The sequence below is a fragment of the Equus quagga genome, chromosome 15 (assembly GCF_021613505.1).
Source record: "Equus quagga isolate Etosha38 chromosome 15, UCLA_HA_Equagga_1.0, whole genome shotgun sequence".
Taxonomy (NCBI): Eukaryota; Metazoa; Chordata; class Mammalia; order Perissodactyla; family Equidae; genus Equus; species Equus quagga.
In genome coordinates this window covers 37923206-37995294 of record NC_060281.1, presented here as the reverse complement: position 1 = coordinate 37995294, position 72089 = coordinate 37923206, and the positions used below count along the sequence as shown (strand labels likewise).

Sequence of the window (72089 nt, the reverse complement as noted above, 5' to 3'; positions counted from 1 at the left end):
GGGATTAGATGTATTAAGTATGTGTAATACTGTGTTGATTTAAGGGATGTTCCCAATAAGGAAATGCCATGATTAGAACAGTATAGTGGGACAAGTGCACAACTGGGAGTCCATCAGGCTTCCCCAACCTAGCATGTAGTTCACTAAGAAACAGTATAGGATATGGGAGTCTGAAAAGGAGGTCACTATACAGATCAAGGAACCAATGGAATCAGAAGGTCTTTAAAAAGCTATATTGCCTTTTAATAGTCTTGTGTGGCTAGTGAAAAATGCCCGTGATACTTGACGCCTCACTGTGGGCTACCAAAAGCTCATGCAGCAGGAGTCCCCCTTGCACCTGCAGTTCCAGATATCATAACTATCACAGAGTCCACTGCGCAGACTGAAGGTGCCTGGTACACAATGGTGGACATTGCTAATGCCTTCTTTAGCATCCTACTGCATCCAGATGATCGGAGGTACTTTGCTTTCACATGGCTTGGATTACAATATATTTTTACCATGCTAATGCAAGGCTACCTAAACTCTCCCACAATTTGTCACCAGTGGATAGATTAAGACCTAGAAAAGGCTGAAATCTCACCAGAGGTGTCATGGTACCATTACATCCATGACATTAGTCTGATTGAAGGGCCTAAAGACAGCATCCAGAGTGCTTTAGATAAGACAACTCAATATATGAGTGACTAGGAGTGGTAGATTAACTCTGACAAAATACAGGGGTCAGACGCTGAAACACCGTTCTTGGGGAGCATGCAAGCTGATGCCAGAAAAAATCTTTGAGCCTGTTAAAAAAAAACAGTTGGGGGGCTGGCCCTGTGGTCGAGTGGTTAAGTTCGCACGCTCCGCTGCAGGCGGCCCAGTGTTTCATTGGTTCGAATCCTGGGTGCGGACATGGCACTGCTCATCAAGCCATGCTGAGGCAGCGTCCCACATGCCACAACTAGAAGGACCCACAACGAAGAATATACAACTATGTACCGGGGGCTTTGGGGAGAAAAAGGAAAAAATAAAATCTTAAAAAAAAACAAAACAAACAGTTGGTCTTAAAATCTCCAGCAAACAAAAAGAAGGCAAGTATCTGATGGGCTTGTTTAGGTATTGGAGGCAATCTGTACCTCACATAGGGGTCCACTCAGCCCATTACATAAGATCACTCTAAAGGCAGCCACCTTTGAGTGGGGCCCTGACCAATAACAGACCCTAGAAATTATCCAACAATCTGTACAGGTGCTCTTCCACTCGGGTCAGCCAGCCCTAATGAGCCTTTTGAACTAGAAATGTCACTGATTGAGAATTATGCAGACTAGAGCATGTGGCAAAAAGATTCACTACCAGAAAACAGCACCCTCTGGGGTTTTGGATGCAGTGCTTGCCTGACAACAACACCTAGTATATCTGATTTGAGAGACAATATGGCTTGTTATCGGGTGCTAATGGACACTGAAAGACTATCAACAACTGGTGTTCTTATAATAAGCCCTGACATCCCCTTCATGGGATGGGTCATAAATGAGAATACCAACATAGTAGGCATTGCCCAACGAGCACCCATTATTCAACTGAAGTGGTATAACTAGGAAAGAAGTAAACTAGGCATTAATAGAGTCTCATATCTACATTGAAAAAACTAGCTAGTCACCTTGAAACATAGCTATCTCAGATATGGGAGCTGTGCCAGCACCTCAGGCTTCTTGATACACCAAGGAGCCTGAGGATGGCTGGACCTGGTTCATGGACAGATTTGCTAAGTCAAAGGCTGATGGGGTATACTAGGATGCTGCTGCTGTGCAACTCCAAAGAAATCTGCTTAAAACTGTGCATGGAAAAAGGAACTCTGGTCATTGGGTGGAGTTGTGGGCTGTGGTGCTTGCCCTGAAAAACACCCCCAAAAATGCACCTTGTTAGATTTTCACTGACTCATAAGCAGTAGCCTACAGTCTGGCAATGTGGTCTGGTGCCTGGCAGTAGGATGATTGGATGAACAACTCTTGGCCTCTGTGGGGACAAACATTGTGGCAGCAGATTAGACCTATACCCCTGTTCATGACCCATCTAGCTGCCCATGGGGAAAAAAAACCTTCCAGGATGAACACCAATGGAATCAGAAGCTAAGCAGACCTGTGCTGCCCATGTAAGGACCACACCCACCTGGATACACCATCACACAGGGTATCCATCTACAGTCTATGACTGGGCCAAAAACGAATCTTGGTGATTCCAGCACATGAGGCCAAAGAAGCCTGACAAATGTGTCCAGACTGCCAGCTAAGGAGCCAAGTAGTAAAAGGAACTCAGGGGCACATTGTCAGGGGTACCAGACTTGGCCAGTCATAGGAAATAGACTATATAGGCTCCATAAACTCATTTAAGGGTACCAATGAGCATAGACTGCAGTAGACACCTTTTCAAGGGTATGGAACTGCCCTCCTTGCCCACACAGCAGATGCAGGCCATACTATTCAAAGACTCTTTAATGGACTATGTTAGATATTTAGATTCTCTGTATACATCCAATCAGCCACTTTTATAGCAATAAGTACCCAGAAATGGGCAGCTACCTGGGATATTCTCTGGACCTTTCATGTCCCATATCATCCCCATGCAGCAGATGGTATTAAAAGATGGAATGGACTCAAAAACTGAAAAAGATAACTGAACAACTGAGGCTCAATTCTCAGTACAACACACACACACACACACACACTCTCACACTGTATGCAGTTTGGGCCTAAATGTGGCAGTTCCCCAAAAGGGGTACTTCTTATTTTAAAGAATGTTTAACTATGAGTTGAAGGTGGGGGGGAAGCCCAGTCTGTCTGTGTGAGACCCAAATCACGTAATTAATTGTTCTCACGGTATTTTTTTTTTCCTCCAACACCTACCTCTAAGAAACCAGGCCACTAGAATTACGAGTATCAAAAAAGAGCCAGGATAGGGCAAATCAAGCCTGGTGCCTCTTTTGCTGCCCAGCTCTGCTTGTTGGATTTGGGCTTGGATATTGGTGATAATGATAATGAATATGCTCTGACAGCTCCTAAGGTAGTCGTGGCATGGCTCACAACATCAGAGAGTGGGAAATGTTCTAAGATGGGACAAGGAATATAAGGAAGAAATTGCCAAGCCAATTAGGGGTGAGTTGGGGCATATGGTTTTGGAAGGGTTGGGAAAAGGATGAAGTGGCCACTGCAGAGACTGCAGCTGTAGTCTCCCACAAGCCCAGCTGGTAGGAAGTGAACACCTTAACCCTGGGAGGTCAGGGTGGAGGGAGGGACCGTTAATCTCTCCCAGCTCTTGTCTTCAAGAAATCTGGCCAAATTAACCCAGACTGAGGGGCCAGCCCCGTGGCCGAGTGGTTAAGTTCGCACGCTCTGCTTCCGGTGGCCCAGGATCCTGGGCACGAACATGGCACCGCTCGTTAGGCCATGTTGAGGTGGCGTCCCACATGCCACAGCTAGAAAGACCCGCAGCTAAAATATACAACTATGTACTGGGGGGATTTGGGAAGAAAAAAAAAAAAAAGATTGGCAACAGTTGTTAGCTCAGGTGCCAATCTTTAGGGAAAAAAAAAACAAAACCCAGACTGCCACCACCACCATCAATTTGACTGATGGCCAGTGAACTGTCAATCTAAGAACTCTCAGAAACCTGCCAGCAGCCACTCACTCTGGGAATGAACAGCTTCCACTTGAGCTTCCACTGGAGAAAAAGATTGCCTTTCTGGATACTGCTGTGATTCCCTTTAGCTTCATCCTGTTATCATATGTGGGCAAAAGCCTTTAGTATGGCTTCTGTGGAAAAGAACAGGTGAGGACATGTAGGCAGGCTTAGCATTGGCTAGTTTGAATTTTTTCAGCGGGCTCTGACGTATAGGGGCTGTGCTGAGTTGTCTTGTACCTGGCCCTGAAATGACTAGGACAGGGAAATAGTGGCCTAGAGAGTAGAGCCAAAGAGAGGAGGTAGGGAGGCATGTTATGGGCTCTGTATTGGTGAGTTTGCCTATGAAAGATATGCTGCAGGGGGCAACTTGTTTGATACCTCTAGGAATTAGCTAATCCTGGAAAAGGAGTGTCTCCCCAGTCAGCAAGGCCCCAGATGCCAGAGTATCAAGAATACAGAAAATAAGAAAATATGGCTAATACAACATATTAAATAGTCTTTCTCACCCGTCAGCTCTTAGCTCAAGCGTCACTTCCTTATGGAGCTTTCTATTGATGAGAATCAAGGCTGCCCCAGGGAGAGAAGCATCCTGGCCTACATACTGATCTATATGATCCTCCAGGAAGTATAGGTCATCCTGACTTGATTCAACCTGACTTCTATCCAAAGTTTTATGACCACCCGGTAACCAGACCCCACCTACACTGATACAATTTTAACGACTTTTTCACATGATCTTTCCTTTGTCTAGTAAAGAAATAACTCACATACCTATGCCTTATAAATTTAGCCCTACCCTCAACCCATTACTGCTCTTCACTGCCCATGGGTCCTGTCCCCATGCTGCATCTCTTCACTGCCCATGGGTCCTGTCCCCATGCTGCATCTCTTCACTGCCCATAGGTCCTGTCCTCATGCTATTCTCTGAATAAAAGAGCACTACTACCAGACCTTGAGAGTCCAAGAAATCTTTCTTTCGACTCCTCAGCTCACTGAGCCCGCATCACCATGACTTCCTAGACTAGGTCATTTTGCACTTACAGTTCCTTCACAATTTCTAGCTAATATGATTATTTGATTGAAGTCTATCTTCCTAACCAAACTTCCAAACCGAACTTCCCTAACCAAATCAAACACGAGGGCAGGTAATTTGTCTTTTTTGTCCACCTTTGTTCCCCAGCTACAAAATAGTACTTGGCACACAGTGTTGTTCAAGAAATACCTATCAAATATATAAATCATTGAATATTTCTGGGTCCTGGTCACTGCCACACAAAAATGAGAAAACTACAAGAATCTCTCTTTTATCTACAAGTTAAGTTCCAAAAGTCAGCAACTTAGAAACTATTTTCCAAGGAAATAATGCTTGGAAGCTAGGATGGTACGTCAAATCCTAAAAGCTTATGCCATAATGTGTTTGACTCACAAACCATCATAACAACGTGGGAAAAATGTATTCTGAGTTATGGAGATCAGAACCCAACACTTTCTTCTCAGTGCAGTTGGCTTCTGTAGCTGCCTTTCTCAAGCCAGCAAGGATTTGGAATGAAGCTCCATCTGGTGCGAAGGGAGATGATACCAGGCAATTTGCTAATACTTTACCTTTCCATAGAGATGCCTGTCCATAATCCCATGCATGTATAAATGAGAATAAATCATAATAAATTTAATTGTCTCCTTAGATGTTTTGAAACATGCAAAGATCAACTTAGACTCAAATTCTCTCCAGCACATGCAAAGGTCAAATAGTTTCTGTTTATAGATTGAGGACTGCCTGAATTCCCAACCTGTTACTTGACTCTAAGGTGTGTACAGAATCATTCTGCAGGAGGTTTGACAAAGCTTCATAGATACAAGCTAGAAGAATTTTACTGGGGACATTATGTATTGGTGGTCAAAAGAATTATCCATTAGATGAGGCTTTGGGCCCCAACAATACCACCTACTCCCTGAACACAAGTCAGTCATTTAGCATGAGCCTCAGTTTCCCCTTTATTTCCACTCATCTCACAAGACTGCTCTGATAAAAAAAAATTTAAAACACATGAAAGTGCTTTAAGAGCAAAATGCTCAGATCTTCTTATTTAATAACTTATAAAACTTACCTAATAACATATAAACTAATAACACAAAGTGATGACTAACATTGAGTGCTTATCTATAAGCCACTGTTCTAAAGCTTTACATGAATTAATTCGTTGAATCTTTAAAAAACCCTAGAAAATACATCCATGATAACATTCGTATTTGAAACGTGAGGAAACTGAAGCAGAAATGAGTAGTTTAACCAAGGTCTTGCAAGTAAATTGCCAAGCTAGGGCTTGAACCCAAGCAGTCTGGGTCAGGGGACCATATTCCTCTATCTTACCGTGACTCTCTACAAGAGAACACACTTTGGGAAGCCGGCTCCCTAAAAGGGTTTGGTAATTTCATTGTCCCCTCCCCTGAACCGTGGGAGGAGGCAACGCAAGCATTTTCTTAGGAATTTCAGACACCATGCTGGCACACATAGCGGAGTCTAACGGAGAGAAGTGGTCTGGATGATCAGCTGTGAGGGTGACATTATAGAGGTCCCACACATTCCGCTAACACCCCACCCTGAAGCAAGAGAAACTACTTTTTCCCAGCCCTTTTTAAGAGTTCTCTTCCGAGATGTCTGTTTTTCGCTTTTCCAGCCTTTGGGGATTGATTTCTCCCCTTGAATCTCATCTTTCTATTACCCATATCTTTCTCTGAGGCTTTGAAACAAACCAACCAGCCCACCACTCACCACCTCTTTGGTATTCACAGAGGATTTCGCGGTTTTATCTTAATTCTAAATTTCCCTGGTAAAGCAATCAAAGATGGCTTCAATCTCAGAAGCTTTAGGATATATTCCTCATGTTCCTTTCCTGCTTCTTCCCAAGATCTCCGGCTGAAAAATTCCAGGTCAGGTTTGTTTTTCCTGGTAAAGACTCCTGTTTCCCAGAGTACCAGGCACGCGATTGTCTCAGCCTCTCGGTCCTACCCCATCCCTGCTATGTTGCCCAGACCCACGCACTGGGATGTATTTGTTCTTGTTGTCAAACAAAGGGCTCCAAACTTAGTTTCAGACAGTCCCACACGCAGGAACTCTCGTACACCAGGACTTTTCTTTGTGTGCGGCACTAGGGTATACACAGCCTTCTTACCCGCCATCCAAATTCTGTTGCTGCGGTTATGGAGCTTAGAATCGACACACGGACTGGGTCCCTCACCCCCTCTAACAGCAGGCGAGAGCGCGCGGAGCCTCAGACCCCTCCTCCCAAAGCAGAGGTGGCTTTGGGAGAACACAGCAGAGCGAACTCCTAGCAACCACACGTCCCTCCTTGCATGGCCTGAGCCTACGTCTGAGAACTACAGTTCCCAGAAATCTCCGAGACTGGCGGGCGTCAGAGCTCTCAGTCTCCATTTCTCGGAAGTCTTATAGGACAAAGTCCCACCTACACCGAAAACCCTGTGTGACGTCATCGTCTTCCTGTTGAAGATTCTAAAGGCTGTTGGGGTGGCGGCGGCGTGCAGTGCTGTAGAGATACCGGTGGGCGTCGTTTTGGGAGGGTAAACTAGTCTGACTCTTTGCCACTCCTTTTTCTGACAAAGTGATAAACCAGTGAAACTTTCACTCTATTTCGTTAGATTTTATTCATTTAACATGTATTTTCCGCGCCTACTATGTATCCAGCTGCATTTCTGATTTGTGGACTGAGATTAAAGATGAGTCACTTTCTTCACAGAACATTAATTCGGCCCCATCAAAGAGGCCACGATCCCTCCCCCGACCATCTCCCTGCCGCCCTCCCCCCACCCCAACGCACACACCGCCTGAAAAGCATAAAGGGTTGAAAAGCAAAAATAAACTCTTGTTCTATCATTCAGATAATTAATCATATTAGTAAATGTTCTTTCAGCCTTTTTTTCTTCTGATACGTATAGTTTATATCTATATATGCTAGATATGGAAAGAGATTGTGTATATATGTTTATATATAAGAAAAAAGGTTTAATTTATATGTAACACAATGCTTACTATATACATTCATCTTGAACTTTCCCCATGTTAGCTAATATTTTACAATATAATTTTTAATGGTACCATCAAAGAACTAACTAATCCTGTCCCTGTATCAGCATTTCTTTTCAGCTTCCTAAACACCAGTGTTTTTATTTAGAGCCCCTAGCAAATGCTTCAGTCTGCTGCTGTCAAAGCAACTTTATAAAATTATTGTTAACTTTATTAGTTGTGATAATGGCATTATGCTTATGCCTAAAAGGAAGAGAAAGTCCTTATTGGTTAAGAGATACATACAAGTCAAATGATAAGATGTCTGGGTCTTACTTAAAAGTACTCCGGGAATAAATAAGAGGGGGGAAGTGCTAAATAAGATTGGCAAAATATCGATCTTTGTTGAAGCTGGGTGGAGGATATGCTGGAGTTCACTACTCTATTCTATTTTGTGTCTATTTGAAATTTTATGTAATAAAATTTTTAAAAATGTGTACTAGCATTCCTCTTGAAACAAGAAGTTATCTAATTCCTTCTGTTAGCGAAGCAGGTTTGTTTTTGCCCGGCTCCCAGAAAGCCAAACACCGAGACGACGAGATTGCATCAGAGAGAGTTTACTCACAAGGCAGCCATGCAAGGAAGCGAGAGCATGAGTCTCAAATTTGATTCCCTGAAAATAGGGACTCAGGGATATTTATGGGATAGGGGGCAAGGTGGTCTGAAATGTGGAGGTAGGTGATTGGAGATGAGGAGAGGTGAGGTAATTGATGATCTGTGCAAGCGTGGTCAGACTCCATGCCCATGTTCACAAAATGGTGGTGTTAGCATGATCTGAGGGTGGAGTTTTTAGTCTCTTGACATCAAAAGATCGCCTGTCGGACATCTGCACAGCCCCAGTTGATGAGTTGGTGGTCTCAACCGACCTGAAGGGGACAAGGAGTTCTAATTCCTGAAAAACAGCTCACCCACCCATTACCATGGTGACCCAGGCTCCAGGAAGATGTTATCTATAGGAGGTAGTGGGAGTCGGACAGCATATTGCCTAAACAGCACAGTTGACAATGGGTGTGTTAAATAGCTAAAAGCCAGAATCAGTAATTGCGAAAAGGAAAAAAACCTTTAGTTCCTAGCTGCTTAATCATTAATGGCTAACTCTCTGCTAGTTTTACTTCCAGCTTCATGTTCAAGTAATACTTTGATCACTGCCCAAATGAACAATTTTCACCTCCACTGTCATCTCCGTGATGCCCAGTGATTCCTTTTCCTGGGACCCAACTTCCTACTAGTGTTGCCACAGTACTTCTGAAACTAAAGTAAATCTCAGCTTTCCCAGAACGCCCCTTTTACAACTTCATGCTCTCCCACATTTCAGTCTCCTCCTCATCTCTCATACTTACTTGACTTTTGCATCTAGCTTATAGCCTCCTGCTCTATTTCATGTCTCATTTCATTCTGAGTGACATCAATGTGTCTGATAGAGTGAAAGCTCTGTAAATATTTTTTGAGTCAATCACTGTTTATGTTGATAAATCATCCAACAAACATTCGGCCTTTTATCTGGAACCCTGGGGTCTTGGCAGGCAGGGATCCCCACGCCTGTGGGTAATGTAGCATCTGCTTCCTGTGCTTTTTCTCTCCCACCAGTGAATCTAATCTCTGTTTTTAATTCTTGTTCCAAAAGTTCTCCTCCTCCTCTGCCTTTAAAAGGTGCCTGCCATCTGCTCCCCACCCACAGCCTTCTGTCCTTCACACTTTCCACACCCACCACTTAGCTCCTATCCATCCCAAATAGACCGTTTCTGCCTCTGTCACTTGACTCTCACACTCTTGAATTTTCAACCTCTCCTTTTCTTGTAACTCATTTCATTATCACTTTAAACAAGTCTAGTAGGTCTCTCCTGTTTTAAAACATCTTCATTCAACCCACATGCTACTTTAGCCACTAAGCTAATTTTCTGCTAATATGGCTAGATTTCCCTTTGGACTACTACCTATTTCTTCATTCTCCACCTTAAGTTTGACCTATACCTATATGTGCACATAAAGAAAAGAAAATTAAAACTACACTGAAATATCATTTTCACCAGATTGGCAAAAATTCCCAGATTGACCCACAAAAGGTCAGGGTCAAAAATTACACATCTCCAAAATTACATGTTAGAGATCATGTTCATTGCCCCCTCATTTGGTGACAAACTGAATATCACTAACTTGCATCTACTTCGTCACATTCATCATGTAGGTCCTGGGCAGAGGCAGGAGGTCGTTGGAGAATCAGCCTGGTCTAAGGCAGGATTTCTTGACTTGGCTGCAAGTTCCTCCTCTCTTCTGTGAGCTGGCAGCCTGGACTTGTGCCACTCTTGGTGCTTATTTGCCCTCTGTCTTACAGGGCACCATGCCCATGTTTATCTTTTCCAGATTGTGCTGTAAGCATCTCATTGGCTGAGATCACATCAATCAGCAGATCTCTGGTACTTGGCACACTCAACCTGAGGGTTTAATCAATGTTTGTGAAGTAAATGAGTGAATGTTTCCTGACGATAGATTGCCTCAGTGACACTCCCACTAAGTGCTTCATTTGCTCACATGCCCAGCTGCAGCTATGCACTGGTTCTCCTCTGTTTGCCCCTCCAAGTGCATTCTTTACTTAACTCATTTGAGCCCCAGCAAGAGGCTGATCTCGTTGGACTGCACAGGGTGGAAGAAGAGAGAGGTCAGAATATTATTCCTCCACTGGGTCTGGTTACAGACAGAATTCTTCCTTGTGGTAAGCTGAGTAATGGCCTCCTCAAAAATAACCAGGTCCCAATCCCTGGAACCTATGAATGTTATCATATATGCAAAACAGGACTTTGCAGACATGATTAAATTAAGGATCTTGAGATAAGGAGATTATCCTGAGTGTAACTTAAATGCAATCACATGTATCTTTGTAAGAGGAAAGCAGAGGGAGATTTGATGACAGACACAGAAGAGGAGGAGGCAATGGAGGCAGATATTGGAGTGACGTAGCCACAAGCCAAAGTATGTCGGCAGCCACCACAAGCTAGAAGAGGCAAGGAATCGTTTCTCTCTTAGAGATTCCAAAAGGCGTGTGGCCCTACGAACATCTTGATTTTGGCCCAGTGAAACTGATTTCAGACTTCTGGACTCCAGAACTGTGAAAATAAATCTGTTGTTTTAAACCACCAAATTCATGTTAGTTTGTTACAGCAGCCATAGGAAATGAATACACTCTTCTTTTGTCCTTGCTCTTTCAGACTCAGTGGTGGTAATGTTTTTTCTGCAATTGCTAGATGCTGCTGTTCCACTGTAATTTGTTGATTCCCTCTCTTGGTTAACTTTTCTTCAATTAAACTGCTTGAGTGTGCCATCAGTTTCTTTCTGGGACTCTTCCTAGAGGTGGAGTGAAGAAAATAAGGGAGCAAGCAAGAAGAGGCCCCTAAAAATACCTTCCTTCTCCAATACTCCCACTCTTCGTTTCCTGTTCTTCTTGGGCAGTGCTGGGGCCATCAGCTCCTCAGAATCGTGGTTCCAGATTTCTCTTGGCCCTGTAGTATTCTGCTCAGAACTTCATTTCTCAGAGGCCTCAGTAATGGTATATTACTTGATGCTTTCTTGCTGGTCCAAGATCGAGATGAATCCCCCTACCCCTCAGGGTGGGTTCATCCATGGTCTAGGCACCTGGAAGCCCATCTGAGATAGAGGATGTGTCCAAGACAGGGTCTAGAATACAGATCCCATGCCATTGTGAGGTCTTCATATTGGCCCCCCTTTCCCTCCCTCTCCACACCATCTTCACAGGGACAAATCTAGAGAGAGGTATACTTCTCTGACTTTCTCTTGTTGTATCAAACTTTTTCCTGGGAACCTATCTCTACCATTAGCTGGACAGAGATATGCCACCACTAAATTTAATAATTGCAGTTTACAGAGGAAAAAGTTAATGGGTTGGTTTTTTTCTCAACATTAACTTGTTCTGCCATATTTCTTAAATGCTTAGCAACTTGCCAACACTCTCCAGCACTGATAGACCACAAAATGAAAGAACAGGGAGCAAAGTAATTATGTGGGGTTTAACAGTATGTCTTGTTCCAATCCAGCAAGCAGGCGTAATTTTAATTTTACAGTGTGTTTTTGTAGTAGAGCCAGAATTTTTGCAGGGAAACAATTTGATTCCTAACAACTATGCATGAAGATCGCCAGTGGAAACCTGAGCTGTGTTCATGCAAGGACTCAGACTGGGGTGGTCATATGGTCACCCCACTGAGGCAGGATGGATCTCCTCCATCCAAATTTGGTTCAGATGTCAAGATTGATGACTCTACATATGCACCAAAAGGGTATAAAAAGGTTTATTATCCATATAATGAGACTTTCTGGAGAGAGCACAGCAGGCTCCCTAAATGGTCTGAAAATAGCTTGAGAGAAAACAGGGAGGGGTTCTTAGCTTGGGGTTTTATGGTGGATAGGGAGTGGGACTGGGATGAGGGTTCCCGCATGTGAGCCAGGGATTGTGTGGTTTGCACACCCTCCACACAGGGCACCAAAGCAGAGAACACTGGGACTTGCTTAGTAGCTTGCCCAGGTATCAGGCAGAAGGAGAAGAAAGGTATCTTGAAAGCTGTCAGCAGTCAGTCATCAAAAATAGAAACTGACTCTTAGTTAAGGGTGATTTCTTCATGAAGGGTCAAGAACCTTATGGGAAAGAACCTCTTCCTAAGGGAAGTGAAGGTGGATATGTATCAGAAGTCAAGGACCAAGGGCTGTAGCTGAGTAAAGGATGATTTTGACTACCAGATGCTTTCTGATGTTTATACAATCCTCTTTCTCAACTACTTGAAGTGTAAGAGAAAGAGCAATAATAAGGTTAATAATCCTCTGTAAAGATCAAGTAAATTTTTTAAAGAGCTCTTTCTCCAAAAATCTCTATTAGTCCTGGAAGGTAAAGGGTGCGTTCTTGTTTTGTAGCACATGTAACAAAGGATCAATAATGGGGATGACAGGAAGTTTCTGGCATGGAAGGAGAGGCTAGAGGGAGAAGGGTCTTCTTTGTGGCTTCTGCTTGGAAAGCTCTTTCTCTCAGATCTTTCTGTGGTTACCTCTTCTGATCCTTCAGGATTGTGGGAGATTCTATTTTCTAAAAATGGCCACAGCAATATTTTCAGACCCAAACATTCTTCCAGAACCTTGCCACTCTCCATCAAGAGGCAGAGCCTATTCTCCCACCCAACCTCCCAACCTGGGTGAGACTGTCACTGCCTTCATGAACAGTATTGGGCAGAAGTGCCAATGGGTGACTTTCAGGGCTGGGTCATAAAAGGTGAGATACCATTTGATACTCGGCTCTCTCTCAGGATGCTTACCTTTGGAACCCAGCCACTATACTGTGAGAAAGCCCAGGCTACCTGGAGAGGCATCCTATGGACGTTTTGTTCTATAGCAATACTGAAGTCTCTGCAGACAGCCAGCATCAACTGCCAGATACGTAAGCAAGTGAACCTACAGATGATTTCAACCTCAGCCTTCAAGTCTTCCACTGAGCCCCGGACAGACATCATGGAATGGAGACAAGCTATCCCTTTATGCCCTCTCCAAATTCCTGACCCACAAATCCACAAGCATAATACATCCTTGTTATAAGCCACTGAGTTTAGGATAATTTGTTATACAGCCATAGTAACTGGAAATCAGTTCAGATATCACCTTAGAGAGGCCTTTCCTGACCTCCTCACCAAAATCACACACTCCAAGTCATTCTCCATCATATTACCCTATTTTATTTTTTTTATAATTTTTTCATTGTGTTAACGTTTACATAACATAAAATTTCCTGTTTTAGCCATTTTCAAGTGTATAATTCTGTGGCATTAAGTACATTTTCAATGTTTACAATAATCACCACTGTTCATTTCCAGAACTTTTTCATCATCCCAAATAGAAACTCTATACCCATTAAACAGGAACAACCCATTCCTTGCTCCTCCCAGCCACTGGTAACCTCTAATCTACTTTCTATCTCTATAAATTTGCCTATTCTATGTACCTCATGTAAGTGGAATCATACAATATTTCTCCTTTTGTGTCAGGCTTATTTCACTTAGCATAATGTTTTCAAGGTTCATTCATGTTGTAGGATGTGTAAGAATTCCTTGCTTTTTAAGGCTGAATAATATCCCATTGTATGTATATACTACATTTTGTTTATCCATTCATCTGTTGATGGACATTTGAGTTGCTTCCATCTTTTGGCTATTGTGAATAATGCTGCTATGAATATTGGTATACAAATTTCTGTCTGAGTAACTCATTTCAGTTTTTTTAGGTATACGCCCAGAAGTAGAATTGTTGGATAACATGGTAATTCTATGTTTAACTTTCTGAGGAACGGTCAAACTGTTTTCTACATTGGCTGTACCATTTTACGTTCCCACCAGCAATACGTGAAGATTCTGATGTCTCTAAATCCTAACCAATACTTATTATTTTCCTGGTTTTTTGATGGTATTCATCCTAATGGGTATGAAGTTGTATCTCGTTGTTTTAATTTGCATTTCCCTAATGACAAGTGATGTTGAGCATCCTGTCATATGCTAATTGGCCATTTGTATACCCTGTTTGGAGAAATGCCTATTCAAGTCATTTGCCCATTTTCAAACATGGTTGTTTTTTGTTGTCGAGCTACAGGTGTTCTTTATATATTCTGGATATAAATTTCTTACCAGACATATGATTTGCAAATGTTTTCTCCCATTCTGCAGGTTGTCTTTTCACTCTCGAAATAGTGTTCTTTGATGCACAAAAATTTTTAATTTTGGTGAGGTCAAAATTATCCATTTTTTGTTTTCTGTGCTTTTGGTGTCATCCCCAAATCCAATGTCATAGAGATTTTCCCCTGGAGTTTCTTCTTAGAATTTTATAGTTTTAGCTCTCACCTTTAGGTTGTTGATTCATTTTGCATTAATTTTTGTATATGATGTAAGGTAAAGGTCCAACTTCATTGTTTTGCATGTGGATCTCCAGTTCTCCCACAATCTTTGTTGAAAAGATTGTCCTTTACTCATTTAATGTCTTGGCACCCTCATGAAATAGCAATTGACCATATATATGAGGGTTTGTTTCTGTGTTCTTTATTCTATTCCACTGGTCTATATGTCTATCTTTATGCCAGTATCATACTCTGTTGATTATTGTAGCTTTGTAGTAAGTTTTGAAATCAGGAAGTCTTCCAAATTCATTTTCTTTTTAAAGATTGTTTTGGTTTTTCACAGTCCCTTGAGATACCACAATGAATTTAGGATGGATTTTTCCTATTTCTGAAGAGAAATGCCGTTGGCATTTTGATAGGGATTGCACTGAATCTGTAGATCACTTTGGGTAGAATTGTCCTTTTAATAATATTAAGTCTTCTAATCCATGGACATGAGATGACTTTCCATTTATTTATGTCTTAATTCTTTCAGAAATATTTTGTAGTTTTCAGTGTACAAGTCTTTCATCTCCTTGAAATTTAACCTCCTTGGTTAAATTTATTCCTGTTTAATCGTTTTTGATGTTATTGTAAATGGAATTATTTTCTTAATTTCCTTTTTAGGTTGTTCATTATTAGTGTATAGCAATGCAACTGATTTTTGTGTGTTGATTTTGTATTCTGCAACTTTACTCAATTCATTTATTAGCTCTAACAGGTTTTTTTGTGGAGTCCTTAGACTTTTCTACATGTAAAACCATGTCATCTGTGAACAGAGATAATTTTACTTCTCATTCCAATTTGGATGCCTTTTGTTTCTTCTTCTTGACTAACTGCACTGGTTAGAACTTTCAGTACTATGTTGAATAGATAGTAGGTGAAAGCAGGCATCCTTGTCTTGTTCCTAATCTTAGGGGAAAAGCTTTTAGTCTTTCACCATTGAGTATGAGGATATCTGTGGATTTTTCATATATGACCTTCATCATGTCAAGGAAGTTTCCTTCTATTCCTAGTTCACTGAGTGTTTTCCTTTTTAAATCATGAAAGCATATTGAATTCTGTCAAATGCTTTTCCTGAATCAACCAAGATGACCATGTAGTTTTTTTCCTTCATTCTATTAAAGCAATGTATTTCACTGATTGACTTTCATTGAACCATTGTGTACTGTTGAACCATTGTGCACTCTGGGAATAAATCCCACTTGGTCATGGTACATGATCCTTTTATATGTTGCTGCATTCAATTTGCTAGTATTTTGTTGATCTTCATAATTTTTATTGGTATGTGTAATTGTCTTATTTATATGTTTTTCTCACACAAGGATGTACGCTCCATGGATGGCAGGAATTCTGTTTTCTTTGCTACACTTAAGATGCTACCCAGCTCAATACATTTTTGTTGACTAATTTATGGCAATTTAACAATGAAATAAGAATAGGAGAACAGGAAAAAGGCATTTGAGGAGCTGAGAGGCTGCGTTAGGAAGCACAAATAAAACTCTCCCTATGGAATCTCAGAGTTAGGAGGAATTTGAGAAGGTCAGTTGCCACAAAGTAGGTAGAAACAGGACTACATAAATATTCTGTCTGGGATCCTGTTTAATCTCCATGTTGTTGTTGCCTGGTGAAATATAATATACGTCAATAATCATAGTGAACCATTGTGGTAGGAAGAATTCTAAGATGAGTCCAGTGATCCTTTGGCTCCTGGTATTACTACTGTGATTATGTTAGGTTACAGGATAAAAGAAATTTTGCAGATGTAATTAAAGCTACTAATCACTTGACTTGAAAATAGGGAGATTATCCTGGTGAGCCTAACTTGATCACAGGAGCCTTTTAAAAGTGGGGGGTTTTCTCCAGCTGGTAGCATGAGAAAGATTTTACTGCAATTCAAAGTTTTGAAGATGAAGGGGTCTATGTGGAAAAGACCTGAAAAGGGCCTCTAGGAACTGAGAGCAATCTCTAGCTAACAGCCAGCAAGAAAGTGGGGACTTCATTCTGTCAACCACTAGGAAACAGATTTGGCCAACGAGCTCAATGAGCTTGGAAGCAGAGTCTTCTACAGATCCTCCAGATGAGAATGCAGCTTGACCACCACCTTGATTTCAGCCTTGCAAGACCCTAAGGAGAGAACCCAGCTGAGCCTACCCAGACTTCTGACCTACAGAACTGTGAGATAATAAATGCGTGTTGTTTTAAACCCCTAAGTTTGTAGCAATTTGTTATGCAGCAGTAGAAAACTAATACAGCTGTCATCTTGAATTACATTATTTCTGGCTTTGGTGTCTTTCCAACTAAATCAGTTTCTTTAATCTGCTGAAAAATATGAAGGAATCTTCAAGACAGAGAGAAACCAGAGGCTGTGTCCTGCAATGGCTTTAGGCTTCCATTTATCCTGGACATTTTGAACAAGGAGATCAAGAAGGTTATTTTTATTCTCTATAGTAAATAATTATCTGCTGGTATCCATGTTCGTTTCATTTCCAGTTAGTTTATGTCTAATATACCTATGCCTATCATCTTCTACCTATCATCTCCTACTACTCTTTGCCATGTACCCCACCCAACAGCAATTGTTGCAAGACTATGTGCTGTTTGGGAATTCTCTGTAAGCCTTCAAAACTTTTTATCATGCTGCTCTATCTCTATTTCCGGAATGTCCTTTCCTCCTTCCTTTTTTGCTTGGACAATTCCTGTAGTTTTGTCAAGGCCCAGAAGAAAGTGTCACCTTAACTGGGAACCTTACCTTTGAGTAAAATGCCTTGCTGTTTCTTGGTTGAGTACAGTGCTTTGTTTACATCTTTAGTACAGGTAACACCTCACTATATAATTCTAATTGCTCTATCTATGTAAATAGATTGAATAGATGGTGAGCTCTTGAGACTGAATTTTATCATCTTTCCATGCTTAATCTCTAAGAAATATGGGTGCTCAATAAACGGTTATTAAATAAAGAAAGAAACTCATAGGCAAAGGAGATATTGGATTTGTTCTGAGGAGAAGATGATAAATTCAGCTTCAGGTATTTAATTTGACATACCAGTAGGAGATCTGAGTAGAAATGTCCAGTAGGCAGCCAGAAGTGCAAGATGGCAGCTCACAGACAAGGTTGTACAGATTGTATTGTTCTTCAAAGTAATCTCTTCCAGGCATCATGGTTTCTTTTATATTGCCTTCAATGATTTTATCCTTCCATGTCAGATCTTTCTGCAAACTATTAATAACCCAAAGTACCCCAATTTTAGCAAATTGAAAACAAAGATTGTAGCATTTCAGAGTTAAGATTGTTTGGGCCATTTCTGTATTCTTTTAGATGCTTTTGAATACTTCCTTTTAAAAATTATTTTATTGAGGTCATAATAGTTTATAACATTGTGAAATTTCAATTGTACATTATTATCTGTCAGTTACCGTATATTCATGCCCCTTTACCCCTTATGCCTACCCCCAACTCTCTTCCCCTCTGGTGACCACTAATCTGTTCTCTTTGTCCATGTATTTGTTTATCTTCCATGAATGAGTGAAATCACACAGTGTTTGTCTTTCTCTGTCTGGCTTATTTCACTTAATACCGTCAAGGTCCATCCACTTTGTTGCAAATGTGACGATTTTGTCTTTTTTTTATGGCTGAGTAGTGGTCTATTGTATATATATACACACACACACCACATCTTCCCTAATCCATTCATTAGTTGATGGGCACTTGGGTTGTTCCCATATCTTGGCTATTGTGAATAATGCTTCAATGAACATAGGGGTGCATAGGTCTCTTTGAATTGTTGATTTCAAGTTCTTTGGATAAATACAGTAGTGGGATAGCTGGGTCATATGGTATTTCTATTTTTAATTTTTTGAGAAATCTCCATACTATTTTCCATAGTGGTTGCACCAGTTTGCATTCTCACCAGCAGTATATGAGGGTTCCCTGTTCTCCACATCCTCTCCAACATTTGTTGTTTTATGTCTTGGTAATTATAGTCATTCTAACAAGTATAAGATGCTATCTCATTGTAGTTTTGATTTGCATTTTCCTAATGATTAGTGATATTGAACATCTTTTCATGTATCTGTTGCCCATCTGTATATGTTCCTTGGAAAAAATGTCTTCCATATCCTCTGCCCATTTTTTGATTGGATTGTTTGATTTTTTTGTTGAGTTGTGTGAGTTCTTTACATATTTTGGAGATTAACCTCTTGTCGGATATATGATTTGAAAATGTTTTCTCCCAGTTGGTGAGTTGTCTTTTCGTTTTGTTCCTGATTTCCTTTGCTTTGCAGAAGCTCTTTAGTTGATGAAGTCCCATTTGTTTAATTCTTCTTTTGTTTCTCTTGTCCAAGTAGACATGGTATTAAAAAGTATCTTTCTAAGACTGTTGTCAAAGAGTGTACTGCCTATATTTTCTTCCAGGAGTTTTATGGTTTCACCTCTTACTTTCAAGCGTTTAATCTATTTTGAGTTAATTTTTGTGTATGGCAAAAGATAATGGTCTACTTTCATTCTTTTGCACGTGGCTGTCCAGTTTTCCCAACACCATTTATTGAAGAGACTTTCCTTTCTCCGTTGTATGTTCTTAGCTCCTCTGTCGAAGATTAGGTGTCTGTAGTTGTGTGTTTTATTTCTAGGCTTTCAATTCTGTTCCGTTGATCTGTGTGTCTGTTTTTGTACCAGTACCATGCTGTTTTGATTACTATAGCTTTGCAATATATTTTTAAGTTAGGGATTGTGATGCCTCCAGCTTTGTTCTTTTTTCTGAGGATGGCTTTAGCTATTCAGGGTATTTTGTTGCCCCATATGAATTTTAGTATTCTTTGTTCTATTTCTGTGAAGAATGTCATTGGGATTCTGATTGGGATTGCATTGAATCTGTAGATTGCTTTATGTCATACAGACATTTTAACTATGTTTATTCTTCCAATCCATGAACAGGAAATATCTTTCCATTTCTTTATGTCTTTATCGATTTCTTTCAAAGATGTCTTATAGTTTGCATTGTATAGGTCTCTTGGCTCCTTGGTTAAATTTATTTCTAGATATTTTGTTCTTTTTATTGTGATTGTAAATGCAATTGTATTCTTGAGTTCTCTTTCTGTAAGTTTGTTATTAGAGTATGTAAATGCAACTGACATTTGTAAGTTGATTTTGTACCCTGCAACTTTGCTGTAGTTGTTGATTATTTCTAATAGTTTTCTGATGGATTCTTTAGGGTTTTCTATATATAAAATCATGTCATCTGCAAAGAGCCAGAGTTTCACTTCTTCCTTTCCAGTTTGGATACCTTTTATTTCTTTTTCTTGACTAATTGCTCTGGCCAAAACCTCCAGTACTATGTTGAATAAGAGTGGTAAGAGCGGGCACCCTTGGCCTGTTCCTGTTCTCAGAAGGATGGCTTTCAGTTTTCCACTGTTGAGTACGATGTTGTCTATGGGCTTGTCATATATGGCCTTTATTATGTTGAGGTCCTTTCCTTCTATACCCATTTTGGTGAGAGTTTTTATCATAAACTGGTGTTGGATCCTGTCAAATGCTTTCTCTGCGTTTACTGAGATGATCATGTGGTTTTTATTCCTCATTTTGTTAATGTGGTGTATCACATTGATTGATTTGCAGATGTTAAACCATCCCTGCATCTCTGGTATAAATCCCACTTGATCATGGTGTCTGAAGCTTTTAATATATTGCTGTATTAGGTTTGCCAATATTTTGTTGAGGATTTTTGCATCTATGTTCATCAGCAAAATTGGCCTGTAATTTTCCTTGTTTGTGTTGTCCTTGTCTGGCTTTGGGATAAGGGTGATGTTGGCCTTGTGGAATGTGTTAGGAAGGGTTGTGTCTTCTTCAATATTTTGGAATAATTTGAGAACGTTTGCTATTAAATCTTCTTTGAATGTTTGGTAGAATTCTCTAGGGAAGCCATCTGGTCCTGGACTTTTATTTTTTGGGAGGTTTTTGATTACTGTTTCAAATCTCTTTACTTGTGATTGGTCTATTCAGATTCTCTGTTTCTTCCTGATTCAGTTTTGGGAGGTTTTATGAGTCTAAGAATTTATCCATTTCTTCTAGATTGTCCAATTTGTTGGCATGTAGTTTTTCATAGTATTCTCTTATAATCTTTTGTATTCCTGTGGTATCTGTTGTAATTTCTCCTTTTTCGTTTCTAATTTTATTTATTTGAGACTTCTTTTTCTCTTAGTAAGTCTGAGTGAGGGTTTGTCAATTTTATCTTCTCAAAGAAGCAGCTCTTAGTTTCGTTGATCCTTCCTCCTGTTTTTTTATTTTAATTTCACTTATTTCTGCTCTAATTTTTATTATTTCCCTCCTTCTTCTGACTTTGGGCTTTGTTTGTTCTTCTTTTTCTAGTTCTGCTAGGTGTAGTTTAAGATTGCTTATTTGAGATTTTTCTTGTTTGTTAAGGTGGGCCTGTATTGTTATGAGTTTCCTTCTTAGGACTGCTTTTGCTGCATCCCATTTGAGTTGGTATGGTGTATTTTCATTTTCATTTGTCTTGAAATATTTTTTTATTTCTCCTTTAATTTCTTCAGTGATCCATTGGCCATTCAGTAGCATGTTGTTTAGCCTCCACATATTTGTCACTCTCCCAGCTTTTTTCTTATAGTTGATTTCTAGTTTCATAGCATTATAGTCAGAAAAGATGCTTGATATGATTTCAATCTTCCTAAATGTATTGAGGCCTGCGTTGTTTCCCAACATATGGTCTATCTTTGAGAATGTTCCATATGCACTTGAGAAGAATGTGTATTCGATTGTTGGGTGGAGAATTCTCTCTCTCTATCTCTCTATTAAGTCTATCTGGTCTAGTTTTCTGTTTAATTCCACTATTTCCTTGTCGATTTTCTGTCTGGATGTTCTATCTATTGATGTAAGTCGAGTGTTAAGGTCCCCTACTATTGTTGTGTTGCTGTTAATATCTCCTTTTAGGTCTGTTAATAGTTACTTTATGTACTTTGGTGCTCCTGTGTTAGGTGCATATATATTTGTAAGCATTATGTCCCCTTGGTGGAGTGTCCCTTTTATCATTCGTCCCTCTTTATCTCTCATTGCCTTTTTTATCTTGAAGTCTACTTTATCTGATATAAGTATGGCAACACCTGCTTTCTTTTGTTTGCCATTAGTATGGAGTATTGTTTTCCATCCCTTCACTCTGAGCCTGTGTTTCTCTTTAGAGCTGAGATGTGTTTCCTAGAAGCAGAATATTGTTGGGTCTTGTTTTTTAATCCACTCAGCCACTCTGTCTTTTGATTGGAGAATTCAATCCATTTACATTTAAAATAATTATTTATATATGAGGGCTTAATACTGACGTTTTATCACTTGTTTTCCAGTTGTTCTGTATTTCTCTTATTTCTTGTCCTGTGTATTTTGGATTGCCAGTTCAGCCTTGTGGTTCTTTATGATGGTTTTCTCAGTTTTCTCTTTATATATCATTTGTGTCTCTGTTCTGATTTTTTCTTTAGTGGTTACCATGAGGTTTGTATAAAAAATCTCGTAGATGAGACAGTCCATTTTCTGATAGCCTGTTATCTCTTTACCCTAAGGAGGTTCCATCCCTTTCCTCTTCCCCGTCCAAGTTATTGTTGTCACAACTTATTCCATTTTGTGTTGTAGGTCTGTGATTAAAATGAAATGTTTATAGTTATTTTGGTGCTTTCCTTCCTTTTATCTTTAATGTTATAATTAAGTATTAGCTAACCTTTTCTGATAGCTGCAGTTTTCTGATTTTGTCTGCCTATTTATCTCCTTGCTCAAGGCTTTGTAAACTCTTTTTTTTTCTTTGAGGAAGATTAGCCCTGAGCTAACTACTGCCAATCCCCGTCTTTTTTCTGAGGAAGACTGGCCCTGAGCTAACATCCATGCCCATCTTCTACTTTATACATGAGATGCCTACCACAGCATGGCTTTTGCCAAGTGGTGCCATGTCCGCACCCGGGATCCGAACCGGTGAACCCCGAGCCGCCGAAGCGGAATGTGCAAACCTAACCACTGTGCCAAGGGTCTGGCCCCTGTAAACTCTTTTTTTTCAGGTATGAGGGGCTTCTTGATGATTTCTTGTAGGAGCGGTCTTGTGCCAATGAATTCCCTCAGCTTTTATTTATCTGGGAAAGTTTTTATTTCTCCATCATAACTGAAGGATATTTTCGCTGGATAGAGTATTCTTGGCTGAAAGTTTTGTCTTTCAGAATTTTGAATATATCATTCCACTCCTAGCTTGTAAAATTTCTGCTAAGAAAACTGCTGAAAGCATGATAGGGGTTCCTTTGTAGGCCATTTCCTTCTGTCTTGCTGCCCTTAATATTTTTCCTTTGTCATTGATTTTTGCCAGTTTTACCAATATATGCCTTGGAGAAGATCTTTTCATATTGCTGTAATTAGGAGTTCTGTTAGTTTCTGTTACTTTTAATTCCAGCTCCTTCCCCAGGTTTGGGAAATTCTCTGCTATTATTTCTTTGAACAAGCTCTCTGCTCCTTTCTCCCTCACTTCTCCTTCTTGAATACCCATAATCCTTATGTTCCATTTTGTAATTGAGTCAGATATTTCTTGGAGAATTTCTTCATTTCTTTTTAGTCTTAGTTCTCTCCCCTCTATCTGAAGCATTTCTATATTTCTGTTCTCTAAATTGCTGATTCTTTCCTCCATAATATCAACTCTGTTATTTAAGGACTCCAGATTTTTCTTTATCTCATTCAATGTGTTTTTCATCTCCAACATTTCTGATTTTTTGTTTGTTTCAATTTCTTTTGTGAAGAATTCCCTCTGTTCACTAATTTTATTCATGATTTCATTGAACTGTCTTTCTGAGTTTTCTTATAACTCATTGAGTTTTTTAATGATACCTATTTTGAATTCTCTGTCATTTAGATTGTAAATTTCTGTACCTTCAGGATTGATTTCTGGGTGCTTGTCATTTTTCTTTTGGTCTGGAATGTTACTATACCTCTTCATATTATTTGATGGGGTGGATTTGTTCCTTTGCATAGTGGTAGTGTCTGTTCACAGATTCCACCTGCCACCACTGGGGGTGGGCAGAAGCTATGTATTCTGGGCCTGCCATGGTCCCTGGCAGCTGTGTCTGTCCTTTGGAAGCTATACTGACAGGGCCTGTCTGCATCTGCATGCTCATTGCTGTTGCTTTACAAACGTATGCACTGGTGCTTTGGTTGGGGGGGGGGGGGCAGGTCCCTTGCGCTGGCTGACTGACCAAGTTGGTGTGCCAGGTGAGAGGAGGAGTGCTGTGTTTTGTGTGCATGATCCCAGGGGTGCTCCCATTCTGCACTTGCTCTCTGCCCTCCTGGGGTGCTTGGCTTGGTGAAGATGCCCCCACGATTGCTTAGCCTCCTTGGTGTGGAGCTTTCCCATGGGCTGGGAAAGGTGTTCGCATTCCTGCAGAAGGCAGCTCCCTCCCCAGTCTCCTTTCAGAGCCACGTGTGATCCTGTGCCTTAGGTTGCTGCTGTTGGTGGAGGGAGAGGAGATCCCCTTACTTCCTTCCACTGCCTCCCAGGGGGTCCAGCACCTCCACCTTCAGATGTATGGCTGCATGGATCTCACAGATGTCTATTGTATTGTGTGAATGTCTTCTATTGGTTTCTGAGTGTCCTTTTCATTTGTATCTTATGGGGGAGAGTCTAAGGGAAGAGCTCACTCCACCATGATGCTGATGTCACTCCTCAGCTCAGTTTTTTAAAAATGTTTTTTCATCAAATTGGAATCCAAACAAGGATCACATATTGCATTGCTGCATTATGTCTCTTTAAAAACCAGAGATTCCCTGTCCCTGTTATTCTTTCTCACAGTAGCCAAGCTAATCCCCACTGGCAATTCCCAGTAATTCTATCTAGGGGATACCACAAAGAAACTCCAGTCTCAGAGACTGAGTTGCTTGCACACGGTAGGGGTGGAAGCAAGTGCGTTTCCTCCCAGCCAGACCTTCCTCCAGTGGTCGAGGCCTCATGGTCAGAATATGGGGGCTGGGCCTGCTGCCACCTACCAAGGTCACCCAAGGTGTGACAGCTCTTGGCTCATGGTCCGCTTTCCCAGTGCTGGGCACCCCAGCAGACTCACAGTGAGGTTGCCACCCAGGTATCTGCTGCCTGGCCCCAGGTGACTGGCAAGGGAGGGGCAGAGGGCACATGCACTCTCAGAAGAAGGGGGAATACCACCTTTTTAAAAACTTGTTACTTTTAGTATTCTTTCAATTACTCAAATTTTGTATTCCTCAAATTTTGCAACTAAATTGATAAATTTTAACATTCTATGTGTATGAAATTTCTTTGGCCACTTTTGAGTTCTTTTATATTTTTTAACATTATTTTTCATTTTGCCAGTCTCTAGAAATGTTGCCCATTGTTTCCTCATTGTCTTAAATGGCACATTAGCTTTAATTTCATGTTTCTAGGAATTCATAGCCAAAACTTTGTTATTTCTTGTTGAAGAAGTCAGTCTAGTGACTAGTTTTTAAGAGTGTAGTACGTAGATCAGCAGTATCATCTATGAACTTGTTAGAAATGTTGAATATTAGACCTCTTCACAGTCCTCCTGAATCAGTAACGAGATCCCCAATGATTCATAAGCACTTCAAAGTTTGAGAAGCACCACTCTAGACTCTTCTTCAGCAAATTTATGATCCATTTATATCAGATTTGGAGTATTAATATCATATTGAAGTTTTTGGTTACTGAGTATCCTTTTTTTGCATAATAGATTAGAAGATGGAATTGACCTATGATCCTTAACTTTCCCAAAATTGAGTATTTATTTAGTAAAACAATGAAAATTGCCTAGCTGAAATTTTACAGAAATCTTCAAAAATGTTAGAACTCATATATCCAATATTTTCACTCTTCTCATTGCCTATTTCCTTTCCTACTCTACCCATCTGTAACTTTATAGTTAAATAAACACTTTTTTTTGTAAAACAGATGAATGATTTTTCAACAAATTGGTCTTTCATTGATTTTTGTGTAGTTGATTTATGACAAATTGATTTTTCAACAAAAGGAAAGCTCTGTTGAAAGATGGTGAGAAATGGCTCAAGCACCCAAAAGAATCGGTTTTGAGGAGCACAGCAATGTCCATTTTATAATTCTGTAGCTCTCTGATGTATAGAGAGGTTCCATCGATAAGAAATAGTGCTGAGATTTTATCTTGGATCTAAATGGTAATGCTACTCTCCGTCCATTACTCCATAATCAATACAGTATACACATTCATTACATCAGCACTGATCATTTGCTTTTTAAAAAATTAATTGAGGGTACACCAGCAGTCCTCTGGTACACTGATGCAGTGAAGAAGTTTGCCTTGATGATGATGATGATAATGTGATTTAGATTTTCAAAAGCCTCTGACAAGGAGCTTCATTAAAAGTTACTTTTTTTCTTAAAGACTCATTTTATGTTTGGGGGAACTTTTTGACAAGGGAAGTGTCATAGAGATGGAATGCTGAGTATATAAAAGGGAAGTTCCAAACTATGATGGAGGTTGAAAGAGGTGCATAGCTGTGTATTCATCACTAGAAGAAATCCAGTTGGCTGACCACTCAGAGGGTAGCATTACTTTTGTGATAAGGTGTAAAAATATGGACTTTGAAGCAAGCCATAACAGAATTTGAATGCTGACTTGACTGCTTTCTATATGATTGACAGTAAAGTTAGTTTACCATTTAAATTTCAATTTTATCACCTGTAAAAATAGGTATAACAACACAAACCTCCTAGGGTTGTTATTTTAAAAAAGGGGATAACGCACGTTAAGTGGCCTGGAATGTTGCTTTTTAATAAATGTAATTATTATTGCTGTTATCATCATCCAGGACCTGGTCCCAAGTTTTTTAAACTAAATGTGGCCAGAAAATAGTTGATAGGGGGAGTGATTCACATTAACTGATACAAATCTAATCAGTCATTTGAGACTGATGTATAAAACAGAATGCTAATTTATTAATTAACAATGAGAAGTGCAACTGTCATGAAGACTGGAATACTTAATGAGTACAAGCATTGCATTCTTTCCCAGTACTCAGCTCTCTAGGGGAAACTAACTTATCAGAAAATAAAGGTATGGAAGAAAAAAAAGCCTAGAAAATGTGAAATTTGTGCAAGGGGAATTAGTCGTGTGATTGAAACTATTTTGGATCCTAGTAAAATAGCCTGATGCAGATCACATCAACACTGTCATATTCTTCATGGGCCGCGTGCCCCTCTATTTATTCAGCCTCTTCCTAGTTTCATTTTCTGTTCCCTCCAGTCCGGATGCTATAATTTACCTAGGGACTTGGACCATGATTACTTTCCCCCCAAAGAATAGGATCATTATAATGAATATTGACTCCTCTTCTCCCTTATAATGTACTGGCCCTACTTAACATTCAGTTGACTACTTAATTATAAATACTAATTGAGTGCTCACCATAAGGCAGAGTGCCCAGGGGCTTATGTCCTCTTCTGCTACCTTTTCTTCTTCCTCTTTACTGTAAGATTAGAGTCCAGGCTCTGTGATCACTATTTATTCTTGAAAATATTCCTAAATTACCAAATCCACTTTCTTATTTGCATTTGTCGCAATGACAGAATTCACAATAAAATGCATCATAGACTCTAAAAACAATTCTCAAATAATTCTGGCACCTATTTTGGAATATTTCCTTCAGCTTCTTCCTCTTCTTCCCTTCCATCTCTCTTACGTACACAGACTTAACTGGGCCTGAAGGAAAGGCAGGTGTCCTTACTCCTCATTGCCACTTACAGGCTGTTGTTTCTGCCTCCTCCCTAGAATTCTCCAACTCCACTGAGACATCTGCCATGAAACTAGACCATCCACTACCCATTCTTATTGAAGTCATCTACTGATCCCAAGTCACTCCCTCATTCACTGGAGATTATAGCATCTGCCTCACTCTTCCCGTGACTTCTCAGACCATTATACCTGATGATTTCAATATGTATGTAGTCAGTCCATCCAACACCCCAGGCTCTGAGGTCTTTGGCTTCCTCTCCTCCAGTGAACTGTTCTCTCTTCCTCCTCAGACATCCACACCTATAGTCCCACCATAGACCTTGTGGCATTACCAATAAGAACAGCCCTCAAAACTTCAATTTCAAGCATCCTACTTCCTGACTACCATGTCTTATCTTTTCGACTTCCTCCCTCTAGTAATGCAATTTTAATTTTTTTCAACCCCAACACCACCTAAAATTGTAAGACCTGTGTGGATTTATTTCTGCTTCCCTCACTCCCGTCCCACCTTCTCCACCCTTACTTTACCCTTACTTTCATTTCCTCTCAGCTTAAATTCCACAGGATATTATTACAATCCCTCTCTCTTGGGTTACACTCTCCTAGAAAAATCCTGGTTAAATCCAATTTTCAGTTTATTCCATCTATGACCCCATGCACTGAACATAGCTAAAGAAAACTCAAAAATGATTGGTCTCATTTAAAACTCATGGCCAAATACCTTAAAGGAACTGTCAGTGCTGCCTTCTAATCCCACATTTCCTTAGCCAATTCGCTTTCTGACACCATAAGAGGTAACTATTCTATGCCTTACCTCCTCTCATTAAACCTCTAACTGCTCTTCACTCACTTCTCATTCTCAGCTGATGACCTAATTTCTACAAAAAAACAGAAGCAATCAGAAGATAACTTCCACATCCTTCTTCCACCAACCTACCTGCAACCATAGCCAAATACTCTATGTTCCCTCCTGTTTTAACAGCTCTTATTTTAAGGGCAGCTCTTCCCACTTGTGCACTGAAGCTCATTGCATCTTGCTTCCTAAAGGACTTCACTCTATTTATCCTTTCCCCTTTCTGGATCACCAATTTTTCTCTCTCTACTGGCTCAGTCTCAATAGCATTCAAACATACTGTAATAGCTCTTCTATAAAAAAATCTTCAACTCCACATCCCCTTCCAGCAATTACCCCAATTTTCTTTTCTCATTATAGTGAAATTCTTCAAGTGCTCAAATTTGCCTTCTCTAATTGCTTACTTCCTATTCTCATGTTAACCCCCTTCACTCAGATTTTAGTTGCATCAATCTACCAAAACTAGTCTTAAGATTGCCACTGACTTCTTCACTCCCAAATCCAAAGGTTAAGTCTCAGTCTTCATCTTACTAAACCTCTCAGGAGACATAGTTGATCATTTCTCATTCTGAAACACTTTTTGTTTCCAGTATACTACACTCTGTTGATTATCTTCCTATCTCACATGCTGCCTACCTCACATATGGATCCTCATCTTTCTGATTTCTAAAAGTTGGAATTTCTAAGGGCTCAGTCCTTGGAACTTATTTTTATCCTATACTCTCCTCCTAGGCCATAGCATCCATTCCATGATTTTAAATATACACTATAGACTCCCAAAAGTGTATCTCTACAGTAGACCTCTCCCTCATAATCCAGACTTGCATATCCAACAGCCTACTTGATATCTCCACTTGGATGTCTAAGGCATCGAGAACACCACTTTGCCCAGATAGCTAAAATTAAAGACACAGTGAAAATGTTGGCAAAGATGTAGAGCAATGGAAATTCTCAAATATGGGTGACAGTAGTATAAATTGTTACAATTCTTTGGCAAACCATTAAGCAACGTGTACTAAAGTTGCATATATGTATCCCCTATGACACAACAGTTTCACTCCTAGGTATACACCCAATAGAAGTGGGTGCACATGTGCACCAAAAGACATGTACAACAATGTTCTCAGTGGCACTATTCATAATTGCCTCAAACTGGAAACAATCCAAATGATCTACCTGCCGCAGAATTGACAAATAGTGCTACATTCACAGCTACTTCAACAATATGGATGACCCTCACAATCTGAGTAAAAAACAGGCTAGACACAAAAGCACATTTTATGATTAAAGATCAAAAACAGGCAAAACTAATCCATGGCTTTAGAACTTGCGATAGTGGTTACCTTTGGGGAAGAACGAGGTTGTGATTGGAAGGGGGAATAAGAGGGGTTACTGGGAGCCTGATAATGCTCCATTTCTTGACCTTGGTGATAGTTATACAGATGTATTCACTTTGTACACTTATATTTTGTGTTCTTTCCTGTGTTGAATAAGTTCCAAAACTGAATTCTGATTCCTCCTCCCTTCTGTGAACCTGCTTCTTCCTTGGTATTCTCCATCTCAGTACATGGCAGCTCCTTTCGAGTTGCTCAGGCCAAAGCTCTTAGAGCCATTCTGGTTTCTCCTTCTCTCACACTTTCATGTCTAAACTATCAGCAAACCGTGTCTGCTATGTTTTCAAAATATAGCCTCAATCCAACTACTTCCTACCTCTTATCACTAATACCTTTGTCTAAATCACTATTAGCTCCTACCTGGACTATTGGAGTAGCATTCCAACTAGACTCCTGCTTGCACTCTTGACCCCCTACAATCTCTTCCCTACACTGCAACTAGTGACTCTTTTAAAACATAATCATGTCACTCCCTTGCTCAACACCCTCCAATGACTATCTCATTCAGAATAAAATGCGAAATCCTTAACATTTCCAGTTGTCTCTCTGCTATCATCTCCTACCACTCACTCACTGCACTCCAGCCAGTGTTCCTAAAACTGCCAGACACTCCTATCTCAGGAACTCTGTGGCCACTAGTCCCTCTGCCTAGAACGTTCTTCTCCCAGACATATACCTAGTTCATTCCTCACGTCCTCCAGTCTGTGCCCCAATGATACAGTAGAAAGGCATATCTACAACAGTACCACATCCCCTGGTGGGGATTTCTCACAGGCCCTTCATGCTGCTTTATTGTTATGTATAACACTTATCACCACTTGGCATTTTACACATATATTTATAATAGGATGTGAGGTCAGTGAAAGCAGAGATTTGGTTTTGTTGACTTCTGAACCCCAACCACTACAAGGTCAGGCACCTCATAAATACTGGCTGTGGTTGATTTTGTGTGTGTGTGTGTGTGAGGAAGATTGACCTTGGGCTAACATTTGTGTCAATTTCTTTTTTTTTTTTTGTATGTGGGATGTTGCCAAAGCATGGCTTGATGAACTGTGTGTACGTCCATGTTCTGGATCTGAACCTGTGAACCCCAGGCCGCCAAAGCAGAGTGTGCAAAACTTAACCACTACACCACTGCACTGGCCCCTGAATGATTTATAATGAAGACCCAAATGTTTAAAAGAACGAATGACTAAGTTACATGATATTTTCTCCCTCCTCTTCTTCCCTCACCCAGTTATTTGACAAAAACCTAGTTAGTGGTCCTATATCTACAATCTGGTGGCAGATGGGAAAATTCCCAATCTAGGACCTAGAGGAAAATGTTTGGTCTCTATATGCTCAATCTTGGATACTGAAACACCTAAAAAAAAACCCTACAAATGAAAGTATTAGAATGTTTTGTAAATAGTAAACAATTCCTTGCCTCATAAAGAACTGTCTGGCTTCACTGGTTATTTCTGAGATGTTTATTTCTGGGTACTCTGTCAATGGATATTAGACCTATAATATAATCTGAATCCCTCTGCTATTTTTCTGGACCAATTATAACTTCAAGGAAAAGGCTAAAACTTCTAACTTCCAATTTTCCCTTTTAGATTTTAATTTTACTCTACTCTCAGTATGATAAATATTAAGGAATTAAGTGTTATACTAGGTGTTTATGGCATAGAAATAACAAAATTAAGAAAAAAAGAGACTAAGAAACCACTTAAAATAACTCCCTCTCTCTGCTCTTAAAATAAGGGTAAGAAGGGAAAAAATCTAAGTACACACTAAGGGACATCTCAGATGACAAAGGACAAAACCTCAGTTTACCACAGTGTATAATTAGAATGACAGGTCTAAGCAGGAACAGCAATTACAAATCCACCCACTCTGGGAAATAGGAATGTGTTCTGGATAGCTAGCAGAGACGTTTTTTAGGTACTCATAAATAATATAGAGAAACCAAGATCATGTTAACTCCTAGAGCCTTACTGCCTATCCCTTCTCCAGGCCTGTATTGTCTGGGAGTGGTTAGCATATTCCCAAAGTCTTAGAAGATGGAGGACAAGCAAGTGGAGGGAAGGCATGAAAGATCAGATCACTATTATATTATTATCATTAAAAGAGGAATTAAGTGAGGCAGTGACCACATATTCTTGGTGCTCTGGGTTTGATCTAACAGTATCCATGAAGAGACTGAATTAATGGGACAAAGTGGGATCTTTCAGAGTTAATGCCAAATTTTCAAATAAATTCTATTCCTTCAAATAGGAATCAGAGTGGCACAAGGACAGGAGTCTTCCCATTCCAGACTCTTGTTTTCCATCTTGGGATCTCCTTTGAAATGGGAGGACTTTCACCTGGATATAGAAACTTCATTTCCTTATACTGTGGGAGTGGCTCAGATTCCAACCAAAACTTCCCTATAACCTGAGAGCCATTCCTCTCTGCCAGTTTCCAACCTCTCTACAATGGGAAAACTGTAATTCCTAAATAATGGAAGCCTTGTAAAATTAAGAAATACCAAATGACATTCCTTTATAGATGTTTCAAATTACAACAGGAAAAGGTCCTGAGATTTAAGTGGCTACATTATTTCCTGAATTTTATCTGTTCTTCACCGTATGGCATCTTCAGTTAAGGAGGTGACAAAATTCTGATGCAGGTCGCTGGCATTTATATAAGCAAAAAAGACTGCCTTGATGTTTTTCACTGTAAAAATCTGCAGCAACCACTACCCCCAACCTTTCCTTTTATTTAAATAATGATCAATTTCTGTGCTACCCTCTGTTCTCAGTGCTCTCCATTGTCAAGGCCAGGCTGGGAAATTGTCAGCTGCTCCTAAAAGAGCTAACCTGATAACTGTATCTGAAGACAATATAAGGGGCTCATCTCTTTATAGCTAGACCCATATTTATTTCTGGCTCAAATATTAAATGGCCACGCAGGCTGGGCTACACATCTTCAGAGATGTCATTCACACTGTCATCTGCTTCTGATATCAGGGGACCAAGAAAAGCAAATGAAATGACCACTATTTTACACAGCAGTTTAATTTTTGCACTTTAGTGAGGAAACAAATTGACCTTACCTCCCAGAGCTTGTGAGAACCCAATCTACACAACAATATGACAGTCAAAATTACATCATGTGTACTGAGCACAGCTAATCTGTGAGGCTTCTAGGAAGAGCCACAAGAAGAAGCTACTAGCCAAAGGAGTGGGTACTGAAATCTAACCCAATTGTCCTTCCAGAATACACGTTAGAAAACAAAAAAAAAAAAAAAAAAAAACTGAACCCTGGGTCCCACTGCTTAGGCCAATTAAATTATAGTCTCTGGGGGTGGAACCTTGGCAATAGAATTTTATAAAGTTCCTAAAGTGATCCTACTACACAACTAGGGTTAAATAACACTGGTTTAAGCTGTAGAAGAGAATCTCTGTACTTGCACTAAACTCCTAGAATGTTAAAACACACTGGAAGAGAAAGCAATAGGAAGGTTTAATACTTGTACTGAGTTAAGCCATTATATGCTACTGAATTATTAATTTGAGGGCATTTACAATTCTTTTTATTAGGAACCAGTTACTTAAACAACTTAAATGTGTTAGAATAGGAGCATAATAAATTCCCCAGTCTAGTTACTGAAGCACAAACGCTTTCTATAGGGAAAACATGCATAAATATACACACTCTAGATGCAACACATCAAAATGCTGATGTAGAATAATCCTATTCAAGAATATATTGTGAATATACAAAACTGAATATAAAACTCCAAATGACCTCTGAAATCATCTACTCCAAATCTCTCATTTCACAGAGGAAACTGAAACTGAAAACAGTTAAATTTTTCAGTATCACGAAGTTGGTTAACAATGTAATTGGTTACTTCAGCCCAATGTACTTTCCTATTCCATAGTGTAACAGTGAAAACTTACAATATTTTAAGCAGTTTGTCAATCCATTCTGATTCTTCAGTACTTAACAAAAGGACAAACTAAAGTAAATGCATCCCCTATGTTTATGCTGCTTCTATCATAGTCATATACCAGGGTGTAGTCTCTGATGCTTGTTGAGAGCAGAACGATATCTGAAGGCTTTTCCACAATCATTACATCCAAAAGGTTTCTCTCCTGAATGAATTCTCTGATGCTGAGTAAGGTAAGTGCTCTGGCTGAAAGTCTTCCTGCATTCATTACAGTTATAAGGTTTCTCTCCAGAATGAGTATTCTGATGTTCAGTCAGATGAGTGCTCCGGCTAAAGGCTTTGTCACAATCATTGCACTTATAGGGCTTCTCTCCAGTGTGAATACGCTGATGCTGAGTCAGATGGGAGCTCTGGCTGAAAGCCTTTTCACATTTATTACACTGGTAGGGTTTTTCTTCTGTGTGAGTTTTTTGATGTTGAGCAAGAGATGAACAATGTCGAAAGGCTTTGCCACACTCAGCACACTCATAAGGCTTTGCTCCTGTGTGAATTCTCTTGTGTTGTGTAAGGTGTATGTTCTGGTTGAAGGCTCTCCCACATTCATTACACTTGTAAGGTCTTTCTCCAGTATGTATTTTCCTATGCTGAATAAGAGAAGAGCCATAACTAAAGGTTTTTCCACATTCATGACACTGATAGGGTTTCTCGCCAGTATGAATTCTTTCATGTTTAGCAAGAGATGAACTCCTAATAAAGGCTTTCCCACATTCTTTACACTCATAGGCTTTCTCTTGGGTATGAGTCTTCTGATGTTGATTAAGGTTTGAGAGATAACTGAAAGCCTTTCCACATTCATTGCATTCAAATGGCTTTTCTCTGGTGTGAATTCTCCGATGTTGAGTAAGGGATGAGCAGTAACTAAAGGCTTTTCCACATTCATTGCATTTGTAAGGTTTTTCTCCAGTATGAATTTTCAGATGTTGAGCAAGGGATGACCAGTAACTAAAGGATTTTCCACATTCGGCACAATCATAAGGTTTCTCCCCAGTATGTGTCTTCTGATGTTGAGTGAGGTTTGAGTGCTGACTGAAGGCTTTCCCACATTCATTGCATTCATATGGTTTTTCACCAGTATGAATCATATGATGACGGATAAATGTTGAGGGCCCATTGAAGGCCTTCCCACATTCATTACATTTATAAGTTTTCTCTCCAGTATGAATTTTTTGATGTTGAGTAAGATGTGTGCTCCTGGTAAAGGTTTTATCACATTCATCACATTTAAAAGGTTTTTCTCCTGTATGAATTTTCTGATGTTCCATAAAGTGGCCTCTCTGGCTAAACGCTTTTCCACACTCGTTACAAGTATATGGTTTCTCACCAGTATGAATTCTCTGATGCTGAACAAGATGGGTCCTCTGACTAAAGGCTTTCCCACATTCATCACATTTATAGGGTTTTTCTCCAGTATGAATTCTTTGATGTTGAGTAAGAGATGGACCCTCAATGAAGCCTTTTCCACATTGATCACATTTATATGGTTTGTCTCCAGTATGAATTCTCTGATGGTTTATAAGGTTTTCACTCCGGCTGAAGGCTTTTTCACATTCATTGCATTTGTAGGGTTTTTCTCCAGTATGTGTTCTCTGATGGCGAATAAGAGCTGAACAATAACTAAAAGCTTTCCCACATTCATTACACTTACAAGATTTCTCTTTTTTAACTGGATTTAAATTCTGTTTGACACTTGTTTTAGTAGACGTCTCTTTTGGAGATATTCCTTGTTGTGTTACAAGGTTTAAAGTCACATTGACGCTTTTTTCAAAGTCATTATTTACAGGGCCTCTCTCCCAAGTGGGTATTGTCTTTTCAGTTATTTTTATTTCTCTTGGCAGTGGCTGTTGGTTTGCCTGATGCCTCTCTAGACTGCTTTCAGATTCCCAACTTTCTAAGAAGTTGGAACTGCAAGGATCATCCTTTTTCTGTTGTTCCACTATTACCACCCGAGATGGCTGTTCTTCAGAAATGTCCAGCTCTGGGACTGATATGCTATTTTCTGGTCTTGTCTCCCAGTCTGAAAGAAAAATAAAATGCCTGTATTCTCTGAATAGAAGGGGGGGAAAACCTGTTGCTGTGAGAATGAACTAAAGAAATTAAAAATAAAGCCCTCAGAAATTCTGAAGGTTTTCAAATATAGCCCTATTATTTAGAAAGAAAGTTGGAAGGAGCTAACAATAACGATAAATAAAATATGAAAGTGGCAAGAGAATGTCTAATTCAATTTCATAATCTCTAAAAACCAGTAAGAGAACTCCATTTAAGGTGAGAGTAAATTAAAAAGTAACCACAGAGATGGCTAAGAGGAGACACAGATGGAGTGAATCTAAAGGAGGCAGTCTGAACTGGGACTCCTTGCCAATGAACAACAAAACAAAAATCTAAGAGCCAAGATGTCAAGACATGACAAACAGGAAAGACGTTTCTAAGATGCCATGGTTTTTAGCCTGGAACACTGCAGGAATAGTCATATCACTGCTGGAAATAGGAAAGTTGGAAATAGTAAATAACTTAAGGGGAGGAAGATATCAAGTTCAACTCTAGGTATTTTTGAGAATTAGGAAGAGAAATGGAGGACTAGACTATGGGTGTTTGTGGGGGGGTAGAAGATGCCAAAAGGAGTAGAATAACTAAGATGTTCAAATATAGGATAGGAAGTATCAGCTCAAAAGAGCAAGGAAAAGGATAGCTGAAGCCACAGGAACATATGTGAGAAAAGAGCAGAGGTCTTTTCTCTGACCTGAGGGTCTTTAGGGTAATGGGATGAATAAAATATACTAATGAAAGAAAGCAGTTTATCAGCAAACAACAGAAGAAACAAAAGACAGGAAAGAACATAATCAGGAAGTAGAGCATTGCCCAAGACAAGAAAGACGACAACTAAGAGAAGCAGGCTAATCAATGCTGGCAGATTTAGTAAAGAAAATAGCATTTCTTTGGTTCCACTAGTAACAGGGAGGTACAGCAGATCCCAGAGAACCCTGAATCTCCTGTGCTGCCAGCCCAGTCACTATCACCATCATCATCACTGCAAGCATAAGCAGCGAGGCAGAAACCCAGAGCTGCCTACCATCCCCTCCGTAACTGGTACCACGGGTAATGGTGCAGCATATACATGTGCAGGCAGCCTCCTAACAGCAGTACTTCTCCAGCAGGGACAAGAAGATCAATAACACAGGTTCTGGGGAACAACCAATTGTTCAATATAAGAAATGGATATGTTTTCATTAACAGGAATGACACCAAGAAAGATACATTTGACAGCAGATGACCATAAGGAATACTTCCTGCAGGCACTTCACAATGAAGGAAATGGAGACCACGGAGTCTGATGCTGTTAAAAGAGAAGAGGGTGGAAGTGGCTGATCTCCAGCCCTGGTTGCAGTCCCAGTTGAAGGCAATAAACATCCAACAGACCATGACCAATGTTGTCCATGTTGTCATGTCTTCCACGCAATAACCAACAGAGTTACCAGAATACCAGGGGTGGGGAAAACAATGAAATGCTGGACAAAGTTCCAGAAGGCAAGACTGAACAGAGCCATCTCTACTGCAGAAAGGACTTCCCACTTTACTACAAGCAAAGTCTACAGGTCTTGACCACAGTATTCCAACACTCTTGTGTATGGAGAAATAATACAGGGTGCTAACAAACAGGCTGCAAAAGAACAAGATAGACAAATGAGACAGAATACACATCAGGGTAATTGATCATGATTCTGCAAGGGCCAGGTCACCAAGAAAACCCAGAGAAGATGGCAATAAAGAGGATAAGGAAAATGATACAGACAAGGCCCAGGCCCAGTGGCCACCTGAACGTAGGTACCATCGCAACTTCTATTACCTGTACAGATGCCTATAAAACTGTAGATCATTTTCACAGAGATGAAAGCAGCCAAGTCGCCAGCTCAGAATAAGTCTGCTCCAAATTCTGAAGAGGGCAGGACCAAGGGCTAGCTTACCAAGACTACCATCACTGGGTCACATTCCAGTGTAAAAGTAAACAAAAGAATGGAGCTAAATACTTCAAGGGATTATCTTCTGCCTACTGACTGGATCACAGGAACTATCTACATTATCTCTGCAGCACAGGTTTCTCATTATTATTTTTACCTAAATAAATCTCTTTTTAGTAATGACTAAAGCATTTTTTGAAAAGCCTAGGATTTTTTAATACACATTTAAATATTTAAAAATTTTTTTCTACCTGCTTAAGTTGGGATTTTTTTAAAACTTCCTTTTTCATTTGTAATAAAACTTGTTTTTTCCGAAAGTTAACAAACCGTAAGCACAAGTTAATAAAGCTCTTTAAAAAAAAAAAAAGTTTTCTAAATTGTGCTCCATGAAACCATCTTCTAAGAGAAATATTTTAAAGGTGTAGTATGAAAAAAAGAATTCATGGTTGTTTGGGGTGGGAGGAGAAGAAATGTCATATTCTATGCAACACTGTTGGAAATTCCTAATGCCCAACTACATATTAAAAAAACCTCTGAGTATTCTTCCAGTAAAAGATCTGCTAAAATTTTAGCTAATCCAGTACTTCCCAAATTTGGACATGGCTTGTTTTTTTTCTACCCATAAAAGAGGACCCCCACTCCTATCCCATTAACTCTGGAGACATCCCCTTACCTGGAGTGACCAAGTTTGTACATTTTTCCAGGCTGAGATCTTTGAAGAGCTCTCTCTGCAGTTTTGGAATTGATCATTTACAAGAAAATCATTCATAATTTCAAGGATAGTCTGTTAAAGTGATAGGATCAGAAGCTACACCCTGAGATTAAGAAAGTAATAGGAGATGAAAAAGTGAAGGCTATAGGAATGGAATTCACTTTTGCCGAGTTTGGTTGGGAAAGCAAGGAGGCGGACTGGATTGTGGTCAAAAAGATAAAAAGTGTTGAGTAACAGTATTTGAAAATTAGGGTTACCTATTTCTGTTTAAAGGTACTAGCAATGGAGCCTGGAGACCCAAAAAGAAAACTTAGGGCTGAAAAATAAGGTGATAATTACGTGATTAGGGTCCCAAAGGAGGTACGAAAGACGGAATCCAGAGTCCAGGTCAAGAGGTTGCCTTTAGAAAAAAGCAAGAAGGATACCACCTCTGAAAGGAGTATAAAAACAGAACATATGTTGAAACAGTTAGTGTTTTGACAAAGCAAAAGAGAGTCCAGTTAGCTTCCCAATTCTCCACAGGAGACACTTTAAAGAGAAGCAAGAATCTACATTACAGACATAAAAAGCTCTTATCAGGCTGGTGGTTAGAGTTAATGACACTCATATGGCACATATCCATTACGTACCTACTGGAATGCTGGGCTCCATGATCCATGGCTCTGTCCCTTGCTCTAACTGGGAAATCACATCAGGTTTGGAAACTTGGAGTCCTGCTCATGGGGAAGAAAAAAAAAGGTACTTATCATGTAGTAAGGGATAAGTGCCATATCAGAATTCAGTCTCAGCACTTTGTTTTTAGGAAAGGATATGTAGGACAAATCTGATGGGAGTGTATAGCGTATAAAGCTTCAGTGTTACAAATCACCAGACATGGGTTCAGAAAAATTATTAGTTTGTCCTTCTACTTGCTAGGAGAGTAGAAACCTTTCAAAATTTAGGAATCTTTGGTTTCTTAACTTAAAGGCAAAACTCACCTAAGCACGAGAGAACCCCCATCCTCTACAGCCCCAGATATTAAATCAGAGAAGTCAGCCTTACCTATGGAGACCAGGTGTGTATAATTTTCCAATGTCACATCCCGGAACAAATCTCTCTGCACAGGATCTAGCTGTTTCCATTCTTCCTGGGTAAAGTCCACTATCACATCCTTGAAGGTCACTGATTCCTGAAATACATATTTCTGCTTAGCCATAAAGTATTTACATAAGAAGGGGGCGAAGTTAGCAATACTGACAGAAATAAGGCAAGCAAAAGGCTATCTGAAGAAAGATTTTGATATGTGCTCCTTTGTGAAACGAATATAAAAACAGTACCCCGTTCACAGGGTTATTGCAAGAATTAAATAAAAAATGTTCAATATGAAATGCTTAATTTAGGGTCTGGATCTAACAAGTGCTCAGTGAATGTTAGCCATCGTTTTTGTTCATCATCATCATTATCTCTGTGTTCCAAGATATATCAAGTATTAATAGTATACCTAATAACATCAATAATACGTTTTATTACCTACAATGTGCAAGAATAGCCAAAAACGTTTTTGAAAAAATTTGGGAAGGAGACTTGCCCTACCACATTTCAAAATATACCAAGAGATATACCAAAATATACCAAAAAATAAAGATAAATTAAAAGAGAGTGGCCTTGTATGGAATAAAACTCAATGAAAAAAAGATAAAGTCTAAAAACAGACCCATGTTTATAAGAATTGAATAGGATTAAACAACTTTCAAGTTAGTTAAAATAAGCTGGATTAGTCACTAAATGGTGTTATAACAAATGACTGTCTATTTAAGGAAAAAAATAAGGTGGGTTCTTTACTTCATGGCATACACAAAATTTCGGCTGCATTGGAGATTAAATTCTAAAGAAAAAGCAAAATAAAACGGTAGAATAAAAGACACGAAAAGTTTTATAAGCTTGAATGTGAAAGGCAAAAACTGTAAGACAAACAGAAAGATTGACAGATATAACCACATAAAGATGTAAACTTTCTATATATATTATTCTATATATATTATTAAACCATAGACAAAAGGCGATATTCTGAATTCCTACAAATAATTAGCAAAAGAGATGGACGACCCACAAGAAAAACAACAAAAAAAGGCCAAGAACCCAAACAGGCAATTCACCTAAGATATTGTTAATAAACCATGAAAGAATGCTCACTCCACTAAAAATAAGTAAAATAATGAGATACCAGATTGGCTAGCACTGCTGAAAGTGCACATGTGCACTTCTGGTGGGAATCTATCTGGGGGCAATCGGACAGGATTTATCAAAACTTGAAATGCATATATCACTCAAAGTTTTATTGCTTGTAGGAATTTATTCTTCAGAAATACCTCAGGGTGTGAACATATGTACAAGCATCCTTGCAACATTGTTTGTGTGAAGGGAAAAAATGCAAATTTAATGTTCATTAATAGGATAGTGGTTAAAGAATTTACGGTATATCCTTACTAAAGTACTTTATGTAGACGTTTTTAAAATGAGGTATCTCTACATGTACTGATTAGGAAATATGCATATATATTACATATACATGTATACAGTATACATGGTATGATCCCATTTTTATTTTTATGAATAGGAAAGTTTATATGTAAATGCACAGAAAATAATTTGAAAGAAATATACTACTAAATATTATCAGTGGGACTTGAAGGCAATGCAGGGGAACTTCCTACTTTTTATTTACTACGTATTTGAAATTAGATGAGTTAATTTTATTTTAAAATAGGTAAATTATTGGGACTTCTGCTTCTAATCACAACAGAGCAACTGGACTGGCTCTCCCAGTGTAAAGAAAAATAAAACTGAACAATATATCTGAAACAAGTGTTTGAAAAGCAGGCAGGACGAATCTGTGATCCTGAGAGAAGGGAGACCATCACATGAGCCTGACAATCCCCTCAGCTTCCTGCCACAAAGCTGGCATCCTCCAGACTGCAGCGCAGGGAGGCAGAGCCCTTGCAAAGCATGGTGGTTTTACTGAGCTGAGAAGACAAAGGTGGCAGCTCACAACTACTGAGGCAGGGGATTTGCAGGATGTATACCAGAGAGGAGGGAGCTACATAGAGGAGGAGCTCCAAAAATGTGGTGTAAATACAATCTCCATGGGCAACATCGTTAGCAATATGACATCAATGAACCCAGAGTTAAGAAAAGACATGCACAATCAGGTCCCACAACAGCTCCAGCACACTTTAGGAACAGGGCAAGTTTAGCAACAAGTTAAAGCAACAAGTATGGTTTGCTCACTCCTTGCTAATCTCCAGGGACACGTGGATACATGTTTCTGAACCTTGAACAAGCTCTGAAAACTAATGCTTACAAAGTCACCAACTGATGATGTTACTGTATGCCTGGAGCAGTGGGGTAGGATGCAGACTGTCAGCACTGTTTAACATACAGGTGAAGACTTATGATGAACACACAGTGCCGAGTTTGGGCTCTGCACCACAGCTGGTCTATAGCAGGTGTATGCTGAAGTGATTAGCTCCTTTTAAGAATTCTGGACTCCAGAATTCAAGCAGGCTGCCCTGGGTAGAGACATTTCTCATGTCTCTGGGGATCACAGCTAGAGAGAAAGTACATCTGTGTGACCATCACAGAGGGAGGACTTGGAAGCCTGCATCTGATTTTCCCGGATTTTGCTTATGAATATCTTTTTCCTTCTGATCCTGTTTTGTATTCTTTATTGTAATAATCTCCAGCCCTGAGTTATGCTACTGAGTAGGGTGAGTCATTCTAGAAAATCACTGAGCTAAAGAGTGATCATGGGCCCCCTCCAAACAGTCCTAGAGTAAGATGATGATAGATCAGTCCTAACAAAGCTTATCATTCAAAAACAAACCTTGAAAGGATCAAGTTGTGGCCAAAGTGGGATTAACAAGGATTGGATTTACCCTTCTGCATGAAATAACAAAAAATTCCAGAAAAAATATATGAAACAACAGTTTCCAAGACAGTGAATCTCAGACAACAAAAAACAGTGATCCCTGAGAATGAGGAAACAAATAAAGCGAGTCACACAATTGGTCCAGCTTACTGCCTTGAGAGTTTCCACACAGTGGTGCAGGGAGGTGTAACCCAGGAGCCGCCCAGCCAACTCCCTGAACTGAAGAGATAATGCTGAGAGTTTGGGGAAATCAAGGTGACTAGAGTTCACAGGACAGAATACTGTAGAAGAGAGAGCTACATCAGCAAATAAGCAAGGAGAACTACGGAGGTTCCACCTGAGTATTCAGCAAAATATGAATGAGCACGCGGGTGTGATGAAACTATCGGAGACAGGGAGAGAATCATCCAAAAGGATTCAAGGGAACAGTACCAGCACTCAAAAGGGCTGGAAATAGAACCTGTTCCCATCAGTCAAACTGGAAAACTGCATAATTCATTAGGGATTGGGTAGAATACTCAGCAGTGGCAAATAAATGGCCTTAGACTAAATGCTGCTCTGGATTCACCTAACAAATCCTAAAAGCAAGACCTGAAAGGAACACATTATTTCAAGAAACTTAACCGCATCCCAGAAAAAGGCTCAAGAATATTTGACAGGAATACAAAAGTATGCAGAACCCAGTAAGGTAAAATTTAGTGCTGACACTCAATTAAAGATTATCCGGCATGCAAAAAAGCAGGAAAATACAACCTATAATGAGGGGGAAAAATCAATCAGTTGAAATCAACCCAGAACTAACAAAGATGCTAGAATTAGCAGAAAAGAACACTAAAAGTTATTATGAATATATTCCATATGTTCAAAAAGTTAAGTAGAGACATGAAGACATGAAAAGAAAAAAAGAGCCAAATGGAACTTCTAGAGCTGAAAATGAGAATGTTCTGAGATGAAAAATACACTACAAAGTATTAACAGCAGATGAGGCACTGACAAAGACTGACAAATTCAAAGACAGAAATAGACACTATCAAAAATGAAACAGATAGGAAAAAAGAATTTCAAAAAAGAAATAGCTTCAGGGAGCTATGGGACAACTTCAAGTGGCCCAACGTATGTGCCATTGGAGTCCCTGGGGGAAAAAAGAAGGGAGAGGAACAGAAAAAATATCTGAAGAAATAATAGCTCACTATTTTCCAAACTTGATGAAAATTATAAAACCCACAGATTCAACAAAATCAATAAAATGCAAACACAAGAAACACAAAGAAAACTACACCAAGGCATATCTTAATCAAATAGGTCAAACCTAGTGATAGAGAAAATCTTATAAGCATCTAGAGAAAAAAAAGACAAATAAATATAAAGGAACAAAGATAAAAATGACAGTAGCTTTTTGTTGGAAACAATGCAAGCAAGAAGACAATGGAGCAACATCATTAAATACTACAAAGAAGAAAAACTGTCAAAATAGAATTGAGAAACAAAGGTAAAATAAAGACTTCTCAGACATAAAAACATGAAAGAATTCATCACCAGCACACTGCCCTATAAGAAATCTTAAGGAAGTCCTTCATGCACAACAAAAACAATAACAATGAAAATACAGATCTATATCAAGGTTTCTTGACCTTGGCACTATTGATATTTTGGACCAGATAACTCTTTTAAATAATTGTGGGGGGCTATCCTGTGTATTGCAAACAGCATCACTGGCATTAACCTACTGGATACCTGTAGCACTCCCCACCAAGTTATGACAATCCAAAATGTCTCCTAAGATTTCCAGTTGTTCCTTAGGGGGCAAAATCACACTAATTGTGAATCACTGATCTACATAAAGGATGAAGACCACCAGAAATAGTAAACTACATGGGTAAATATATACAATATTTTTCTTACTATTTAAATCTCTTTAAAAGATAACTGACTACTTAAACAAAAATAATAACAAGTATTATGGGGTTTATAAGTAAAATAAATGGCAACAATAGCCTTAAAAACTGGGAGGAAAGAAATGGAAGTACATTATCGTAAGGTTCTTACATTATTCATGAAGTGGTATGTCACTTGAAGATAAATGGTGATAAATACGTATACCTAAAGCAACAATTAAAAGATTTATGACTGATAACCCACTGAAGGAAACAAAATGGAATCATAAGAAATATTCAACCCAAAAAGAATACAGGAAAAAGGGAATAAAAATACAGACAGAAAACAAATAGCAAGATGATAAACAAACTTAATCATATCAAATATCTAAATGTAAATATACCACATTAAATATAAATGACCTAGCCCACCACAATTAAAAGGCAAAGATTGCCAGAGTGGATTAATAAAGAGCAAAACCCAACTACATGTTGCCTATAAGTAACTCACTTTAAATATAATGACATAAATAAGTTAAAAGCAAAATGATGGAAAAAGATATAACATGCTGACACTATCAAATATCAAAGTAAATTTCAAGGCAAAACAATATTACCAGGCATAGAAAGGTCATTTCTCAATGATAAAGGGGTCACTTGATTAAGAGGACATAACAATCCTAAATGTTTATGTACCTAATAACAGAGCTTCAGAAAATATGAAGTAAAAACTGATAGAATTGCAAGGAGAAAAAGACAAATCCACATAATAATAGCCCAAAATTTCAATACCCTATCACAATAATTGATAAAACAAGTAGACAGAAAATCAATCAAGGATATGAAACACTTGAACGATACTATCAACCAACTTGACCTAAATGACATTCTGTGGTATACAGAATAACGGCCCTCCCAAAGATGTCCACATTCTAATCCTTGAAACTCATGAAACTGTTAGCCAAAATAGCAAGAGACTTTGCAGATGTGATCAAGTTAATAACTTTGAGATGGGGAAATTATCCTGGATTACATGAGTGGACCCAATGTAATCACAAGAGTCCTTATAAGAGAGAGGCAGAGTCAGAGCAGGAGACATGAAGATAGAGGACAAATCAGAACTAGAGAAAGAGATGTGAAGATGCCACACTGATGGCCCTGAAGATAGAGGAAGGGAACACAAGGTAAAGAGTACAGTCATGCACTGCATAACAACAGGGATATGTTCTTTTGTTAGTTTATTTTTTTAAAGATTGGCATCTGAGCTAACATCTGTTGCCAATCTTTTTTTTCCCCCTTCTTCTTCTCCCCAAAGGCCCCAAGTACATAGCTGTATATTCTAGTTGTTGGTCCTTTGGGTTTTGCTATGTGGGACACTGTCTCAGCACGGCTTGACAAGTGGTGCCATGTCCACGACCAGGATCCGAACTGGCAAAATCCTGGGCCGCCCAAGCGGAGTGCACGAACTTAAACACTCGGCCATGGGGCTGGCCCCCAGGGATATGTTATGAGAAATGCATCATTAGATGATTCTGTCAATGTGTGAACATCATAGAGTGTACTTATACAAACCTAGATGGTACTGCCTACTACACACTTAGGCTATACGGTACTAATCTTACAGGACCACCACTGTGTATGTGGTCCATTGTTGACTGAAATGTCGTTATGTGGGACATGAGTGTACATGTAGCCTCTAGAAGATGCAAAAGGCAAGGGAACAGATTTTACCCCAGAGCCTTCAGGGAATGCAGCCCTGCCAATGCATTTTGGACTTCTGACCCCAAAAACTGTAAGATAGTAAATGTATTGTTTTAAGCCACTAAGCTTGTAGTAAATTAATTACAGCAGCAATATGAAACTAATACACTCATAGAACACTCCACCCAATAACAGCAAAATATAGATTATTTTCAAGTGCTCACTGCTTATTTACCAAGACAGACCATACTCGGGGCAAAAGAATAGGTCTCAACAAACTCAAGGGGCTGGCCCTGTGGCCGAGTGGTTAAGTTCGCACACTCCACTGCAGGTGGCCCAGTGTTTCATTGGTTCGAATCCTGGGCACGGACATGGCACTGCTCATCAAACCACGCTGAGGCAGCATCCCACATGCCACAACTAGAAGGACCCACAACGAAGCATATACAACTATGTACTGGGGGGCTTTGGGGAGAAAAAGGAAAAAATAAAAAATCTTAAAAAAAAAAAAAACTCAAAAGGATTCAAGTCATACAAAGGATGCTTTCCGACAGTGCATATGTTCATTATCATGACTGTGATGATGATTTCATGAGTGTATGCCAAAACTTATCAAGTTATATACTTCAAATATGTGCAGTTAATTGTCACAGTACAGGCATATCTCAGAGATACTGCAGGTTCAATTCCAGACCGCTGCAACAAAGCAAATATTCCAATAAAGCGAGTCACACGAATTTTTGCTTTTCCCAATGCATATAAAAGTTATGTTTATACTATAGTGTAGTCTATTAAGTGTATAATAGCATTATGTCTAAAAAAATGTACATACCCTAGATAAAAAAAAACTTTATTACTAAAAAATGCTAACTATCATCTGAGTTATAATCAGAGAGTTATAATCTTCAGTGAGTTATAATCTTTTTGCTGGTGGAGGGTCTTATAAAAAAAACACAATATTCGTGAAGCACAATAAAATGAAATATGCCTGTATATCTCAATAAAAAATAAATGACAAAAGTACTAGAGCTGAAAGTGGGAAGAAGTGGGACCATTTCTTTGGTAAGATGATTAAATTGTGGGATAGGAATTAAGAAGAGAGTAAAAGTCTAAGAAGGAGCCTGATTAAAGGAAGGCTTGAGGTTGATTATACCTGGTGGAACAATCATTACCTTTTTGTCAAAATTCTCAGTTATTGGTTTTTCCTAAAACAGTATCATGTCACTTTCCTCCTCAAAAACCATTAATGGTCCACAAATGACCTACAGAATAAAGCCTTCAACTGCTTATCTAGACAGTTGAGCCCTTTCATATTCCAAACTTATTCAACCATTTGTTTACCACTTGCCAAAATAAACCATCTCTTCCAAATTTTTCTGAATCCTATGTAATACGTGCTAATTGTTACGTGTGAATCTCTGCTCATAATCTTCTCCATACCCGGAATCCTCATACCTCCCACCTTATATATTTGTTCAAATATTCAAATGCCACCTGTCCTTTGGAGTTAGTGCAAATCTCACACCCTTTACGAGCCCTTCCAGACAACACATATGTTTGTCATTCTCGATTTTCCATGGTACTCATTTCTCCTTTTTTATATTTATCTGTTTTGTTTTCTGCAGTCATTTGGTCTATTCAAGTCAAGGATCAAGTTTGTACTACTTCTGCTCTCTCGTCACGGGAGCATGGCAAGATACTAAGCAAGAGGTAAATGGTGAATGTGTTAGTTAAGCTGGAGAGGCAGAGCTAGGAAGAAGGTCACTGGGCAGATGGGAGCCCAGGATGAATTGCCAACATTGCTTTTTGGATAAACACACCCTACAGCAAAAGAATACACAGTCCCAGTAAGGACTGAAACGGCACTTCAGGAAATCCCAACTTACCTGAAAACTGGCTGACGGGAGTAGAGTATGTCTCCCTTGGAGAACGGCAGACTCTGGAGAGGACAGATCTAGGGGAGGAAGAAGAAACCATGAAGAATTCTGTTCAACTCAGCTGCTCCCAGCAATCCATAAAATCCACTTATTTTTCTTTATGAAAATAAGAGGAACTATGCCATTTCCTTTACTTCTCAGAATCCTGAAAAAGAAACATGGTAACTGCTGACTGGAGCCCTGGTACTCTCAGCATTACTAGTAAAGCATTACTATAAGATTCACAATTTTGTCCCCAGATACTTAGTCATATGGATCACACAACTCAATGTATATTCCTCATTAAGTAGAGCAAAATATTTCTGCTGCCTTCTCTGCTACATATAAAATATGAATAATCAATTACTTTCCAAAAGTCTTCCTAGGCCCTTTGAAACTTAGGTATTAATGCAAATTAAATATCACAATGACATATACTACTTATACTACCCACCCGCCAGAATGTCTAAAATTAAATAGACACGGTCAATACTATCTGCTGGCAAGAATACAGAGCAACTGGAACTTTTGTACATTGCTGTGGGGGGTGTAAATTTATCAATCACTTAGGAAAACTGTTTGAGAGTATATTCTAAAGCTAAACATATGCCTGCCTTATGAGTCAGCAATTCCACTCCTGTGCATATACTCATAGAAATGAGGGCTTATGTCCACCAAAAGACTTGTACAAGATTGTTCATAGCAGGTTTATTCATAATATCTTCAAATTGGAAACAATCCAATTATCTTTCAACAGGAGACTGGATAAGCAAATCATGATATAGTCATACAACAGAATATTATTCCACAATATAAAAGAATGAGCTACTGATATACCTCACAACATGGACGTATCTCATAAACAATATTGAGCAAAATAAGCCAGACACAAAAGAATACATACAGTATGACTCCATTTATATTAAGTCCAAAAACAGACCAAATTGATCTACAGTGATGGAAGTTAGAAGGGCAGTTACCTCTAGAGAGTGACTGGGCAGAGGCACAAGACTTCTGGGGCATTAGAAACATTCCACATGTTAGTGTGGGTGGTGACACTGGTACATAACATATAAAAATTAATCAAGTAGTACACTTAAGATTTGTGTACTTCATGTATGTAACTTATACACGAATAAACAAAACAAAAACAAACTTTGCTTTTGGGTAGGTGTATTCAGAACAATGGTTGACAGGAAAGCCCAATTTAGAAGCAGTGATAAAGGGAACTATTATTCTAGATTTAATTTTTTTGTTTTTCAGAATGATTAGCCCTGAGCTAACATCTGCCACTACTCCTCCTTTCTTTTGCTGAGGAAGATCAGCCTGGATCTAACATCCATGCCCATCCTCCTCTATTTTATATATGGAACGCCTGCCACAGCATGGCTTGATAAGCGGTGCATAGGTCCGCGCCCAGGATCCGAACCAGCAAACACTGGGTTGCTGAAGCGAAACATGCAAACTTAACTACTGAAAAATCCCAAAGAGAGAAAAAAAAGCAAAGACTTATAATGAAACCATTTTGGCAGAATTAAAAAGAACGTTCATAAAAGAAATAAGGGCAAAGAATTGAGGAGGAATGATGTCATCAACATGGCAGAATAAGTATTTTCTACCATCTTCCGCCCAAAGAACACCAATTTAGATAATCACCCATGGATAACAGTGTCTCTGTGGAAGTCCAGGAGTCCAGTGGAGAAGTTCCAGCACACCACTGGAGTAAAAAAATCCAAGACTGGAAGCACTGAAGAGGGTAAGAGGAACACCTTCCCTTTATGAGAATCATCCCTCCCCCAAGGTGGCACAGCTCAGTGCCAAGAGAGACCTTCTTGGCCCATAATTTCCCTCATGGGGGAAAGTAAGGCATGTGACCATCCAGCTTCTGCAGCTGTGTGGGATGCCACCAAGAGACCTACTTCATTCTTGTCCCATCTAGAATGCTGAGGTGTCCTGAGTGACTCAGGGGAAGGGAGCAGTTGGGAGAAGAGCAGTCAGGGCCGTCAGAAAGCATATCAAAGGAATGTGGATCCTACTAACCACTTCACAGACTCCATCAGGAAGCCTGCCAAAGAGCCACTGGGATGCTTTGCCTGTGGATCCCCCTCACTGGCCCACAGGTACCCCCAATGCTCTGTGCACTCCACCTACATACTCCTCTACCCTGTAGCCAGTTCCCTGTGCACACCCTGATGATGGCAAGAGCAAGCTCGTATAGACAGCTAGGGAGCACATGGAGAGAACTAGCCTGACTCTGCAAGACTGGGAGTAAGCACTCAAACCTGAGCATTAAGAACTGCCAAGCAAAAGAAAACAGGAGGCTGTCAGCATCCAGCCTGTCTCTGCAGGATTGAGAGAAAGCATACAGTCTTACGAATCTCCCCCAAAGAGGGAATAAGAAGTGTGAAACAGACATATTCACAGAAGGTCTGAGAAAGCCTGAGAATCCCTAACAGGACGGACAGCAGGTATTTCTCTCCCAAACCCAGTCAGTAAACACTGGAGGAGGTGACTACATCTTCAAAGGTAAAGACAGCAACACAAGACATCAAGGAACATGAAAAATCAAGGAAACATGACACCACCAAAAGAACAGAATAATCTTCCAGTAACCAACCATTAACAAATGAAGATCTACAATTTGCACGATAAAGAATTCAAAATAGTTGTTTTATGGAAGCTCAATGAGCTACAATAAAACACAGAGAAATGATTAAATGAAATCAGAAAAACAACACCCAAACAAAATAAGAAGTTTAACATAGATAGAAATGATAAAAAAGAAACAAACAAAAATTCTGGAGCCAAAGAATACAACGAATGAAAAGAAAAATGCAACAGACATCAATTTCTGGCTGGATCAAGCAGAAGAAAGAACCTATGAGGTGGAAGACAGGTCATTTGAAATTATCCAGTCAGCGGAGAATAAAGGAAAAAAAGAATGCAAAAGGGTCAAGAAAGCCTACATGAACTATGAGAAACCATTAAAAGAAACAATCTATGCATTACTGGAGTCCCAGAAGGAGAAGAGAGAAAGGAGCAGAAAGCTTATTTCAAAAAATAATAGCTAAGAATTTCCCAAATCTTGTAATGGAACATTCAAATTCATGAAGCTAAAAGGTCTCCAAAACATTTCAGCTGAAAAACATCTTCTCCAAGAGACATTATGATAAAACTGTCTAAAATCAGAGACAAAAGAGAAAAATTTAAAAGCTGCAAGAGGAGAAAAAATTCTTCTCACACAAGGCCACCCCCATAAGGCTATCAGTGGATTTCTCAGGAGAAACCCTTCAGCCTGGAGAGAGTGGAATGATATATTCAAAGTGCTGAAGGAAAAAACTGCCAATCAAGAATACTTTACCCAGCAAAGTTGTCCTTCAGAAATGAAGGAGAGACAAAGACTTTCCCAAGCACGCAAAAGCTGAGGGAGTTTATCACCACTAGACTTGCCTTATAAAATGCTGAAAGGTGTCTCTCAAGCTGAAATGAAAGGCTGCTAATTAGTGATATGAAAACATATAAAATTACAAAACACACTGGTAAACATAAGTATACAGCAAAATTCAGAATACTCTAATACGGTAATATGGTGATGAGTTAATCACTTAATTCCGATATGAGTTAAAGGATTAAATTATTTAAAAATAACTATAGCTATAGTAATTTATTAATGGCTACAAAATATAAAAAGATGTAAATTGTGACATCAAAAACATAAAATGGTAGAGCATGAAAAGGGTAGAGTCTTTGTATACAACCAAAGTTAAGTTGTCATCAGCTTAAAATAGACTGTTACATCTACGAGATGTTTTCTGTAAGCCTGGTGGTAACCATGAAAAAAAAAAACCCTACAGTAGATATACAAAATATAAAGAAAATAGAATCAAAGCATCCCACTATGAAAAATCATCAATTCATAAAGGAAGATAGCAAAAGAAGAAGAAAGGAACAAGGGAACTACAAAGCAGCCAGAAAACAACTAATAATATGGCATTAGTAGGGCCTTACCTACTAATAATTACATTAAATATAAATGGACTAAATTCTCCAATCAAAAGGAATAGAGTGGCTGAATGAATAAAAAAACAGAACCCAATTTTATGTTGCCTCACTTCAGTCTTAAGGATACACATAGGATCAAAGTAAAGGGACAGAAAAAGATATTCCATGCAAATGGAAAGCAAAAGAGAGCAGAGGGAGCTATACTTGTATCAAACAAAATACATTTTATGTTAAAAACTGTAAAAAGAGATAAAGCCATTAAATAATGATAAAGGGCTCAATTCATCAAGAGGATATAACAATTATAAATATATATGTGTCCAACAATGGAGTTCCTAAATATATTAAGCAAACACTAATAGATCTAAACAGAGAAAGAGATAATACAACAATAGTAGAGGATTTCAATACCCTACTTTCAGCAATGGATAGGCCATCCAGAGAGAAAACCAACAAGGAAACACTAGACTTGAACCATACTTTAGACCAAATGGACCTAACAGACATATACAGAACATTTTATCCAATGGCAGAATACATATTCTTCTCAAGCACACATGGAAAATTCTCCAGGATAGATCATATGATAAGTCACAAAACAAGTCTTAGCAAATTAAAGAAGATTAAAATCACACCAAGTATCTATTCTGACCACAACTGTATGAAACTAGAAATCAATAACAGAAAGAAAGCTAGAAAACTCACAGATATGTGGAAATTAAGCAACACACTCCTGAACAATCAATAAGTCAACAAATAAAAGAGAAATCAAAAAAATATATTGAAACAAATGAAAATGGAAACACAACATATCACAGCTTATGGAAGGTAGAAAAAGCAGTTCTAAAAAAAAAGTTTTAGCAATAAATGTCTATATTAAGAAAAAATATCTCAAATAATCTTTACACTTAAAGGAACTAAAAAAAGAAATAAGCCCAAAGTTATCAGAATGAAGGAAATAACAAAGATCAGAACAGAAATAAATGAAATAGAGACCAGAAAAATAATAGAAAAGATCAATGAAAATAAAGCTGGTTTTTTAAAAAGGTAAACAAAACTGAAACACCTTTAGCTAGACCAAGAAAAAAAAAGACTTAAATGAATAAAATCAAAAATGAAAGAGGAAGCATTACAATTGATACCACAGAAATACAAAAGATCACAAGAGTCTAATAAGAATCATTATACGCCAGCAAATTGGATAACCTAGAAGAAACTGATAATTCCTAGAAACGTACAATCTACTAAGATTGAATCATGAAGAAAGAGAAAATCTGAACAGACCAACGAGGAAAAGGAATATTGAATCAGTAATCAAAAACCCTCCAACGCAGACAAGTCCAGGACTAGATGGTTTCACAGATGAACTCTAGAAAACACTGCAAGAAGAATTAACATCAATTCTTCTGAAAGGCTTCTAAAAAACTGAAGAGGATGTAACACTCCAAAATCATTTTGCAAGGCCAGCATTACCCTGATACCAAAGCCAGATAAGGACACTACGGGAAAAGAAACCTACAGGCCACTATTCCTGATGAATAAAGACACAAAAATTCTCAATAAAATATTAGCAAGCTGAATTCAACAGCACATTAAATAGATCATACATCATTATCAAGTAGGATCTATCCCTGGGAAGCAAGGACAGTTCAACATACCCAAATCAATAAATGTGATACACCATGTTAACAAAATGAAAGACAAGATTCATATGGTCATCTCAATAGACGCAGAAAAAGCATTTGACAAAGTTCAACATCCTTTCATGACAAAAAAATTCTCAACAAACTACTATAGGGGGAATGTACTTCAACATAATAAACACCATATATAACAGGCCCACAGCTAATATCATACTCAATGTGAAAGACTGAAAGCTATTCCTCTAAGATCCAGAACAAGAGGAGGGTGCCCAGTTTCACCATTTTTATTCACCATAGTACTGGAAGTCCTAGCTAGAGCAATTAGGCAAGAAAAAGAAATAAAAGGCATTCAAATCAGAAAGGAAGAAGTACAATTGTCTCCTTTTGCAGATGACATAATATTATAAATAGAAAATCCTAAAGACTCCATGAAAAAAACTGTTAGAACTAATCGAAAAATTCAATAAAGCTGCAGGATATAAAACCAACGTACAAAAATCAGTGGTGTTTCTGTACACTAACCAGGAAATATCTGCAAAAGAAATAAGGAAAAGAATCTCATTTAGAATAGCATCAAAAACAATCAAATACTTAGGAATAAATTTAACCAAGAAGGTGAAAGATGTGTATCCTAAAAACTATGACACTGATGAAAGAAACTGAAGACAACACAAATAAATGGAAAGAGATCCCATGTTCATGGATCAAAAGAATTTATATTGTTAAAATGTCCATACTACCCAAAGTTATCTATTGATTCAATGCAATCCTGATCAAGATTCCAATGGCATTTTTCACAGAAACAGGAAAAACAATCCAAAAAACTGTATGGAATCACAAAAGACCCCGAAAAGACAAAGCAATTCTGAGAAAGAACCAAAAAGCTAGAGGCATCACACTTCCCGATTTCAAACAACATTACAAAGCTATAGCAATTAAACCATTATGAAGCTGTCATAAAAACAGATACACAAGCCAATGGAACAAAATTACAAGCCCAGAAATAAACTCTCCTGTATATGGTCAACTAACATTTGACAAAAGAGCCAAGAAGACTTAATGGGGAAAGGACAGTCTCTTCAATAAAAGGTACTGGGGGGGCTGGCCCGTGGCCGAGTGGTTAAGTTCGCGCGCTCTGCTGCGGGCGGCCCAGTGTTTCGTTGGTTCGAATCCTGGGCGCGGACATGGCTCTGCTCATCGGACCACGCTGAGGCAGCGTCCCACATGCCACAACTAGAAGAACCCACAACGAAGAATACACAACTATGTACCGGGGGGCTTTGGGGAGAAAAAGAAAAAAATAAAAAAATCTTTAAAAAAAAAAGGTACTGGGAAAACTGGATAATCACATACAGAAGATTGAAATTAAACCTGTATTTTACATTAAGAGTGAAAATTAACTTGAAATGGATTAAAGACTTAAACGAGACTTAAAACCTAAAACTCCTAGAAGAAAACATAAGAAAAAAGCTCCTTGATATTGGTCTTGGCAATAATTTTTTCAATATTACACCAAAGGCATAAGCAACAGAAGCAAAAATCAACAAATAGGACTACATCAAACTGAAAAGCTTCTGCACAGCAAAAGAAATCACCAAAATGAAAAGACAAGCCTTGGAATGGGAGAAAATATTTGAAAATCGTTTCTCAGATAAGGGGTTAAGATCAAAAATATACAAGAAACTCATACAACTCAACAGCATAAAAACAAAGAATCCAATTAAAAGATAGGCAGAGGACTTGAATAGATATTTTTCCAAGGAGACATACAAATGGCCAAGAAGTACATGAAAAGGTGCTCAACATGACTAATCATCAGGGAAATGCAAATCAAAACCACAACGAGCTATTACCTCAGATCTATTAAAATGGATATTATCAAGAAGACAAGAGGGGCCAGCCCCATGGCCGAGCGGTTAAGTTCGCGTACTCCGCTTTGGCGGCCCAGGGTTTCACTGGTTTGGATCCTGGGCACGGACATGGCATCGCTCATCAAGCCATGCAGAGGTGGCATCCACACAGCACAACCAGAAGAATCTACAACTACAATATACAACTATGTACTGGGCGGCTTTGGGGAGAAGAAGGAAAAAAAAAAAAAGGACTGGCAACAGATGTTAGCTCAGGTGCCAATCTCTAAAAAAAAAAAAGACAAGAGGTAAGTGTTAGGATGTGGAGGAAAGGGAACCCTTGTACACTGTTGATGGGAATGTAAATTGGTATAGCTGCTATGGAAATATATACACCACATTTTCGTTATACATTCACTCACTGATGGACAGCTAGGTTGCTTCCATGTCTTGGCTCTTGTAAATAACGGTGCAATGAACATGGGGGTGCAGATCTCTAAGACAGTGGTTTCATTTCCTTTGGATATATACCCAGAAAAATAGGATTGCTGAATAACATGGCAGTTCTGTTTTTAATATCTTGAGGAACTTCCATACTATTTTCCATAGTGGGTATACTAATTTACATTTCCACCAACAGAGGGGATATGTGTGTATGTGTGTATATACATACGACGTGTATATATATATGTGTATTGCGTCTTGCACATGCACACACAATGGAATATTATTCAGCCATAAAATAGAAGGAAATCCTGCCATTTTTGACAACATGGATGGCCCCTGAGGGCATGATGCTAAGTGGAATCTAAAAAAGCTAAATGCATTAAAACAGAGTAGAATGGTGGTTTCTAGGGGCTGGGGGGTGGGGGAAATGGGGGAGATCTTGGTCAAAGGGTACAAACTTCCAGTTATAAGATAAATAAGTTCTGGGGATCTAATGTACAGCATGGTAACTAAGTTAACAATATTGTATTACATACTTGAAAGTTGTTGAGAGTAAATCTTAAATGTTCTCACCACATACACATACATACATTCACATACACACAAAGACAAACATGTAAGGTTCTAGATGGATTAACTAACCTTACTGTGGTAATCATTTTACAAAATGGGTGTAGCAAATTATCACGTTGGACAACTTAAACAATGTTATGAGTCAATTATATCTCAATAACGGTGGAAAAAAAATCTTTCTCAGTAATGTTTTGTAGCTTTCGGGGTACAGCTCTTGCAAGTTTTTCTTAGATATATTCCTGTTTCATATTTCGGATGCTATTGTAAATGGAGTTATTATTTTTCTTACAATTTTCAATTGTTCATTGGTAATATAATGAAAGACAGTTGACTTTTTTAAATTAAACTTTTTGTTTTGAGATAATTGTAGATACACATGCAGTTGTACGAAATAAAACAGACTCTTTGTACTCTTTAAAAAAAACTGATGACAAATATAAAGTATAGCTCAAACCTAAATAATACAAAGACTTCTAACGATATTAAACAAATGCAAGAAAAAGGACTGTATGATAATAGTTAGGTTAAACCAAATCTGACTGCGTAGCTGTACCTAAAGAACGTAAAGACAATGACAATGCAGAGGGAAGTCTATAGTGACATGTCACAGGGCTCTGTCCTTACCCTGACCTGTTCAATGACATGTAGGAAGAAATAGAAGAATGCTCATTAAATATGCTAGTGACATAAAGTTGGAAAGGAGTGTTAAAAGACTCACAATAACTAAGATTCTTAATTATTCTGACAAGCTGAAACACGTGGCCAAAAAACTGAACAATCATAAATGTGAAGTCCTCACATTAAGAATAAAAAACAACTCTATTACACAAGGATGACATAAATCTAGTTAACTGCAGTTTATGTAAAAAAGATCTAGGGTTTGCAGCATAACATTGCTGATTTTTTAGAAGCTAATACAATCTGACACTGAACAGTAGAAGTATAATCCAAATCAAAAGAAGCAGTACATCATACTTTTAGGTATGTTCAAAACATATCTAAAGAACTATGTTTAATTTTAGGCAATGCACTGTAAGAAGCATGCTGTCACGCAGGAGAATTTTCAAAGAGGTCTAGATATATCACGTGAAGACCCATCAAAGGTACTGAGGCTATTCTGGTTAGAAAAGAATTTGTGAGTAGGAGTTGCAACAGCTGAATTCACATATCTGAAGGGAAGTAGCCAGAAAGAGAGAGCAGTCTCTAGCTTTTGGGGACTAAGAACTAAGATCAACACAGAAGTTACAGAAACAGGCACTTCTGCCTAATATAAGGAACTAAAAACAAAGGGCCAACAAAGTTATAGTCTGCACCCAAAATGGAGAGTTTAATGCCACACTGTTGAAGCACAGGCTTAACAGATGGCCATCTGCCAGGGATATTTTCAAAACTGGTGCATTGAAGGGAGGATTACCAAGAGTTTTTCTGACTGCAAGATTATCACTCTAATATTTAATAAGCAGAAGTCATGGAAGGATCACAGATATTCTGAATCATTGCTCCTTTTCATTCCCCAATCCCGAAGCCAGGGAAAATTAACTGTTCCTGCAAGCCTCTCCCTATAAGGTCAAATGAGTCTCCCAGTAAAATGTAATCCAGTTTCTTTTCTGGATCCTTAAATATAAGTTCCTGGCTTCCACCTCTTCCAGCTCTGTCAAGCATTTGATCTTCAAGTCATTAACTGTTCTTTTATCACCAACATCCCACTCTCCCCCCAGTCGTCCCCACTACCTTCCATCTCAGTTCATCCCGTTCCTCTGGAACTTGGACACCAGAGTTTCCCAAGCAGCGTCGTAGCTCCAGCTGGGTCCTCGATCTAGCGCTCAGATGCCCAGCAGAGTCTGAGCCCTTAGACACGCTCAGATTGGCTGCCCTGAAAGACACAGGATGGAGTCAGCAGCGTCTGTCACACGATCACAGAATTTTGCATAGTGGCCAAGAAGTCCTTGGAAAAGGGAAGTGCCCAGAGAGAGCAATAAACAGGCATGTGGCACTCCCGCTGAACAAAAACAAGAGTGGAGATCGAGTACGCAGGTTCAGCACCAGATTCGAAAAACCCTTGGTGCCTACCCTGAATCTTGCCAAAGGCACCCAAAGACCCGGCCCGTTACCTCTGTGCACCCTGACGGGCTCACACCCCCGCGGGCTCAGGAAGACACACCTGTTGCGGAGCGGAAAAGCTGGAAGGTGGACAAGCAGGGCGGGGCCCGGGTCCAGTCCTTCCTCCCAGACCGGAACAAAAGAACAAAGCCCTCCAAGGGATCAGGCCGGAACCGCCCCGCACTGGAGGAGGCCAGGGGCGCCCCCTTCGAGGACTCCCCCGCTCCCTCCCGTAGAGGCCGCCTCAAGCAAAGCGAGAAGGGTGACGTCACGGGGCCGAAGGGCTGCCGGTTGCCATGGTGATACCTGGGTTTCCCTCCCCCTGCAGCAATCCACACACTCCGATCCCGGGTCCGGAAGCTCAGGGACAATCACCAAACCTAGCTCAGAGAGCCAAAGGGGCTGGACTTCCTCAGCACCGACGTCTTTTCACGCCTACGGCCGGCTTCAACGGCCACTTCCGGTCGTGCCGAGAGAACCCCGCCCCTACTTGCCGGCTGCGTTCGACTGTGCCCCGCCGACACGCTGGACTACGATTCCCAGAATGCTCCACGACTCTGGACTCCATTTCCCAGAGGGCTCAGCTAACATGTAAGATCCCGTTGTGCAGTGCCAGACGTTCAATTCCCCAGGGTTTGTTCCTAAATGTCTCAGGTAGAGGTATATTTCAGAGCAGTGACTCTCAAGCCTGTATGACCGGACAGATTGTAAGACATATAAATATAATTTAAAAACGCAAACAAGCATTTCGCGATGCATTCCTTACCTTTATTGCCTGTGTTGCATTCTATTTAGTGTCCTATTCCTTTGTCGTTTTAAAAATTCTAGTCGTGACCCATTATATTGCTTTCATGATTCTCAAATGGGTCGCGACCCACATTTTAAACTAGGAGGTGGTGTTGCCATGTTTTGCCCTACAGTAGTGCATTGTGTATGCCTACTTCAGCCAGCGCAAAGCTGCGAATGGAGCCTTAGGCCAGTCTGTCATTGTGTCCTTGGCAGAAAAGAATCCAACAGGAGTCGGTAGGCTTTTCTATCTTTAAATGTGTGCCCCACACACTTTACGTGCTTCCTTGCGACCCCAGCATTTGCATAGAGGGGCTAAGGTCAAGTCACTCAGCCTGTTGGCTGACAAAACTCTAAACTTGAAAATTCTAACACTGAGTGTATGAAAACAAAGTCAAAGAAAAGGGAACAATATCTAGAAGTCTCTAAGAGCAGATTTCAGGAAAGATCTACTGTAGGACCTAGAAAATTTCAGGAAAAAATTTGGTATTCCCAGTAGATTGCAAGAAGACATGGCTTGAATGAAACAAGAATGAAAGCTGTGAGAGAACAGGCTGAAATAAAGACACTAGATGAAAAAGGATTAAAACATATGGCAAAAATATTTAAGATGCAGCAACATAATTAAAATCATACTGGAGAAGAACTGAATCAATGTTGTGGAAAAGTGAATCACAACTTTTATGTGTAGGATATTCTTTTAAAGCTCCTCCATGATTCAAAAGAAAAAGATGAATGAAATAAAGGAGAATGGAGTAATAGATATAAAAGACAGAGGATGTGGATATTGGTCATCAGGAAGGAGAGATAGTATGAAATCAGCTGCCATTTAACACTTTCTGTGTGTCAGCCAGTGTTCTAAGTGCTTTATATCTATTAACTAATTCTTTAAACAACCTATTGAAGTTATTTCTGTGTTATTATTCATACTTTACAAAAAAGGAAACTGAGGCACAGGTAACTAGCCCAAGGTCACATAGCCAGTAAATGAAGAAGCTAGGACTTGAATTTAGTAATTTGGTCTCAAGCTCTCACTTTTAATCTCTAACACTAGTAACGAGATGAACAATTTCCTGAGTTTAAGAAAAAATATGTCTTTTATTCATTGCTTGTGGGAGCGCAAAATGGTACAACTACTTTGGAAGACAGTTTGGCAGTGTCTTACAAAACTAAACACACTCTTACAACATGATCCAGCAATTGCACTCTTTGGTATTTATCCAAATAAGTTGAAAACTTACATCCACACAAAAACCTAATTGCCAAAACTTGGAAGCAACCAAGATGCCCTTCAATAAGTGAATGGATAAATAGATGGTGGTACATCCATACAATGGAATATTATTCAGCAATGAAAAGAAATGAGCTATCAAGCTAACAAGAAACACAAAGAAACATTAAATACATATTCATGAGTGAAAGAAGTTAATGCGAAAAGGCTACATATTGTATGATTCCAATTATATAACATTCTGGAAAAGGCAAAACTATGGTTGGGGGAGGGAAGAAAGGATGAAGAGATGGAGCACGGGAGATTTTTAGGGCAGTGAAACTACTCTGTATGATACTGTAATGGTGGATCTATGTCATTATACATTTGTCAAAACCCATAGAATGTACAACAGAGAGTGAACCCCTGATGTAAACTATAGTCTTTAGTTAATAATAATTTATAATAATAATTTATTAACTTGTCGATTGTAACAAAGTTACCACACTAATGCAAGATGTCAATAATAAGGAAAACTGCAGGTGGGGGAACGAGGGTATATGGGAACTCTGTATTTTCTGCTCAATTTTTGTGTAAATCTAAAACTGTTAAAAAATAATAAAGTGTTGGGGCCAGCCCCGTGGCTGAGTGGTTAAGTTCACCCTCTCCTCTTCGGTGGCCAAGGGTTTCGCCGGTTCGGATCCTGGGCATGGACATGGCACCACTCATCAGGCTATGTTGAGGAGGCATCTCACATACCACAGCCAGAAGGACCCACAACTAAAATATACAACTGTCTACTTGGGGGATTTGGGGAGAAAAAGCAACTAAAAAAGAAAGAAGAAGATTGGCAACAATTGTTAGCTCAGGTGCCAATCTTTAAAAAGAAATTATAATAATAACAAAGTGTATTAATTAAAAATATATGATTGTTAAAGGTGCTTCTGGTAAGGGCTCAGAAGGAAATGAGGCACATGTAATTAGAAGCTTGAAGAAAAGTGATTCTTGTTATAAAGTGGCAAAATGTGGCTGAATTGTGCTCTACAGTCTGGTGGAAAACAGAACTTCTTAACAATAAACTTGAATATTTAGCTGAGGAGATTTCCAAGCAAAGTGTGGAAGGTGCAGCCTGGTTCTCTTTGCTGTTTATAGTAAAATGTGTGAGGAAAGAACTGTTAAGCAAATGGAACCATTTTTTTGATGGTTTGGAAAATTTTCAGCCACACTTTATACAAATAAGGCTTCGAATACATATTAAGGATAACAGGAAGAAATATATATATAATTCCTGTCCTCAGTGACTACTCTATCTAGTTTTAGCCACTAGGTCTACACATAAAAAACTAAGCAACCATAGGAAGCAACATATTACTCCCTAAGTGTATAGGCAAAATATGAATTGAGTACCTACTATATGCCAAGCACCAATAAGAAACACTATCTGCATAGAAGGTATAATTTAGTGAATAAAAGACAAAGTTTATTGAGTTTTTACTTGGTGCCAAGCTCTAAACACTTTACTTGAATTAGTTCATTTAATTATCTCAAGGTGCCAAATAAAGAACAGAAAAGGATGGAAATTCACAGAAAATGCATAGATTAATAATTTAAGATACAACCCTGCCTTAGTAATGTGCCTTTTTGCACAATGGATAGGATTTGGGTATTAATCAAATTTTTGTTTTTACTCGAAAAATACATAATGAGTATCTTAGTGTGTGTCACCAATAAATAGTCATATATAACATACCTTTTTGTGGCAGCAAAAGTATTACATCTTACTGATGAAGGATTTTTTTAAAAGAGAAATATTTACCGAAGTTTAACAGACACACAAAAAAGAATATGAGAGTGAACAACTCAATATATTTACACAAGGCAAGCACACCAATATACCCAGCATACAATTTGAGAACCACAATCATTACCAGAATCCCAGAAATTCCCCCTAAGGGTAGAGGAAAACTCCCAGTCACTACATCCCAAGGGTAATTATTATCCTGATTTCTAATACTGTAGATGAGTTTCACCTGTTTTTGAACTTTCTAAAGTTGGAATGCACTATGGTATGCATTCTTTTGTGTGTAGCTTTTCCCCACTCAATATTAGTTTGTATGATTTCATCAATGTGGTTGTGTGTACTTGCAGTTTCTTCACTCTCTTCATGGTGTGGTATTCCATTGTATGAAAAAAAACCTTCACAATTTGTCTTTTCCACTGTAGATGAACATTTGGTTTGTTACCAGTCTAGGACTAAAATAATAACTATTTTGTTTCCTGCAACTCAAGCTTCACTCTTCCTTTGCCAAGATCCAGTCTGCCATTTAAAAGAAAATTTTCAGTCCAGTAAAACGAAGTTGCAGCCGTGTCCACCCCTTGTTCATTGTTACCATAAAACAAACAACATGCTGATTAATAATGTTAGTTCAAATGCATCACTAATTGCTTTCTATTTTGCAGGTTTTTCTTTTAAGCACAAGAGGCTTTTGGTATTTCTTCAGTACCTAATTTCAATCAAAGCTAGCATTCCAAATGACTTTAGCAAGGAAAAAAAATCATATATGCTTGACAAAAATCTGTACACCAAATAAAAGGATGTGATGTGTATAAATTATGGACAGCAATCTTCTATACATAATTTATATCAAAGCTGCTTCGTGCCTATCTCTTCAGAGCGTGTTGTTTCCCATAAAACCATTGATTTCTTGTTTCTCTCCCTTCTTCCTTAGCGTCACCCTCTTCTCTCCCTGTCTTTTCTTATCCCTCTTCCTCATCTCTCTGTTTAGGCGACGTGACTTCTCCATTTGCTATCGTTTTCCTCTTTTCTGAAATTAGTATGTGATACCAAGAAATAGACAAAAGCCAATAAAAGTAATCTATGCACCCAACCGGCTCAGGAAAACACGTGACCCACAGCTTTAGACTCTGAGACTCCAACATAAGAAGGAGGAAAGAAAACATACTGGCCTTGGTTAAATTTTAAGAAAATGAGCTCTTGCTTTGGTCAAAAATCAAACTAGGATCATCCGTTTGGAAGGTAGCCAGGTTCCAGGGGGGACAGGAACTCACGAACCATTTATAAATTTCGTTTTTCACCCGACTGTAGCGTGGAAGCGCATTGTGCAATGCAAAGCACTGTGCAAACCCTACAGGATTGATGCTCTTAGGATTGATGTAGGCCTAGGCGCTTACTGACGCCACTGCAAGGGGGTGCCGGAAGCTTTTTCTCGCCCTCCGCTTGGAACACAAATCAGAGGAATAAAGTCCCTCTCTGAAAGCCATTAGCCTTTATCAAGGAGCCTCAATGCCTGGAAGTTCCAAACAAAGGGTACATGAATCAGGCCTAGAACTAGGATGAGAGTCTGATTCCATTTCGTTGAGAAGTCTGCTTGGTTTCAGATGAGGATAATACAGAGGCCTAAGTCGTTTGGGGAAACTATTACTGATTCCGTGAGGACTCCTCTTCTAATGCTCTCCATTCTCGCGGCTGCCCAAGAGAGGCTGATCTCCATGCCAAACTTGCACTTCAACTGAGGGTTTCTATTCAATTCATAGAGTATGTTTTCTTGTGCCAGGGGCCATTTTTATCCTGACTTGTTTTCCCTTTCGCTCTTGTGGTAGGTCTGAATTCTGAAGGAATTTCTTTTTAAGGATTGACATAGGGAGCCAATTGTTCAGGTAGTCGTGGCCGAGTGGTTAAGGCGATGGACTAGAAATCCATTGGGGTTTCCCCGCGCAGGTTCGAATCCTGCCGACTACGGGGTGCTTTTTCTCTGTTCCAGGCAAACTCATCATGTGGCTTCTGCGTGACACGCAGGGAACAGACTTTTCTTTCCTTCTTACGTTCCCCTACAGTCTTCTTTTCCTTCCCCTCCGCATTGCCTGCCTTCGAAACCCTGCTTCTTAAAGCCTCAGTAGAATCAACTTACGCCTCTTTTAGGGTTTAACGACTCCCTGCTGTGTTCGCTAGGATTCAGATAAAGGTTGTGAGTGAAGACAGAAACCAGTGCATCAACAAAGTAAACTAGAGAGGGCACTTTTTATCTTTCCCTTTTGTCTTTTAAGTCTCTCACTTAGCGCCATCTCCCGCAGTCCCACCGCGCTGCCTGTTCCCGGAAGTGAGGGAGGGACTGGAGTGGACTCAAGGCTACACGTGCACACGTTCGGCCCGGACGCTGAATCGTGTTGTGTAAGGCTGATGGGGGAAGCGTAGCCTGCGGAGCAAAGGAATAAGGACAACATTCAGTAGCTTTATGAGGATTCCTTAGAACAGCATTCTTGTCCTTTTCCTTGTTAGTGTGGTAGTGCGTATGTCTGCTTGTCACGCGGGAGACCAGGGTTCGATCTTCCTGGAGAGGAGAAAAGTTTGATTCTTAGAAAGTACCTTCCGGTGGTCACTTTCTCTGTTCTTCCGGTCAAACGCGTACCAACAAAATAGTCAGTGACGTAGTATTCAGTAGTATGAAGAGGAAACCAGCATCTCTACAGTGGAGAAATCGGGTATAGGTACTTCTCCAACCAAGTGATTCAACCAGTTTTGGGACAAGCCAAATTTACCTCCTGATGTGATAAATGTCACTTTTGTGCTACTGCTGGCAAAAAATGCGTAATCTGACTCTAATCAGAGGAAATGTCAAACTCAAATTAAAGGGACGTTCTACAAAATAACTGAATTATACTCCTCAAAAATAGCAATACATATTATGAAACACAAAGAAAGATTAAATGTTCCAGACTAAAGACAACTGAATGCAGCACATGACCTGTGACTTTTTTTTTTTTTTTGCTATAGAGGATATTATTGAAACAATTGGTGAAATTTGAATAAAGCTTGTAGATTAAATAATATTATTTTATCAGTATTAATTCTTCTATGGTTATATAAAAGAATTCCTTTGTCTTAAGAAAATACTGGAATATTTAAGGGTAAAGGGGTGTTTTCAAACTCAGTGTTATACAGTTTGGAAAAAAGTATATATGTATATACATAAATGCTTTTCTCTCATATATATAACAGAGAAAGAGAAAAGGAAAAGAATACAGTAATATGCTAAATATGCTAACATTTGGGGAACAGGGTAAAATGTAGCCAGGAATTCTCCATATTCTTGTAACTTTTCTGTCAATCTGAAGTTATTTCAAAGTTAAAGTATTTCAAAATAAAAAATCAAAAGATGAAAAGGACTAAAAACCCTAAATGAAAAATATGTTCATCAAAATTTATAGGCATAAATATACAGTTTGAACCATAGATATGAAAGAGGTAAGGAGTAAATTAATGAATAGGAGTTTAGAACTGATGAAGGAATGAAATGCAAAATGCTATAGTGAGCAAGGAAATTCCTAACAAATGAGAAAAGCTAAATAAAGAATGTGCCTAAAACAACATTGTTTAATAATGACTACGTTTTGAGATATGAAAACAAGATAGTAATGAGATTCAAACAGCAATAACATGTAAGATGAGAAGGTGTGACCAAATCCAAATCATTCTACATTCCCTTATAATGACAAATAAGGTTAGAATTAGAAATACACTCAATACATACTTTGGACTAGTTGCTGAATGGATGAGTGTTAAAATCAGTATTTCTGTGAGCCATGTTCAAAGCCAAACAGTTTTTAAATGAAGGAACAGCCTTCCAAGATGTAAGAATAAATCTGAAATTTTAATTTAAAATTTGTTATTAACGTTTTGTCATGAAATTTTGGTAGTCTAATTTAAAAGTTAATATTATTGTGCAACCACTAGATTATTTCTTCAGTAACTCAACCACACAGTTGAGGGATCGATGTTCCTTCCTTTTCACCTAACAAATTGAATCTCATTTGTCTTTAACTATTATTTATTTTCTTCATAGACAAAATATTCTTTTTTTTATGGACAAAAAATGATTCATCATAGATAAGAACTATAAAGGCACCGATGAGCAATCAATGTGGGCAGAGCTTGAAGGGCTATAATCCTTGAGAGAAGAGAAACACAGGATATGAGTTGCATGAGGGCTTGCCCTTGAGGTCATGTTCTATTTTGCAGCATTTTGGAATAGACTTCAAATGGAAGGAAGCAGTTGCACTGGACTGAGGAGACACTCGTCAGTGTTTGGGGCTACCAAATCCGTAGAACCTGAGAGTCAAAATTCAGATAATGGGGGAACCACAGAGAAGGAGCTCAACTTTCTATGTATAAATTCTCCTTACATCATTGGCTAAGGTCTAAATTTCACATACTCAGGAAGATTTTCCAAAACTCTGTAGGAAAGAGCAACTGGAAGCCTAATGATCTGTAGGGATTCAGCAGCTGCGTGGTTTTGTCTCTTTCAGTTGGAGGAAACTTGGTGAACACTATCAGGTGTCATTTAAGATTTCAGAAGCTTTAACCCTTAGCAGTAAGTGACAAACTCTAGCTGTAAGACCACACAAAAGGAGTAAGGGCTAGGTCTTAAAAGTGAGGAAAGTCTAACATAGACCAATCATAACAAAGGCTCAATCTTTGTGTATTCCAGAAAGACTACCAGAAACCTTTGAATTTTTGGAAAAAAAAGCAATACATGTCTATATACTCCATGGGTCAAAGAAGAAAGTGCAATAGAAATTTTATAATATTTTGAACTGAGTGGTAACAAAAATATGGTATATCCTAATTCATTTGATGTAGCTAAAGCTGTTCTTAGATGGAAATTTTTACCTTTAACTGCATGCATTAGAACTAGTGAAAGGGTGAAATTCAGTGATCTAATTCCAGAAGTTTTAGGAAGGCAGAAACTTAAATGCAAAAAGTAGAAGGAGCTTTAAAATAAGTGCAGAAATCAACAAATGGAAAGCAGACATATGTCAGAGAAAATCTACAAAGTAAAAGGTTGATTCTTAGAAAAGATTGATAAAATAGGTATACTGTGAATAAGAGTAACCAAGAAAAAAAAAGGAGTAAGATAAAACACAAAGTGCCAGCAATAGGATTGAAATAGATGATATTCATATATATCCTAAATATACTGAAAAAGCAAGAAAGAGGTATTATAAACATCTTTATGTCAATATATGTGAAGCATTTGATGAAATGGATACAATCCTTGAAAAACACAATATATTACAACTGATACAAAAAACACGAGGAAATCTTTGTCTTATGCCTATTAAAGAAATTAAATCCACGGTTAAAAAGTCACTCATATAAACTTCCAGGCCTAGATAGATTCATTTGTGAATTCTTCTATACAAACAAGAGATAAACATCAATCTTAGAGAAACCTTTTTGGAGAAGAGAAAAAGAGAGAACATCATTCAGCTCATTTTATGGGACCAATATAACTCTGACACCAAACCTGAAAAGATACCATGAGAATGCAATATTATAGGCCAATATCTCTTATAAACATAGATTCTAAACTGTTAGCCAAAATATTAGCAAATCAAATTGAGCATATTTTTTTGAAAGCTAAAACATTATGACCAAATGGGATTTATTCTAGGAATTCAAGATTGATTTAATATTTTTAAAATGTAATTTACCACATCACTAGAATAAATACAAGAACCAAATGACCCTCTTAGCAGACAGAGAAAAAGAATTTGATAAATTCAACATCAATTCATGATTAAAAAACTTCTACAAATGATGAATAGAAGGGAATTTCTTTAGTCTAATAAAGGTTAACTATAAAATATCTGCAATGAGCCTGAGTTTGGGAACATGACAAGCATGTCTACATTATCTCTTCTGCTCAACATTGTACTGGAAGTAAAAAGCTAGTGCAATAAAACAAGAAAATAGAAATTGATATTAATATTGGGAAATAAATAAAGCCTTCATTGTTGGAAGATAATATGATTATAAATGTACAAAACTGAGAAGAATCTAAAAACTATTGGAATTAGTAAGTGAATTTACTTACTAATGGTTACTTCCTTCATGGTCAATATGTAAAATATCACATATGTTAAGATATACTAGCAACAGGAAAGTGAAAAGTAAAATTCCATTTTCAATAGCATTACAAACATTTATCAGCTAGAAATAAGTCTAACAAAAGTGTGCAAGAAGCCTACACTAAAAACTACAAAACTTTACTGAGATAAATTAAAGAAGAGCTAAATAAGTTAAGTGATATACCAGGTTTATATTTTGGAAGATTCCACAGTATTAGGATATCATTTTTTCCTAAATTGATCAATAGACTCAATGAAATTCCAATCAAAATCTCAGCAGGTATTTTTGTGGTAATTGACTGATTCCAAAATATATTTGGAAATTCAAAGGAATTTGAAAAGTCAAGTAAATTTTGAAGAAGAGAAACTAAACTAGAAGACTTATGCTGCCAATTTACAAAATAGGTCCTAGGTCTATTCAGTTAAGAGCAAGGATGATCTTTTTAATAAATGATGATGCAATATTTTGATATACATATAGAATAAAATAAACTTTGAGTCTTACCTCACATTATAAACACACAATTATAAACAAAACTATTTCAAGATAGACCTTCATGTGAAAGGAAACAATAGCACAGTTCCTGGAAGAAAACATAGTAGAATATCTTCATGGACTTAGGTGAGGCAAAGATTTCTCAAACAGGACATAAAGAATCCAAGTCATAAAATAAGTTGATGAGTTAGACATTTTAGATTAAGAATGTATTGGCTGCAAAAGACACTCATTAAAAGAGTGAAAACCCAAGCCGTGGAATGGGAGGAGGTATTTGTATTTATACATATATACCATCAAATGACTAATATACAGATATATAAAGAACCTCCACAAATCAATAAGAATTAGACAGACAATCTAATTTGAAAATGGGCAAAACACTTTACAAGAGATTGTACAAAATTGGCAGATACTTTACAAGAGATTCAAAATGGTCAAGAAGCATATGAAAAGGCACTCAGCATCATTAGTCATCAGAGAAATGCAAATCAAAACCAAAATTAGATAGCATTACACACCCACCAGAATGGCTAAAATTAAAAAGTCTAACAATGCTGATTGGTAGTAAGAACATTTTCGCATTGCTAGTAGGAGTATAAATTAGAATAACCACTTTGAAAAAATGTTTCCCTGTATCTACAAAAGCTAAGCATGGTATTTCCTATGACTTGGATATTCCACTGCTTGAGTATATAACTAACATAAATAACATATACACGCATGTCCATAACAACTTTATTTGTAATAATCAAAATTTGAAACCACCTAAATGTCCATCAGTGGTAGAATGGAATTGTGTAATATTATACAGTCATTATAAAGATTGACTACTGATACAGTAACATGGACAAATCTCACAGATATAATGTCACTCAAAAGAAGATACAGAAGAGTGCACACTTTACATTTCCACTTAGAAGAAGTGCAAAAACAGCAAAACTATTTTATGGTGATAGAAATGAGGAGAGTAATTGACCTTGCGGGAGAGGGCATGCACTGATCGGAGTGGTACAAAAGAGAGGCTTTTGTATTGCTGAAGATATTCTGTATCTTGATCATGGTGATTTTTACACAGGTATATGCATATGTTAAAATTCATCAAGCTGTATAATTAATATTTGTGCTCTTTATGGGATGTAAATTATACCTAAATTTATAAAATGAGGAAAATTAAGGCAAAATAAGGATGGTTTAACTCAAACAAAAGCAGGGAGAATTCCTCTCTAGCAGATGTACATTACAAGACATAATAAAGGACATTCTTGAGACTAAAGAAAAATAAAGAATCTGAAAATTGGAATTAATAGGTGAATTAGCATGGTAGCTGATTTCATGGTCAATATACAAAATGTCAAGTGTATTTGTATGTACCAAGAAAAGAAAGTGGAAATTAAAAATTGAAAGTTCCAATTTCAATAGCATCAAAAGTGTCAATTCCCTGGGGTAAATCTAATAAAAGATGAGAAGACAGCTACACTAAAATCTTTTATATATAACTGAAAATTAATCCAGGAGAAGTAGAATAATATAAATACTTTTCAATCTAAAAAGAGACAATGGAGCAGGAATTAGAGAACAATGATCACATTAGCAAAATTAAAAGAATAGCATGCAAACTCAACTAAATAAATATTTATCTTGAATGTAAGTAGACTAAATATTTGAATTAAAAGACAAAGATGGTCATAATGGAAAAAATTTACCCAAACTACATGCTCTTTATAAGGTGTACAATTTAAACATATGGATTTTTAAAAGGATTAACATTAAGGAATGTAAAAGACATATCAGAACAAGTAAGCAAAAAAGATAGACCAGAACCACTTTAATGATAATAATTGGACTTTTATAGATGTTCAAGAGAGAAGCATTACTAGAAATAATGAGGCTGTTTCATAACCTCAAGGGTAAATTTAGTAAGAAGATACTACAACCCTATATTTGTATGCACATAATAACAGCTTCAAAGTGTAGAAAACAAAAGATTGACAGAGCTAAATGGAGGGGAAAAAACCCATAATCATACTTGAATATTTTAATACTTCTATAGAAATAACTAATGGGACAAACAGACAAAAATTTAGTAAGGAAATTTTAAGCAATAGGATTAATATTTTACCCAACTGCAGAATCTTTGTTTTTGAGGTACACATGAAACATTTAACAAAGTCGCCATATGCTGAGCATAATACAAGTCTCAACACGTTTCAAAAGATTGAGATCACACAGAGTATGTTCTCTGAGCACAGTATAATTAAATAAAAATCAGTATCAATAATATAAATAAATCAAAAATTCCAAAAAGTTTGAAAATTAAGTAATCCCATTGGTCAAATAAGTTAAAAAATTATAAAATATTTTTAACTGAATGATAATGAAAATAGGATACATCACGACTTGTGCCATGAAGATAAAACAGTGCTCAAAGTCTAATTTTTAGCTCCAAATTCACATATTAAAAGAGACGAAAAATGGAAATTTAATGATCTAAGCTTTCATTTCAAGAACCTAGCTAAAAAATCCAGTAAATTAAACTTTAAAAAGTTAGAAGGAAAAACATAATAAGAATAAAAGCTGTAATCACTGAAAAAGAAAGAAAAAATAGAGGAAATCAACAAAGCAAAAATTTGTTTTTTAATTAGTAAAATTGTTACCCCAAATCAAGACTGATTTTTTTTTAAAAGAATGAAAAACAGAGAAGAAAAATCAAGGATAAAAAGAGGACTACATTAAAGATCTTATTGATATCAAGATCAGAGATAGAGGACGAAATGAATTGTTCGGGGGGAATAAAATCCATAATAGAGGATAAATTACGTGTTCCTTCATAAACACAACTTACAAAAGCAGATGCAAAAAGAAATTAAAATTTCCCATACTACAAAGCTACAGTAATCAAAACAGCATGGTACTGGTACAAAAACAGGTACACAGATCAATGGAATAGAATTGAAAGCCCAGAAATAAAACCAAACATGTGTGGACAGCAAATATTCGACAAAGGAGCTGAGGGCCTACAATGGAGAAAAGAAAGTCTCTTCAACAAATGGTGCTGGGAAAACTGGACAGCCACATGTAAAAGAATGAAAATTGACCATTCTTTTTCACTATTCACAAAAATAAACTCAAAATGGATCAAAGGCCGAAAGATTAGACCTGAAACAATAAGAAGAGAATATAGGCAGTACACTCTTTGACATCAGTTTCTAAAGAATCTTTTCGGACGCCATAACTCCTCAGCTGAGAGAAACAATAGAATAAACAAATGGGACTTCATCAGACTAAAGAGCTTCTTCAAGGCAAGGGAAAACAGGATTGAAACAAAAAAAAAACCCCACTAATTGGGAAGAAATATTT

General features: G+C 38.4%; 1 protein-coding gene and 1 non-coding gene across 2 annotated transcripts; one reads left to right on the top strand and one right to left on the bottom strand.

Moving 5' to 3' along the window:
* Positions 1 to 32674: 32674 nt before the first annotated feature.
* Positions 32675 to 58046, bottom strand: LOC124226289 (zinc finger protein 184). The gene is made up of 5 exons (XM_046639379.1): positions 57940 to 58046; positions 47664 to 47731; positions 39337 to 39463; positions 38925 to 39008; positions 32675 to 35644 (listed from the first exon to the last, which is right to left on the bottom strand). Exons 1-5 carry the CDS (start codon positions 57944 to 57946, stop codon positions 33684 to 33686), a joined length of 2247 nt encoding a protein of 748 aa, XP_046495335.1. The 5' UTR covers positions 57947 to 58046; the 3' UTR covers positions 32675 to 33683.
* Positions 58047 to 63982: 5936 nt separating this feature from the next.
* Positions 63983 to 64064, top strand: TRNAS-AGA (transfer RNA serine (anticodon AGA)). The gene has a single exon. It is a non-coding gene; the product is annotated as a tRNA-Ser (tRNA).
* The last annotated feature ends 8025 nt before the right edge of the window (positions 64065 to 72089 follow it).

Excerpts from the sequence above, each read along its gene's own strand:
- LOC124226289 (XM_046639379.1), bottom strand. Across the intron at positions 39,464-47,663 it reads TCCCGTCAGCCAGTTTTCAG|GAATCAGTGACCTTCAAGGA; the intron begins GTAAGTTGGGAT and ends TATGTATTTCAG. Across the intron at positions 39,009-39,336 it reads TACACACCTGGTCTCCATAG|GACTCCAAGTTTCCAAACCT; the intron begins GTAAGGCTGACT and ends CCCCATGAGCAG.